Source organism: Triticum urartu, chromosome 7A (genome assembly GCF_056163025.1).
Source record: "Triticum urartu cultivar PI428250 chromosome 7A, HENAU_Tu73, whole genome shotgun sequence".
Taxonomy (NCBI): Eukaryota; Viridiplantae; Streptophyta; class Magnoliopsida; order Poales; family Poaceae; genus Triticum; species Triticum urartu.
This window is the reverse complement of record NC_141879.1, coordinates 140,541,288-140,613,376: the sequence shown is the minus strand read 5'-3', so window position 1 is coordinate 140,613,376 and position 72,089 is coordinate 140,541,288. Positions and strand designations below refer to the sequence as shown.

The 72,089-nt window shown below is 47.3% G+C and overlaps 1 long non-coding RNA gene across 1 annotated transcript; it reads right to left on the bottom strand.

Moving 5' to 3' along the window:
• Positions 1–51,495: 51,495 nt before the first annotated feature.
• On the bottom strand, positions 51,496–51,959 carry LOC147958608 (uncharacterized). The gene is made up of 3 exons (XR_015610586.1): positions 51,830–51,959; positions 51,700–51,756; positions 51,496–51,625 (listed from the first exon to the last, which is right to left on the bottom strand). It is a non-coding gene; the product is annotated as an uncharacterized LOC147958608 (long non-coding RNA).
• Between the last annotated feature and the right edge of the window lie 20,130 nt (positions 51,960–72,089).

The window sequence follows — 72,089 nt, the reverse complement described above, 5'->3', positions numbered from 1 at the left end:
TGTCCTACGGACTAAAACCCTCCGGTTTATATAGACACCGGTGGGGGCTAGGGTTACACAAGGTCGGTTACAAAGGAGGAGATATACATATCCGTATTGCCTAGCTTGCCTTCCACGCCAAGTAGAGTCCCATCCGGACATGGGACAAAGTCTTTAATCTTGTATCTTCATAGTCCAACAGTCCAGCCAAAGGATATAGTCCGGCTGTCCGGAGACCCCCTAATCCAGGACTCCCTCAGTAGCCCCTGAACCAGTCTTCAATGACGATGAGTCCGACGCGCAGTGTTGTCTTCGACATTGCAAGGCGGGTTCCTCCCCGGAATTCACCACGGAAGAATTTGAATACAAGGATAGTGTCCGACCCTGCAAAATAAGTTCCACATACCACCATAGAGAGAATAATATTTCCACAAATCCAATCTGCTGACACGTTTTGGTAGCACGACATCATGCCCTGGCCCAGTAATTATTCGAACCGTTTTTCCTTAACCAGCCCCACACATAACGCGAGGCGGTTTCTTGACACGTACTGTCAGAGCAGAGATCGTGTTCCCCTTATTACGGGATTCTCATCAATACAGACGTGGGTAACCCAACCGCGCCATCAATTACGATGCTTGGGGGATAAGCGAGTTTTACCAGGCAAGCGGGGCGCATAGTTTAGCCCGCCCTTATAAAGGGATAAGATCTCACCTTTTTCTACCCATGCCTTCTTCCTCCTTGCTCATCCATTCTCGCGCACTCGAGCTCCAGCGCCCAAGTCCGCATCTTCCTCCTCAACTCTCTCCAAAACATGTCCGGAGCGGGAGGCAAGTGGATGGCCTCCTCCGTCACGGAGGGGCACATCAAAAAGTTACGCGGAGCCGGATACTTAGCCGCGGATATCATGCACCGGCTGCCAGCCGCGGGGCAGGTCATCCCTACCCCAGAACCTCACGAGAGGGTGGTCTACCTCCCCCACTTCGTCCATAGACTGGGGTTTCCCCTCCATCCGTTTTCCACGACCTCATGTTCTATTATGGGCTGGAATTTCATGATCTGGTCCCAAACTTCATCCTCAACATCTTGGCGTTCATCGTCGTGTGCGAGGCCTTCCTCCGCATCCGGCCCCACTTCGGCCTGTGGCTAAAGACCTTTAATATCAAGCCGAAGGTGGTGGGCGGCCAACAAGCAGAATGCGGCGGAGCCATGGTGGGCAAATTGCCCAACGTTACATGGCTCGAGGGATCCTTCGTGGAGACCGTAGAGGGGTGGCAATCGGGGTGGTTCTACATCACCAAGCCGCGCGACACCAACTAGGTGGCAGCCCCCGAGTTTCGATCCGGAATCCCCACGCGGCTCACTTCCTGGAAGGAGAAGGGCCTGTCCTGGGGTTCATCAGTGACTCCAGAAGTGTATCCGGAACATGACAAGCAAGAAACTTAAGATTGTCAACATAGTCCAAGTCATGCTCTTCCGTCGGATCCTCCCATGTCAACAACAGGATTTCAACTTGTGGGAGTTCGACCCGGCCCGACACCAGACTCTAAGCGAGCTCTTCGACACGACACACAAAGACGTCTAGAGGGTGCTATTCAAGGGTGCCGAGGTCCCTCCTTCTCTTACCGAGGACCGTGGGCTAAGCGCAAAGCGCCCTGCGCATTCGGTAAGTTCTATACATAGGGTATGTACTTCCCATAGCTTAAACATGTGCGGGATCTGAGCCCCCATGCCTTTGACAGGACTGGGTGGAGACATCGGAGCAGATTAACTGCCCGGTCCCTCTGCCCGAAGACACTGCAGACTCTCTCCTGACAGAGATGCTGACTCCACCTCCTTATGAGGTGCCAGATAAGACCAAGAAGAAGGCCAAGGGAACCCGAAAGAGTTCCCAGCGCCAGGTGATATCGGACTCATCGTCCGATAACTCCGCGACGCACTCCTCCCATGAAGGCGAGGAGGAAGATGAAGATTCTCCCCCTCCACCCGGGGGAGACAAGAAAAGGAAGGCCGCCCCAACCGGGGAGGCCGAAGGGTCCAAGAAGGGAAGGACTCTTCTTTCGGACTGCTCCACCGCCGCCGAAGGCGAAGACGAGTGGCTGCTCAGGGCCAAGCCCCTGGCGAAGTCGTAAGTATTCAGATACCAGAGTAACACATAGTATACCTTTGCTGCACTGCTTCTCCTAACGCCGAATATGATTATGCAGACCGCCCAAGCCCGTATCCTCGTCGGGCGGCTCCTTGGATTCGTTGGATATGGATAGCGATCCACTTCCGACAGCCACCTCCCCTTGCCCTACGGACAATGCCGAGGTATTGTCTCAAGGGGCACCTAGCCAGGGGGAGACAGTCCTACAGGCGCCTCAAGGCGACCTTCCAGACTCAAGGAGCAAGGGGAGCAAGGCTCTCGAGGGCTCCAAGTTCGGCTCTCAGCCGAACACCGCGCCGGAACCTCCAGTGGTTCCGGACTCGGGCAGGCGGCTCCCTTCCAAAAGGGGAAAGATGCCCGTGCCTGTGACCTCTGTCCATCCAGAGTCACCAGACTACCTGCTGGGAGTGCTTCGCGGCGCTTCCATCGACAAAGAATACCGCACTATTATGAGTGCGGTGATCAAGAAGGTTCAGTCCGCCAAGAGCAGACTGACTGAAGCCTGCGCCAGCCTTCTAACATGCTTTGAGGTAAGTATTGAAAATGTAGGAAAAATATTACCGCATAGACAGTAGCCCCTGATTCTCTGTTTGGTGTTCACAAAGAAAAGATGAATAGAGGATCAAAGAAAATATGCAGGGTCTAATATAAGTAAGTCTGTATGCGTATGGAGGCTTCGCTGCTGGCCTCTGCTGCACTGACTGCGGAGGTCGCCGCACTGAAGCAGGACCTCGAGGGGTCCGAAAAGGAGCTCGGCCTTGCCAAGAGGCAACTCGAGGAGAACAAAGGTAAGTAATACCTTGTCTATATATATAAAAATAAAATGTGGTTGCGAAATGACAGGATCATCATGAATGTGCCAGGGGCCACGACCGAGGTGGCGACCCTAAAGCAAGCGATGTACGAGGCCGAAGACAAAGCGTCCAAGGAGCGCACCGAGCGGGAGAAGCAAGAGGCACGGGTGGGCGAGGTGCAGCAAGAGCTCCAAGCTCTCGTGACGAAGCACGAGGCGTTGGAGCTTGACTCGAAGACGCTAAAGTATGTGCTTGCCGCGGCCCTTGAGAGCACAAAAAATGCCAAGGCTGAAGCCCACAAGGCCCTCCAGGAGATTGAGGCGATGAGGAAGATAGCGGCAGGTAAGGCATTCAATATGCAAAGCAAGCATGTGAAAGTAAATTACTTGTTACTTACCCGAATCCAAAGCTCTCCAGGAGCATTCGCAGATTTGCCCCGCAGCGTGTCGGATGCCGCAAAGTTTTACCAGGCCAAGGAGGGAAGCTTGACGGAGAAGCTGTTCTAGTCTTAGTATACTGGGACCGAACACCCGATGCCTGTGAGCGACCAGCTGAAGCAACTGGTCGAGCTGCACAAGGTGGCCGAACAGGCCATGAAGGGCTTTATAGTCCGGATGTGGCCTGGCGAAGCCCTTCCCAACAGCTACTTCGGCCTGGTGAGGCGGCTTGTGGATGCCTGCCCTCAGCTGGAAGTCATCAAGCGGTCCGTCTGCATCGAAGGTGCACGCCGGGCTTTTTCCCGTGCAAAGTGCACTGGGCCAAGATGGACGCCGAGAAGCTGGTGAAGGAGGGGCCGCCGCAGGGCAAGGAGCATTGCCACCCCAAGATGTACTATGAGGGTGTCTTGAAGGGTGCCCGTCTTGTAGCGGACGAGCGTGCGAAAGATGTAGTATTTGAATGAACTTGCCCGTGTGATCCTGTGGTATGAAAACTTGTTCATATGCGCTATGCAATGCTTGTTTGAATTTAAAATATTACCTTCTGTTCGGCTGTTCATCTTATCTGAGAGATGGCTAGTCGTCGGCTTCTGCCCCCATGCCACGAGTGCTTGGGTGTTCGGGATAAACCTGAGCACTCTTGTTCCCATATTTGGGTCCTTCGAGGGAGGTGCTCAGCACAACGAACAAGGCAATCAGACTATGATGCTTTATCACTCTCACTTAGCCATAGAATTCTATAATTTTAAATTGATGCAAAGCCCCTAGTATTCGGAAGGCCGAATTCGGGGCGCTATACACGCCTTAAGCCGGACAAAGCCGACTCCTCGCTCTAAGAGGCATAAGTCTTTAGGGACTCGAAACCTCTCGAACAGCGACCAGTCTCTCGCCTAATCATGACAGTCAGTTTTAGCTTTCTCTACTAAGGTGCTTAGCCCAGCAGAACCGGGGCACAATCACAGTAGTTCTCCCAGTGCTACCTTAGCCGATATAGCGGAACGTAAGGTACCAAAACATGGGAGCCGGGCAAACCCAACTATTTACCCAAGACATGATTCGGAGCACAATGATACAAGTAGTGCAATAAGAAAAAAGTAGGACTATTTGACATGTCCCCTCCAAGGGCAACCTGAGGAATGGTATTAAAGCAAGTATTTCACTCGTTATCGTAATCTACCTGGGAGTTCCATGGTGCGACGTAGCTTTCTGCCCCCTTGGTTGCTGCATCATGTGTTCGGCCATCATACTGCCGTACAGGGTTTCGAGAGATTGAAGTCCTGAAAGAGAGAAAAACAACAAAGCGGGAAGCCCCTAGTGCGGTTAAGCCGCGTCTTGGGGCATGCCGTAGTCGTGCCCCCTCCCCACCTATGCCCATGGTATTTTTAATGCGTAGTTATGTACGCGCACTACAAAAAAAGGACACATCCGTGACATTTTGGGCCGAACGAATTTTTTTTCTGTCATACATATGACACTTCTCTGACGATAATTGTGACAAAACCCGGTATCATCATAGATGTGGTGGGCTCCTACTTCTATGACAAAAAATTATGACAGAAAATGGGCTTTTCGTCCTGGGCGGGCCGGAGACGCAACTTCATGACATTCTTTGGGCCGTCCATGATGGAAAAAACCGTGGTAGAAGCGAGGGCGAGGAAAATTTCGGGGAGTTCCCGGTTACGGTGGGAGGTTGGGGGCCGAGCGATGCACACTTCTCTCGTACACGTATGCGTGTGTGTGTGAGGCGTTGGCTCTAACTGAACCCGAGCGATTGCACTGCAGGCTACGCGTTACCGAACCCGAGCGATCGATCGATGGCTGTTAACTAAACCCGATCGAGCGATTCCTTCGCTACTGCTGCTAACTGAAGCCAATCGATGCTGCCTCTGTATGAACAGTGAGCGTTGCGGGGGGGGGGGGGGTTGGATGAACAATTCCTGGTGGGGTGGATGCTGCCTCTGTATGAACATGACCCCGTGGTGTTGCCTCTGGATGAACAGGACCCCAATCGATCGAGCCGGATGGGGCTGGATGAACAGGACCCCATGGAGGGCTGGATGAACAGGACCACCCCGTGGAGGGCTGGATGAACAGTAGATGGTGGAGGGCAGGATGAACAGTAGCCTGTGGAGGGGTGGTTGAACAGGAGCCCGTGGAGAGGGCGGGTTGAACAGTAGCCGGTGGAGTAGCGCGCGGTGGAGGCTGGATGAACAGGAGCCCGTGGATGAACGGTCGCAGGTGGAGGCTGGAGGAGGTCGACGATGGATGAACAGTAGCTTCTGGAGGCTGGAGGGGGTCGATGGTGGAGATGAACAGTATCCTGTGGAGTCCCGTTTTGCGGTACGCCATACCCCTCCCAATGAACAGGACCCCTGTTTCGACCGTAGCGCTCCAACACAAGCCCGTTTCCTTCGTTTTGCGGTACGCCACACCTCTGCCGATGAACATGACCCCCGTTTCGACCATAGGAGGTCCGTTTCCTCCGTTTTGCGGTACGCCAGACCCCTCTCGATCGTCAGGACCCTGTTCCGAACGTAGGAGGTCTGTTTCCTCTGTTGTGCGGTACGCCAGGCCTCGTTTCCATCGCATGTTCCGTCCAAGCCCTCCCGATGAATACGACCACGCATTCCGTTCCGACCCAGCTGGTTGGCTCCCACGCGTTCCGTTGCCTCCTGATGAATACGACGGATTCCGTTGCCTCCCGATGAACACGACGCATTCCGTTGCCTCCCCATGAACACGACGCATTCCGTTGCCTCCCCATGAACACGACGCATTCCGTTGCCTCCCCATGAACACGACAACGGCGTTGTTTCTCCGTTCCGACACAGCCATGTACACGAGCCCTGGCCGTACGTATGCGCGAGTAGGCGTTCGAGACCCCGCCCATGTGTACACATACGTGGCCGTATTTTCTTTCTTGCACCCTGGCCGCTGTACGTACGTGTACATGCTACATGCGCGTCTCTACTATGACATGTGTGCGCCTTTACATCGACCAGTATGTACGTACACGTTCGGACCAGAATGACAACGCTACGTACGCTTCAACCAGGTGGGTCCCGACTGTCAGGCACTTCCTTGCGTGCGAAGATGTAGCTGGTGGGTCCCAGCAGTCAGGGGGCGAATCATATTTTTACCCGGACGCACTTCCTTGCGTGCGAAGATGTAGCTGGTGGGTCCAGCAGTCAGGGGGAAACATTTTTTTCACGAAATACAGTGGACCGTCCGGTGGGTCCCAGCTGTCAGGTGGAGGAATCATTATTTTCTGCGTAATAAGGAGGCACTTCCTTTCTGCGGCCGTGGACCCAGCTGTTAGCCTCTCCACGTACAGTCCACGTCCGATGGAAGTTGTTCCTTGACCACGTTGACCACGCCGCGCCGAGAGCACCAGGGCGGTGGACGACGGCGAGGCCTAGGAAGGGGACGACACGGAGGCATGGAAGACTCGGCAGTTGTTTCCCACGCGGAGGGGAGTCTGACTGTATGAGGGTTTGCTGGTTCGTCTGCCGTCGCCGGAGAATAACAACAGGTGTGGGTGAGTAGAGGGATGGCTAGGCCAGCGATGGGAGAATGGTCGGGCGGTGAGGCCTGCGCGGTAGCAAAGCCGTCCACAAGGAGGAGGGAGCAGGCAGTCCCACCGGCGCTTGTTTGAGCGGCTGGAGCAGGAAGAGCAGAGATTGAAGAAGCACGACGGCCGTTGGATGGACATCCAACAGTCAGTGCTTATGCATCAACCTCTTTTAGGAAAGCCTCAAATCTGTGGAAAACAGCATACAGCCCATCTGCCATTATTTCTAATAATTTACAGCCCATTTGCTAATTCTTAAGGTTTTTCTTGGAGCCCATATTCTTTTTGTTAGCATTACAGCCCATATTGTGGCAACAGTTAAAAAATTATACGAAATTTTGCATATTTCGGTGCGGTCCGAACTGTTTTTAATCCCGAAATTTCGACTCACATTCAAACTGATTTTAAAAATAAATGTATATCAATATAAAATCCAACAAATTCTCCACGCATAAAAATCTATGTAATTTAAAATCTTTAAATGAAAAAAAAAGATATTTCAAACTAATTGTCGGTTTGATGTGTTTTAAAAATGTACAACCCATTTCTCATTACTGATGGGCCATTTTCTCGGCCAGCCGAATGAAAGCTCTCCTCGTCCTGAAAGATTTGCAGACCAACAAGCCTGACAAAGTGACTTACTTGGCAAATCACAAAAAAACTGGGCTGTGGCCGTGGACCCAGCTGTCAGCCTCTCCACGTACAGTACTCTTCCGATGGAAGTCGTTCCTTGACCATGTTGACCACGCCGCGCGGAGAGCACCAAAGCGGTGGACGACGGGGAGGCCTAGGAAGGGACGATGCGGCAGCGGAAACCCGCGCGGAGAGGACTACGAGGGTTCACTGGTTCGGCTGCGGTGTGAGGCTGCCGTCGCCGCAGGGCCTGGCCAGCGGTGGGAATAGTAGGGGGCGGTGAGGCCTTTGCGGCAGCACAGCCGGCCACGGGAGGCAAGAGCATGCGGCACGACCAGCGCTGCTTTGGGCGGCTGGAGCAAGAAGACCAGAGGTTGAAGAAGCACTATGACCGTTGGATGGACATCGTATGGTCACTGGAGCTAGAATCCTTCATATTGACTAAGTTGACAAAGCCCTTCGTCCCCGTCAACTTAGTAGGCCCACAAGTCAGCCTCCCAGCAAGGTGGGTCCCAGCTAGCCGGGGGAGTATTCATTTTTTTGTGCATAATAAGGATGCACTTCCGATGGGTCCGAGCTGATAGCGGGGGGGCATTTTTTTCGCGAAATACGGTGGCCCATTTGGTGGGTCCCAGCAGTCAGGAGGAAACGATTTTTTTTGCAAAATACTGGTGGCTGGTCCGGTGGGTCCCCGCTGTCAGGTGGAGGAATAATTATTTTACACGTAATAAGGAGGCACTTCCTTGCTACGGCCGTGGACCCAGCTGTCAGCCTCTCCACGTACAGTCCACGTCCGATGGAAGCCGTTCCTTGACCACGTAGACCACGCCGCACCGAGAGCACCAGGGCGGTGGACGACGGCGAGGCCTAGGAAGGGGACGACGCAGAGCCAGGGGAGACGCGGTAGTGGATGCCCACGCGTAAAGGAGTACGAGCGTTCATTGGTTCGCTGCGGTGTGAGGCTACCGTCGCCGCAAAATAACAGGGGGTGTGGGTGAGTAGAGGGATGGCCTGGCCAGCGGTGGGAGTAGTAGGGGGCGGTGAGGCCTCCGCCGCATCGCAGCCGGCCACGGGAGGCAGGAGCACGAGGCACGACCGGTGCTGGTTTGGGCGGCTGGAGCAAGACGACCAGAGGTTGAGGAAACACTACGGCCGTTGGATGGACATCGTACGGTCACTGGAGCTAGAATCATGCATATTGACTATGTTGACAAAGCCCTCCGTCCCCGTCAACTTAGTAGGCCCACAAGTCAGCCTGCCACTAAGGTGGGTCCCAGCTAGAAGGGGGTATTCATTTTTTTGTGCGTAATAAGGAGGCACTTCCGGTGGGTCCGAGCTGACAGCAGGGGGAACGTTTTTTTCGTGAAATATGGTGGCCCGTCGGGTGGGTCCCAGCAGTCAGGGGCAAACGTTTTTTTCGCGATATACTGGTGGGCGTCCGGTGGGTCCCTGCTGTGAGGTGGAGGAATAATTATTTTCCGCGTAATAAGGAGGCACTTCCTTGCGGCTGCCGTGAACCCAGCTGTCAGCCTCTCCACGTACAGTATTCTTCCGATGGAATTTGGTCGTTGACCACATTGACCATGCCGCGCCGACAGCACCACGGCGGTGGATGACGGCGAGGCCTAGGAAGGGGACGACGCGGAGCCGGGGAAGACGCGGTAATGGATGCCCACGCGGAGAGGAGTACGAGGGTTCACTAGTTCGGTTGCGCTGTCGTCGTCGCAGAATAACAGGGTGTGTGGGTGAGTGGAGTGGAGGGATGGCCTGGCCAGCGGTGGGAGTAGTATGGGGGCGGTGAGGCCTCCATGGCAGCACAGCCGGTGACGGGAGGCGGGAGCAGGCGGCACGGCCGGCGCTGCTTTGGGTGGCTGGAGCAAGAAGACCAGAGGTTGAAGAAGCACCACGGTCAGTCAAGCTAGAATTGTGCATATTGACCAAGTTGACAAATCCCTTCGTCCCCGTCAACTTAGTAGGCCCACTATACTGGGTCCCAGCTAGCAGGGGGAGTATTCATTTTTTGTGCGTAATAAGGAGGCACTTCCTTGCGTGCGAAGATATAGCTGGTGGGTCCGAGCTATACGTGGCGGTAACGTTTTTTTCGCAAAATACGGAGGCTGTTTCGGTGGGTCCCAGATGTCAGGTGGAGGAAATCATTATTTTGCGCGTAATAAGGAGGCATTTCCTTGCGTGCGGCCATGGACCCAGCTGTCAGCCTCTCCACGTACAATCCACTTCAGATGCATGTCAGTCGTTGACCATGCTGACCACGCCATGCCGAGAGCACCAGGGCGGTGGACGACGGCGAGGCCTAGGAAGAGAACGACACGGAGGCAGGGAAGACTCGGCCGTTGTTTTTGTTTCCCACGCGGAGGGGAGTACGACTGTACGAGGGTTTACTGGTTCATTTGCCGTCGCCAGAGAATAACAGCAGGTGTGGGTGAGTAGAGGGATGGCTAGGCCAGCGATGGGAGTACGGTGGGGCGGTGAGGCCTGCGCGGCAGCACAGCCTGCCGCGGGAAGGAGGGAGCAAGCAGTCCCGCCGGCGCTTGTTTGAGCGGCTGGAGTAGGAAGAGCAGAGATTGAAGATGCACGACGGCCGTTGGATGGACATCCAACAGTATACATGCCATCTGTGGAAAGCCTCAAATCTGTGGAAAACAGCATACAACCCATCTGCCATTATTTCAAATAATTTACAGCCCATTCGCTAATTCTTACGGGTTTTTTGGCGCCCATATTCTTTATGTTAGCATTACAGCCCATATTGTGGCCACGGTTAAAAAATTATATGAAATTTTGCATTATGTCGGTGCAGTCTGAACTGTTTTTAATCCCGAAATTCGGAGTCACATTCAGACTGATTTTAAAAATAAATGTATATCAATATAAAATCCAATAAATTGTCCATGCATAAAAATCAATGCAATTTAAAATCTCGAAATGAAAAAAAGATATTTGAAAATAATTGTCGGTTTTATGTGTTATAAAAATGTACAGCCCATTTCTCATTACCGATAGGCCATTTTCTCGGCCTGCCGAATGAAGCTCTCCTTGTCTTGAAAGATTTGCAGCCCAGTAGGCCTGATAAAGAGACTTACTTGACAAATCACAAAAGAACTGGGCTAGCCATTTTCAAAAACAAAAAAAACTACTGGGCTGGTCTGGGGTAAACATAAAAGAAAAGGTTGTATAGACAGGCCAGAGTGTCCCGCACAGCCCAGTTGACACCCTGCTTCCGTCTCAAAAACAAATTAGATAAATGCCACTCCAATTATGGCGATTCATAAAAATGCCACTGCAGTTTCCGAACTTTGAAAAATGCCACTGCAATTTTTGCAAGCATTGAAAAATGCCACTGCAGTTTGCAAACTTTGAAAAACGCCACTCCAGACTTCGGAAAATGCCACTAGAAATGGCATGAAATGGCATTTTTCAAAGTTTGGAAATTGCAGTGGCATTTCTTGGATACATCAAATTAACCCAAAACAAAAATAACTGGGCGAGCTGCTGGGTCCTTGGTGTCAGCCGCTCATTGTGCAATTCTCTCGTTTATTGACTACGTTGATAATGGCATGGGGCCTAGATGTCAGAAATCCACTAGGAGGAGCCATTTTTTATTGGCTTGAAATAAGGAGGCACTTGCTTGCGTACTGCCATGACCTTGGTGGGTCCCTGCTGTCATCCTCTCCACGTACAGTACCAGTTAGTCGTGCTTCAAAACTGATCGGCATGCCATTAAAAAATAAAGGTCGATAACTAATGCGGCACCTCGGGCCAACGCGGCCAGGTCGCATTTTGCACGAGAAATTACACACCATGTTTCGTTGACATGTGGTCCTGTTCCAACATATCAGTGAGACGACGGCGAGTAGTAGGAGTATTTCCGAACGGACGTGTAGGCCGGGGCGCCTCTTCGTGAACCGTAGCAAACTCGCAACCGTCCACTGACTCTTCGCCTTTCCCTCTCGATTTGGAACTGTTGTCGCACGCTCTTCCTCTCCCTCCTCCATTTTCCTTCAGCCCTTCACCCTTTCTTCTGTCATTGTTCGATGGTCTTCTCCATGGAGGGAACGGGCCAGAAACGACCCCGTTATTCTTGCCCCAATCTGAAAGATGACGTGGTGGAGGAACTCATTGATCGGTGCGATGTCATCACAACGGCTAGCATGGCAGGTTCGTTCAAGCCCATTCTCGACTCAACTAATAACATCATTACAAAGAAACCAAGAGTCAAGAAGCGGTTTGATCTCCCCTATCTTCTTCGCTGTGACCCTGATGACTGGCGCCGGCACGATGGAGGTCTCGCCCTATGCAAGTTGATGCCGCTTGATAATGATACGTATGATGTTAAGATGCCATCGCTTGAGGGCAAGGCTTGGGCGGGCGCAAATGGAGATTGGGTTGTTTACATTGGGTCCAACTGCGAGTGGGAACTTGTGAATGTGTACACTCGTCACCGGGTTCCACTTCCAAAAATCTCAGCACGCTGCCCAGAGGTTGAGCACACCGGTAATGTACGCGCGTTCAAATACGATCATGGTGTCTGTCTTCTACCGAAGATAGAAATTTGTCGAGTTCCCAACCGCTCTTGGAATTACAACAACTATGAAGTTGTTGCTATCTTCGACAAGCTTGTTGCCATCCTTAGTGGTTTGACTCGATGGACATTGCTCAAAAATCAGTTTCTGTGCACGAAAGAGTACTGTGATGCAATTCAATACGAGGGCCTTGTGTTTGCTGCCACCACTCGTGGCACTCTTTTTTCATGGTACCCTCGTAGTTTCGGTACGTTTGTCTTCCACCGTAATTATAATTGTTACATCCACATGCATCGGGTTAGCAAGTTTCCCTTTACTAATTAACCTTCTTCTTGTGTTTCCATGGTCCTGTGAACATCCCACCACCTATACTTGAAAATTTTTATAACCAAGGGGGAGATGCCGATGGTGATGATCACGAGCAGCGCCCATATACTCTGTGGTGCCTAGCAACTAATTCCGATGGATCACCTCTTCTTGTGTGTATATAGCCCACTGATGATGTTACTGCTAAGGAAGCAGGTGTCTCCCATGGTCGCACTCTCCGGACATATTCCAACACCCGTTGCATGGTATTCGGGATGGATACTAGTGTGCTAGCGCCAACTCCTTCTCCCTGGCACAGAATTGATAGTCTTGGAGAAAAATCGCTCTTCCTTGGACAAAACTATCTAATGATGGTGAAAGGCGATCCAACTGCTGTTGACACATTTATGAGAAGCAACTGTGTCTATACCTCGGACATTTGGGTTGTTCCCTACCCTGGTACTGATATAGTAGGCCGCTTCAGCCTGGATGATCAGTCCTGCGTTGGTCTCCAGATCGACAACGGATGGCCCGTCCCAGAGAATCACTTGTGGTTCAAAGCAAGCGTTTCCAATGCCGCGGAATGGTTGAGTTGAAGTTCATTGCATGGCTTGTTATTTGTTGTGTGGTGAAAACTTTAGTATTTATAATGTATCCTTGTTGTCGATGTGGGTTGATGACCTATTGTATGTAATAAAATGATATGCCTGTGATAAACTTACTAAATTTATGAATGGCTTTCGAGTCGCTTCTCTGAGTGAGTGGTGCGACGAGGCAAAAAAATATATTCTGAATACATAATTGTACATGCATTGCAACAGGTTATTGGATGAGGCCAATCAACAATAGTAGTAAACTATTTGTACTAGCTTCACATGCTTCACGCGTCGGGAGGGTGTTTTTACTGTAGCCATATGTTAATGTGTTCGCTGTACGTAACCAGCACCTCGAATCCTCGATACTAGTACTATATAGTCGGAGTAAGTAGTAGGAGTAGTAGGGTGGCATGGGCTAGAACAAGCATTCACGTCCAGGAGTACGGCACACGCCACCACCACGACATCCATCTGACACCATATTATTTCTTGGAGTCCGTGCTAGAGCAATCTCTTCAACCTCGTTGTTTCTCTAACTTTAGCCATCGCGCGGCAGGCGAGGTGGGGGTTTGCCGATAGTCGGTTTCCTTAACTGTGGTCCCACTTGTAAGGCCAACTCCAACGCATGACCCCAAACGGACCTCCATTTTGCACGAACTCCAACGATAATTTTGACTACAAAAGCAAGACCAAAGAAAACAAGAACCACAAGAATACATTTTACTACTCTTGTAAGTTGGATTAGTGCCTTCTCGATGCATTCATTTTTGATCTGCGGAGGCTCGATCTTGCGTGCTTCTTTCTTCTTCGAGTGTAAAGAAGTAGACGTTGCTTCCTCGCATCTAGTCTCATGTCTAGCCTCTATTCCAGTAGGAGTATCAACAAGTGCACTAATATCATCCGAGAGCAGAACCGAAGGTTTGGTCAGGTTCTTCCTCCTTTTGCCGACACGTGGGACATCCAGCATCCAGGTCGTGTCATGAAAGAAAATAGAGTGGTAGTTGAAGCCACGAGATGTGCATCTTGGGTTAAACTGTAAATAGAATCTTACTACTCTTGAGTAACTCCAATAGCGGCCACCGAAGATCTTTATTGGATTTGTTTTTCATCACCAGCACGTCGAGGTGAAAGATGTGCAGGTTCAGTGGGTCCTCTTGCATTTTCTCTGACATGCGGGGCCGCATGTGAGAAAACAGACGATGGGCTCTGCGCTTCCGCTGGCTGGCTGAGAAGAGAGCTAGAGGAGGGCTGAGCAAGGACTGCAGGAAATTTGTTCTACGTACCTCGATATAGGCTCGATATAGTGGGGTGGCATGGGCCATAACTAGCATTCACGTCTAGCAATACGGCACACGCCACCCACACGAATCCCATCCGACACCAATTTTCTTGGAGTCCGTGCTACAGCCATCTCTTCTCCCTCCTGTTTTCTCAGCCATCGCGCGGTGGGCGGGGTCGGGGTTTGCCGATAGTCGGTTTGCTCAACTGCGGTCCCACTTGTAAGTGAAAATGCAACACCGCACGCATTCCCGCTTGAGCGGCGTGCCGGACCAACCGTGTGGGGGTGCGACGCGAACACGGCAGGATTTTCCTTTTGAACTCGTAACTCGTAAAATTTGGTTCTGCTCCATGCGCGACCGATAGATAGAAAATAACGATTTTGCCTAGAGTAATGAGAAGTTTGGTTCTGGGGCCGTTCATGCGTGGAGTACGTATGAAAATTATGAAGTTGATGCGAAAGGTAAGATAATTACTGTAGTATCATATACTACTACATGGATTTGACGGAAAGATAAAAATACATACGGATCCATCAACGTTCAACGACATCCTCACGCTCTAGTGCGTCGGGTCACCAACCGACGTGTGAGGAGCAGCGGCGTTGGCGACGAGCTCAACGTGCTTCTGAACAGTGTCGTCCAAGGTTGCCCTGCGCTCCAAGAAGGCCAGCGTCCTATCGTCCTCCTCTTGCATGTAGTAGTCCTTGTGGACGATATGCGCGTAGACGTGGGTGATTATGTCGATGGTGTCTTGCTGCGCCAGGCGCTGCGTGGCGAGCGCGACCTCGAGGTGGACATTCTCCGGCGCGACGGCGGGCAGTCGCAGGGCCACCAGTACATCGAAGAGGTTGTTACCATAGTGGCCGTTGAGGATGGCGAGCATCGCAGAGCCTAGGCATGTCGGCTGGAGGCTTACGTCAAAGTCATCCGCAAGCTTCTTGACGACGGTGAACTTGTCGAGGAAATCGACAAGGACCTCGTTGAACAAGGAGACGAAGCTGTCATCCAAGCGGCCCCTCGCCCTGGCGGCCTCAAGCAATACTACCTGGAGACGTTCCTCGGTGCCGGGCTGCAGGCCGGCGTCATGGACCATCTGGCATAGCCGGCTGATGCTCGCGCTCATCGCCTCCATGGGTCTAGCGTAGCTTCTAGTCAACTGATCTTGCGATTTGAGTGATCACTCAGCCCTAGGTTAGCGTGCGTAGGTGCGTAGGATTTCGTACTACTCCTTGGCCCTCTACTGCACCTGCCTTTGGCTGTATGATAGGTGGGCCAGCCACCCCCTGGGGCCGCGTGTCATTCACCCAAAGGCAGTTCCTCACAGTGCATATCCGTTGGTCAAATTATTATGTGTTGCTCCTCACAGTGAAGTGACAAGACCCTGCGCCGGAGATGACACCTGAGTATAGGCGCCGTGTTTGGCATACCATAGTCAGCCTCACATTCTGCAGTCACTATCATCATGGTTGTAGAGCTAGCCTGCTTACAACTAGCCCTGTTCGACATAATTTCCCGTGCGTAGATGCCCGTGCATTGCACGAAACACCAAGATTGGGGGTGGACGGCTCCAATAGCGGCCATCGTGCCAGATTTTTCCACGGCCTTCTACTCCTAGATGTGGTGGGGAGGAGATGAGGCTGATTGTGAGAGATAAGGAGTTGTTTGTAAATAGGGAACAAGTGTGGGCATCTTTTTTGCAAAAATGGAGAATCTTGGTTTGTATGCGTCAGATCTAGATCCGACGGCTATTGGTGAAAGATGGGAGGCACAACATTATCACCAACTCATGACCTATTTGATTCGCAGGATTTTGAAAATGAAGGAATAGGACACGGCAATATTACAAGTTTCAAACTGATATTACAAATGTTAGGAGTAATGTTGCACCTACGAAGAGGGAATTACTAGGAAGTTTACATAAGAACTGTCGTTACTTTAGGTGGATGCAGCATTATCATACAAACTAAAATCCACCGCCCTGACAAGTCACTAATGGGCAAATAAGTTTTCAAGTCTCTGGCCACTTGATGTTTCAAAAACAAATTCAGCTTCTACAGAGAAATGAGCTCCACCGTGTACTCGCGTGGGTGTGGCTGGGCACGAAGCGTGAGTACGTGCATGGTGCACCTATTCTCTTCTTGTATACGTACACCACCTACATGGGGTTGTGTGAGAGAGATACAAACCTAGAGAGATATAGTGTGTGGGTTCTTGAGAGTTTTTTTTGTGGGGGGGGGGTCAATAAAAAAATTTAACATATGCAATGTGTGTGAAATAGAGTCCTGGATATAACATATATATAGAGGGGGCGATCCACGAGAAGAGAGTGGAGGTATCATCGGCTTGAGGTGTCCATAGAATCGAAGAGAGGGATGATGTGTGTGTGTGCGCGCGCGATCAATAAAGAGTGCCATCGAATTTGTGTGTGCCCATGTCAAAGATATAGAGTGGCTGGCCTACTGGAACGTGAGATGGGACATGTGCAGTTTGTCTCTCTGGCATGGATACCTACCTGCAGCGCTCGACTATCGGTGTGTGGTGGGGGAAGAGGGAGGCCCAATTAACTATAGAGGTGCAATGGCTGGTATATGTGTGGAGGAGGAGAGAGGCCTACCTCATGTATTAAGGAGATCGATCTGCCTCATGTATTAAGGGAGATCAATCGGCATCCATGCATATGTGCAGGAGATGAATAAGGTTGGGAGAGAGACAGAGCTAGAGTGTTGGAGGGGGTGGTAGTGGAGTTGCTTCTAACAAATGGTGGGATAGTCTTGCTAGACAAACAGAGGGCGCGCCCGCAATATCAATAAGAGAGGAGATGGCTGCTTGTTGTCTGTGCACGTGCGTGTGAGAGACGGGTCAGGAGGCATGCACGAATGATGAGGGGGGACGATGTGGCTATGGTAAGCAGACGTAACTACATAGGCAGATCAATCACCCTTTGTAAGAGAAAGGAGAGACATAACTTGTGAGTTACGTCGATCGATGGGGGGTAGTTAAAGTCGATCTAGGTATATGTTTGGAGATCGATCGGTATACATGCATGTGTGTGTTAGAAGCAAATGAGGCACGAGGAGAAGGATAGAGAGAGAGAGAGGGATGCATGTAGGAGGTGGTACGAGAGGCATACTATATCGAGGGGGAGGAGTGTGCGAGTACGAGAACAATGAAAAGAGTGGTGGGAGTGAGGCATGGACGGTGACAAGAGAAGAGGGGAAGCTTGTGTTTGTGCTAGGCACACCTAGCTAGAGAGGCATATCGATTGATTTGTGCCGTAAAGAAGGACCTGGGGGGCCTACACACACCGTGGGTGAACAACCTAAAGTGAAAAGACAAATTTGCGCAATGGAGCTAGAGAATGCTGAGGGAGGGTGAGAGGGATGCGGGCATGTGCATGCACAAGAGAAATTTAGTGCTAGCTACAAAGATAAGAGGGTTGTGTGGGTGTAAAAGACGAATAGAGATCATATATACTTCATTATAAAAATCGAATTCGGATATTTGAAGAATTTATCATAGTGTTTCAAACCGACGGATGTGTGAATATATATAACGGTGATACACATGGTGTGGTTATGAACATGGTATACTACATTTAATATATTTTATCTCTACTCTTATAAAAAACAGAGTTGTTGATGATGGTGTGCCTACCATCCTGCATTATACGCCGTCTGATTTATATCTGGCGGATAGAAAGGAAACTATGATGGTTGAAGTTGGCAACAATCATGATTGTAGATTCTTATTGAAATAGAGAAACGAATTCAAATTTAGTTCGAATTGCAGCGGTAGTATAAACATTTGGAATGCACTAAAATGTTGGTATGAGTAGGTTACATGCATTATACAGCAAGCAAAAAAATTTAATCGGACATAACATGGATTCATACTCCCTCCTTCCATCTATATAGGGCGTAATGAGATTTTTAAGACCGCCTTTGACTATTGACAAGATTAATAGTACATGACATGCACAATGTGAAAATTATATCATTGAAAGAACCTTTCACAGATGAATTTAACGGTGTGCTTTGTGTAAGTTGCATGTCATATATCATTGCTCTAATATTTGGTCAAAGTTAGCATCGAAAAACGCATTAGGCCCTATATAGATGGAAGGAGGGAGTAGCTTTGAATAGCATTTGTATAGTAAAACGGGGCAAGACTCTCTCTTTGTGTGGTGTGAATAGTTTTATTTTTTTTGTTTTCTTTTTGGTTGAGGGAAGTGTGAATTGATTTGGTACGTACAAGTACAATATTACTACATGTTAGGCTTGTCCCTAAAATTCAACCCGCATCTTGTTATATCCCGAAAATTCAGATATTGTGCTCCCAAAACTGGCGCCTTCACAACCCTCGCCTTGCTATCCTGAAATTACAACGTGCGCGAAAACTCCCTCCAGCTGTCAAATCCCGACACGCGAAATCCCCCTTCTAACCCTGAGCTGAAAGGGCCGCTAGTTCAAATCGGTGGGGGGTACTTTTGTAACACACCCTACATTTTGGACAAGCGCGTTCCTAAGTCATGCTTCACCCCCTCCCATCGCCCCCTTTTCGCCATTCGAAATCCCAGGCCGCCATAACCTCTCCGCTCCAGCCACGAAACCCCACCCTCCTCCATCCGCCACGTCACCGCTGCCCAGCTGGAGCCTCTTCCCTGACGATGTCGTCCACCGCAACAGCTCGACATCCCTCGTCCACCTCCCCGGATGAGGATCCGTCGTCCATCTCGCCGTCCCGCCGGTTCAGCCGCCCCGTCCTCCACCTCCAAGGAGCTGCTCCGACGATCGCCTCGTCTATTGCGGCTGCTCCATCCCCATAGCGCCGCCTTAACCTGCTCCACCAGAACCACAGCATCCTCACCGACTCCTCGGACGAAGCCGAGGCCTACTCGGTGCCACCAAAGAGGTTGTACACTCATCGCATCGCACCTTCTCCTTAACTCGACCTCCCGGCGCCGACGGTGCTCCACCCTGCACCCCCATGGAGCGGCTACCTTGAAGCCGGCGCCGCGGGCGACATCTCCATGGCGGCTCTTCCCCAGTGCGAGGCCCCTTCGGCGGCGGTATCCATACCAGCCGGATCTGCTGCTGCTGCTCCGGCTCTCTCTCGATCGCTCGCTCGCCCAGCTGCTGCTGCTGCTCTCCCCCTCGCTCGTGCTGCTGCTCTGCTCCGATTAAGCCACACTTCAGTCGACTGAATCGACTTTTGGGTCAGTCAATTTTCAGGGGTTGGGGGCTCGATGGAGTTAAGGAAGAACCACCCGCAGCGGGGACGGGGGCTCGCCGGAGAGGTACCCCACTGTCAGGACCCCGATTCCAAGTCACATCGATCTAGCCGGTAACACCTCATATCACATTGCGGCCTCACGCACGGTATCCCGCGGGTGTCACCTTACCATGGCCCGGGACCATTTGCGCCTTTTGGCTCACGTATATGATTGTGTCGCTAGCATCCATATGACAGAGAACCTGGGCCGACATGGCTAGTCGTGAACCCAAAGCGGCACAGACCTATGGAGACAGGCATACGTGAATCACATCGAGCATGTCGGTCATCAGCAAGTGAATCCAGGCTGTAGCACTGGGCTAACAGGACTCCGGGGAACCCGGGCTGTAGCAGGGCTAGGCAGGACTCCGGATGTCACCGCGTGACATTTCCCCGAAGGGACAGACATAGGAACGAAGTGAAACACATGCCGGCCAGTCAAGTGCCCTGAGCAGTAGTGCTGGGCTAGCAGGACTCCGGTGAACCGGGCTGTAGCGGACTACTATGGCTCGAGGAACACTAGACTACATTTCCCCATAAGAAAGGCTGCCAAGGATAAACAACTAGATTGTCGGATCCCACTCATACCAAGCATTTCAATCATACACACAATATGCCCGATATGAGTACATACAACATGGCATCACAACGAAACTCTACAACTCAAGTACTTTATTTAAAGGCTCCAGAGAGCCATACACAACATGTTCATACAGATAGGGGTCACATGACCCGACACTCAAGTCATACAATCATACAAGCACAAGCGGAAGTAAATAGTCTGAGTACAGACACTAGAAAGCAAGAAGGCTTCTCGAAGCCTGTCTATCTACATAGGGCCCTCCATGGCCAGGATCACCACCCGGGTGGCTAGTCACTCGTCGACGTCAAGGTCTACGTAGAACCCATCGGAGGGGGCGGTGTTGTTGTCTGAAAACAGTAATTAGGCAAACATGAGTACAAAGGTACTCAGCAAGTCTTACAACAGAACCTACTATACATGCTCATTCTCAAGAAGGTGGTGGGGTTATTGCAGCACGCCAGCTTTGACTCTTGGTTAATCTATCCTACGGAACTCCACTAGTAAAATAGTTCTCGCACATGAGTCCACTACTCACCAACACAATACTCCACCGGGGATCCTCTCTCGTCATCCTACGAAAGGGCCATCCTCGGTACTCACACTTATCTTGAGTCTTTTAGTAGTAACCATTAACTTGTCTATGAACTGTATAGGCAACCAAGTAGTCCTTTACCGCGGACGCGGCTATTCGAATAGTTTTATACCCTGAAGGGGTGTACTTCTTCATACACGCTTTCACCACTTACCGTCGTTTACATGACATGTACTCGGCAACCTTCAATCGGAGGCCCAACGAGGGTGTCGGCCATGGCCTACCTAAACACTCAAGTCTCTAGTCCAGGTTCATCGCCTATCCAGGTTCCATCCGCAGGGAGTCCGGCTGAGGTTTCCACATACGGCCCCGAACGATGTGAACAGGGTTCCCGAGACACCAAACGGGTGACTCGGTACACCGTGCCACGGTGTATCTACCGCAACATAGCCCACCCCTAGGGTCAGCGCTATGCACGGCCGCCAACACATAACTTACAAACACCAGAAACTATTTGCAACTCCTGGGCAGAGTACTAGGGTGATTAAGAAGCCGAGAGGGTCCATTGGTTTCGGGCCCAACGTATGGTAGTAACTGCATCTTAAATCACACATACAGATCTCAGTTCTTATGGATGGCCTCAATGAAACAACCCACCATGTACTCCTACATGGCCTCTCATCGATACGTTTACCAAAACATGTTCATCACATCCCTCTCATTACCGATATAACCATTTCACTCTATCCCATAACCCAGATGGACCAGACCTGACACAACTCTAAGCATAGCAGGCACAGCAAGGTAGGAAACACATACATGGCTCAATCAACTCCTACACATGCTAGTGGGTTTTATCTAGTTACTGTGGCAATGACAGGTCATGCAGAGGAAAAGGATTCAACTACCGTAGCACACAGCAGTTTGAATCGCGTTGTCTTAATGCAGTAAACAAGAGCAGAAGCGAGAACATGGGTTCTATTGGAATGATCAATGGTTGCTTGCCTGTTGTAGTGGTAGTAGGGTACTGCCCTCCAGACGGATACTCAGGGTTATCCTCGGAGGCAGAACCTACCACGAAAATCACACCGAACATAATCAACACATGGCAATATGCAACAATATGATCCATGCTATGACATGGCAAGATGGAAGTGTCTTGGCCTAATGCAAGCTAAAACAGAGGGGGGTGAACTCATTTGAATCAAAGATTCAAATATTAGCTCATTGAACATGGCCTTATTAGTGCATTACCTTATTTTGCTTAAACAGCAAGGTTAACTTGTTTTGTCATGCATGAAACCATTACAGATGGATAGATTGAATTTTTCTGATCATTTTTCATATATAAATCTTTGCATTTGGAGCTATGGTTGATTTTCTATGATTTTTAGAAGTTTTGGCTATTTTCTGGAATTTCCTATATAAGAATAATTCCAGTAATTGAATTAATGCGTCAACATGACATAAGTGTGACGTCAGCAGTCAACTGGGTCAGCCAGGTCAAACCTGACTGGTGGGCCCTCTTTGTCAGTGTCACAACTAATTAACAGAATTATGTTAGTGCTAATTGACTGTCAGTGGGGCCTGGGCCCACATGTCACTGACTAAACTAAATTAAATTAGTTAAAACTAATCTTAAACTGATTAGCAGACCGGCCCCACCTGTCATAGGCGCAGGGGGGGTCTACCTGGGCCCACACGGGGGGTCAAATAGGGTCAACTCGCCGGCGGCTTGACGCCGGCGACGACAGACGTGGCGGAGGGGCTCGGGTTTGCGTCTCCGGCGACCAAATTAATGGCGGAGAGCAGCTACGTGATGCGGGGAGTGAGCCGCGTCATTTGGTGCAGAAAGTGGAGCTCGGGGAGGCCGGAAACGACGCCGGCGACGACCTTGGCAGTCGCCGGAGTTCGGGCGAGGACGAGCTAGTCTCTAGGGGGCACGGCGAGGGGTGTGCAAGGGTGCTACGGGCTCCTGCGAGTGCGTGGAAGACGAAGGCATGCTCGGTGGCGTCCCAACGTGGCTGTGGCCATGACGGCGACGTGCGGTGGCGGCGGCAAGCTTCGGCTTCGATGGCTGAGGTGGTTAGAGGACGCGGACGAGCGCGGGGAGAGGGGGAAACGGTGGCGGAGCTCACAGCGGTTGCAGGAGAGCGAACGGTGAGCTCGGGGAAGCTTGGGAGGCGGCAAAACGTCGAAGACGGTCTCCGGTGACCGACGAGGGGAACGGCAGCGGTGGCGGTGTTGCAGCGCGTCCGAGGCCTCGTGGCTCGTCGAGGAGGTCGAGGGAGATGTTGTAGAGCTTGTGGGCACAGTGGGGTGGCACGAGGACGACGGTGGCTGCGGCTACGGCGGCAAGACGATGGCGGCTGCGTCGGCAGGAAGATGGGGAGAGAGCCCGAGAGGGGGAGAAGCCACGGGGAGAGTGGGAAGAAAGAGGGAGAGACGTGGGGGTCGGCGTGGCACTCGTAGGCGCCTCCAGGGCGTCGGCGGAAGCAGGAGGTGGCCGGCGTGTGGCCGCGGGCGCCGACCACGTGCTCCTCGTCCTCCTGGCGAGAGGAGGACGATTGGCAAGGCCAGTCGGCTGGGCCGAGCTAGGTGGGCTGGTGGGCTACGTCTGGTAAGTTTCTCTCTCTCTCTCCTTTTTTCTGTTTTTCTTATTTATTTATTATTTCTCTAACTTCAGGGCTTTATTAAAAATACCAGGGCGTTACCATAAATCATAAAATTAATCATGGCCACTGCTTAGAATATATCGAACAGCAAACATTTTAGTTTATGATTATTTGAGCATTTAAAATATTTTATAGCATTTAAATCCCAAATGCAAATACCATCAGGATTAATCCAATGACCTTTGATGTCCTAGAAAAATGTGCACCATTTTTGTCAAAGGTTATAACCCAAAACAAAAAGGGTGGGCTTTTTAGAAGGGCATTTCAGGTTCATTGGAAAAGTTTTTAATAAACCCTAGTTGTTCCAGGGGGTGCTGGGGGTTCTGTCATCCCCATTTCAAAATTTAAAAGGAATTTAAACATGATGCACACTCTAATGCTTGAACTAACTAGGGTGTGACAACTCACCCCCACTCAAAAGAATCTCGTCCCGAGATTTAGGATCCTCCGGAAAGAAGGTGGGGTACTCGAGTCGAAGACGATCCTCCCTTTCCCAAGTGGCTTCTTTCTCGGAATGGTGTGACCATTGAACCTTGAAAAACTTGATATTATGACGTCGAGTGGTACGCTCGGCTTGATCAAGGATACGAATGGGATATTCCCGATATGAGAGGTTATCTTGTAGATCAAGCGTTTCGTGGTCCACTCCATGGATAGGATCCGCGAAGCAATGCCTGAGTTGAGAAACGTGGAAGACATCATGAACTCTGGAAAGATGCGAAGGTAGTTCCAATTGGTAGGCAACTTCTCCTCGTTTGGCAAGAATGCGAAAAGGTCCAATGTAACGAGGAGCCAATTTGCCTTTGATACCGAAACGATGGGTACCCTTTAACGGAGTAACCCGAAGGTAGGCCTTCTCGCTGACTTCATAAGTCATAGGCTTATGTTTACAATCATATTGACTCTTTTGACGAGATTGGGCTGTTTTCAATTTCTCACGAATAACGCGAACCTGTTCTTCTGCTTCCTGAATCATATCCGGGCCAAAGAGTTGTCTTTCCCCGGTTTCTGACCAGTTAAGAGGCGTTCGACATTTTCATCCATAGAGAACTTCGAAAGGAGCCTTGCCCAAGCTAGCTTGATAACTATTGTTGTAAGCAAACTCCGTGAATGGAAGGCATTTCTCCCAACCCATTCCGAACGAGATGACAGAGGCTCGGAGCATATCTTCCAGGATTTGATTGACTCGTTCTACTTGACCACTTGATTGAGGGTGGAAGGCGGTGCTAAAAGTGAGACGAGTTCCCATAGCATTTTGGAAACTTTCCCAAAATCAAGAGGTGAAGAGACTCCCACGGTCTGAGTTAATTTCCAATGGAACGCCATGAAGAGACACTATTCGGGAGATGTATAAATCAGCTAGCTGGCTAGCGGTGATACTCTCACGAACAGGTAGAAAGTGGGCTACTTTGGAAAGACGGTCGATCATGACGAAGATGGCATTATTCCCTCTCTTGGTCCTGGGAAACCCAGTGATGAAATCCATACTGATTTTATCCCATTTCCACACGAGAGTAGCCAAAGGTTGAAGGGTGCCAGCAGGCCGTTGATGCTCTGCTTTAACACGACGACAAGCGTCGCAATTAGCAATGTATTGAGCGATTTCTCTCTTCATCCTAGTCCACCAAAACCTCTGGCGTAGGTCTTGATACATTTTAGTACTGCCGGGATGAATGGTGAGAGGGGATTCATGAGCTTCCTTAAGGATCAGCCGCCTCAGGTTTCGTGCCTTGGGAACCACTAAACAGTTTCCAAAGTATATGACACCTTGATCATCAACGGAGAAACAATTCGCGACTCCTTTCTTAATGTTACTCTTAATACGGGAGATTCCCGGATCTACCTTCTGTGCCTTGATGATCTGATCCGTAAGGGTAGGTTTCGCCACCAGGGTGGATAGGAATCCTCGAGGAACAATGTGAAGATTAAGCTTACGAAATTCCTCATGGAGAAGTGGTTGACTTTGTTGTAACATCAGGTTGTTACAATAGGACTAACGACTTAGTGCATCAGCCATGACATTGGCTTTGCCCGGGGTGTAAGTTATTCCTAAGTCGTAATCCGAGATCAACTCGACCCAACGTCTTTGCCTGAGATTCAAATCTGGTTGGGTGAAGATATATTTCAAACTTTGGTGATCGGTGAAGATCTCGCAACGATTACCAAGGAGGTAATGTCGCCAAGTTTTGAGTGCATGGACTACAGCTGCAAGCTCTAGATCATGTGTGGGATAATTTTCCTCATGAGGGTGTAATTGCCGTGAAGCATAGGCAATTACCTGACGATCTTGCATGAGTATGCAACCTAGTCCTTATCGCGAGGCGTTGCAATAGATAATAAAGTCCTTGGAGAAATATGGTGGTACCAGTACGGGAGCAGATGTCAGGCGTCTTTTCAGTTCCTGAAAGCTGAACTCGCATTGTGGAGTCCACTCGAACTTTTTATCTTTCTTGAGGAGTTCAGTTAGAGGTTTAGCAACCTTGGAGAAATTCTCGACGAAGCGGCGGCAATAGCTTGCTAAGCCAAGGAAGCTCCGAACTTGCTTGACCGTCTCAGGTGGAGTCCAATCAAGGACGGCTTGAACTCGCTCGGGATTGACAGCAATACCCTTACCAGAGATTACATGGCCTAGATAGGTCACTTCTGGGAACCAAAATTCAGACTTGGAGAATTTGTCATAAAGGCGATGCTCTCGAAGTTTCATCAATACCAGCCTTAGATGTTCGGCATGTTCCTCTTCATTCTTGGAGTAGATGAGTATGTCATCGAGGTATACTACGACGAATTTATCCAAGTACTCCATGAAGACCGAGTTCATTAACCGGGAGAAGGTGGCTGGGGCATTGGTTAAACCGAAAGACATAACGGTGTACTCATATTGGCCATAACGAGTAACAAAGGCCGTTTTAGGAATGTCCCCGTTTCTGATTTTGATTTGGTGGTAGCCCAACCTCAAATCCATCTTGGAAAAGACTAAGGACCCAGCGAGCTGATCATACAGATCGTTGATCCTGGGAAGCGGATACTTGTTCTTGATGGTGACCAAGTTGACAGGTCGGTAATCTACAACCATTCGATCCGTTCCATCCTTCTTCTTGACGAAGAGGACGGGGCAAGCCCAAGGAGAGGAACTAGGACGGATGAAACCCTTTTTCAAGGACTCATTGAGTTGGTTCTTAAGCTCGGCTAGTTCTAAGGGTGCCATCTTGTAGGGTCTTCTAGAAATTGGAACGGTTCCTAGAACAAGGTCTATCACAAACTCGACATCCCTGTCAGGTGGAACACCTGGCAGTTCTTCTGGAAAGACATCCGGAAAGTCTCGGACTACCGGAACATCTTCAAGGTTTGGAAGGGGGTTGGCATTTAGAGAGTAAAGTTGGCGCTTGGCCACTCGAGTTAAGACATAGACTGTCTTGCCCGATGGGTGAGTAAGTTGAACGGTTCTAGTGGCACAATCAATCTTAGCATAATGAGCTGACATCCAGTCCATACCCAAAATGATGTTTATGTCCGAGGACTTGAGAGCTATTAAGGATGCAAGGAAGACAAGTCTATCGACAGAATTTCGTTCCCATGGCTTACTCTAGAAGTTTGCCATTTGGAACCTGGAGTTTGAATTACCATGGAAGTGGGCATGTCACAGAATGTCGTGTTATGCAATCAAGCATAGTTCTCGGATATGAATGAATGAGATGCTCCAGTATCAAAAAGAAAAGATGCCGGATGGCAGTTAACAAGGAGCATACCAAGGACGACGTTAGGATCCTCATGAGCCTCTTCGGCTGAAACATAGTTGACATGGCCACGTGTAGTAGTGACCGGCTTGGCGTAGAATGTCTTTCCCGCGGGCTTACCACGGCCAACGGACTTTCCAGTTTGATTGGTGTTGTTGTTCTGGGGACACTCTCGGCTATAGTGGCCCGGCTCTCCACACTTGAAGCATGTCACCACATTGGGGCGTGGAGAAGCATTAGCAGCAGGGGCACCATAGGGCTTGGGCGGTGCAAACTGCTGGTTGGGACGAGGCGCCTCAAAGGATGGCCTCGGGATGAACCTGGGTGGCAGTGCCGTGCTTGGGATCCACACTCGGCGCTTCTGAGCTCCAGAGCCGGATGAAGAGCCAAAATCACGTGAGTTCTTCCGTGAAGCGTCATAATCAGTCTGACCTGTCTCAGCACTGATGGCTTTATTGACCAACTTCTGAAAGGAGGTGCACTCGTGCAGACGAAGATCGCGGTGAAGCTCAGGGCTGAGTCCCTTGCGGAACCTTGCCTGCTTCTTAGCATCGGTAGATACGTCTTCGGGAGCATAACGTGCCAGATTCCCAAATTCACGACTACATGCATCCACAGTCAGTCTTCCTTGGGTGAAATTGCAGAACTCCTCCCTCTTGCGATCCATGAGACCTTCCGGAATGTGATGCTCACGGAAAGCTTCACTGAATTCAGCCCAAGTAGTAATTTGGCCGACCGGGCACATAGCTTCGAAGTTTTCCCACCAGAGGCTAGCAGGGCCTTCGAGGTGATAGGCAGCATAAGTAACCTTGTCGGCTTCGGCTACGTTGGTAGAACGTAGCTTGTGGGTGATGCTGCGAAGCCAGTCATCCATGTCGAGGGGCTCGACAGAATGGTTAAACTTTGGTGGGTACAGCTTGATAAATCATTGATTGACACCAAGTCATTTCGCTGATGGCGTGCAATGTTCTGCTCAATCCGCTCTAGCAGGCGATTAGTCTCACGCTTGTTTCTTTCCGCCTCCAGCATTACTTCGGCCAGAGAAGGCGGGTGAGGCAGATTTTCACCCCTAGCTGCACTGGCTTCCCCCTGCTCCGGGGCAGTAGGGTTAATGCGGGTGTTGACCATCCTAGGGGAAAACAAGACAACAGTTTAGATAAGGATGGCTCAAACTTAGCAAGGAAGTGCAGAATGTAATGGATAACACGGAATGCAGAGATGTTCATTCATATGTCATGGTAATATAAAACTACCATATATATACCAATGGTCATACACATCATACATAGTTTAGTACAAGCCTAGGCTACAGTACAACTATGATGAAAAACGTTACATCTCATCGGAGGCATTCCAAGCTCCTATACATTATTTGTCTACACCTCCGGAATTGATTACACACAAAGTCATATTCCACAAGTCACGCAGGACAGTGGAGATACAACTATTACAATACTAGTGATATTACTACTAACTCAGACAGCTCCGTAGTAGTACTCATAGAAGTCACCTCCATAGCCTGGAAGTTCAATGTGATCATCCGGGAACAGACGGTCCTGAGGAGCTTGTGGACCAAAGGGGCTAGGATGAGGTCTTGGACCAACAAACGGTGGCCTGCAGGGACCATGGGGTGGGGTGATGCCTCCCACATCACGCCAATCCACCATGTCTGGCAGAGCAGATCTCACAGGATACAAATCCCTTGTATCCATACATCTAGCTTGCACCGCAGTTGCAAACCGAGTCAATGTGGCCCAATGATCAGCACGGGTATTGAAAAGCTCCAGCCTCAAGGCCCGATTCTCTCGGTCCTTATCTTCGAGCATCTCGGCAGTGGTATGAGTTAATGAGTCCTCCTGAGTGGAGTCAGCATAGATAGCGTGAAGATACCCTTGCGCTCCCGGAAGTGAAGCTGGCATGTAACGGAAGTCGGTGTTCCGAAGCAGGCCAGTCCGGACTCGCATGATGGTCATCATGGAATAGGCAGCATCCTGCACAGCCATCTCAACAGTAACCCCGAGTCCATAGGAACAGTGAAGGGGCTCGGTAGATCCAGGATAAGAAGGAAATATCCTGACGGTGCAGAAATATTGGCTTTGATTAAAATCTCAGAATTGCTCCTCGACGGTGTATTCGGGATACCAACGGTAACCCGTCTCGATCATTACCCGGACTAACATAGCAGTATGACCAGGCACGTCGAGGCACTGGGTCAGGCGAACCACTTGGTTTTGAACACGGTTGGCCATCTGAAAGCACAACCACAATGCAAAGACATTAGAATTTCTAGGAAAAATTAGACAGCATAACAGCTGTAAATGCTCAGAAAAAGATTTGAGACATCCACAACAGTTTGCAATACCACTCAACAACATCATATCAAGGTTCTGATTCAATTAGCAACATACTAAAATAGTAGAAACTGAACTGGTGCTTGTAACAACAATCCTATAAGCTACTACGGATTAGTAACACGTGAACCTGATAGAAGAAGAGAGCCTAGTCCTTAACCCACGTTGAATGAGAAGAGAATGACTCAGATCAGAAGACATAAGGTAAAGGAGTAAAAGAGCCTTACATTCCCTTCCACAATCAATTCCCCTACATATAACTAAAGCATTTCTAGACTCGACATCGACCAGTTTGGGTCAACGAACCTACAGGCAGTCCGGCTCTGATACCAACGCTGTCAGGACCCCGATTCCAAGTCACATCGATCTAGTCGGTAACACCTCATATCACATTGCGGCCTCACGCACGGTATCCCACGGGTGTCACCTTACCATGGCTCGGGACCATTTGCGCCTTTTGGCTCACGTATATGATTGTGTCGCTAGCATCCATATGACAGAGAACCCGGGAAGACATGGCTAGTCGTGAACCCAAAGCGGCACAGACCTATGGAGACAGGCATACGTGAATCACATCGAGCATGTCGGTCATCAGCGAGTGAATTCGGGCTGTAGCACTGGGCTAACAGGACTCCGGGGAACCTGGGCTATAGCAGGGCTAGGCAGGACTCCAGATGTCACCGCGTGACATTTCCCCGAAGGGACAGACATAGGAACGAAGTGAAACACATGCCGGCCAGTCAAGTGCCTGAGCAGTAGTGCTGGGCTAGCAGGACTCCGGTGAACCGGGCTGTAGCGGACTACTATGGCTCGAGGAACACTAGACTACATTTCCCCATAAGAAAGGCTGCCAAGGATAAACAACTAGATTGTCGGATCCCACTCATACCAAGCATTTGAATCATACACACAATATGCGCGCTGTGAGTACATACAACATGGCATCACAACGAAACTCTACAACTCAAGTACTTTATTTAAAGGCTCCAGAGAGCCATACACAACATGTTCATACAGATAGGGGTCACATGACCCGACACTCAAGTCATACAATCATACAAGCACAAGCGGAAGTAAATAGTCTGAGTATAGACACTAGAAAGCAAGAAGGCTTCTCGAAGCCTGTCTATCTACATAGGGCCCTCCATGGCCAGGATCACCACCTGGGTGGCTAGTCACTCGTCGACGTCAAGGTCTACGTAGAACCCATCGGAGGGGGCGGTGTTGTCGTCTGAAAACAGTAATTAAGAAAACATGAGTACAAGGTACTCAGCAAGTCTTACAACAGAACCTACTATACATGCTCATTCTCAAGAAGGTGGTGGGGTTATTGCAGCACGCCAGCTTTGACTCTTGGCTAAGCTATCCTACGGAACTCCACTAGTAAAATAGTTTTCGCACACGAGTCCACTACTCACCAACACAATACTCCACCGGGGATCCTCTCTCGTCATCCTACGAGAGGGCCATCCTCGGTACTCACACTTATCTTGAGTCTTTTAGTAGTAACCATTAACTTGTCTATGAACTGTATAGGCAACCAAGTAGTCCTTTACCGCGGACGCGGCTATTCGAATAGTTTTATACCCTGCAGGGGTGTACTTCTTCATACACGCTTTCACCACTTACCGCCGTTTACATGACATGTACTCGGCAACCTTCAAGCGGAGGCCCAACAAGGGTGTCGGCCATGGCCTACCTAAACACTCAAGTCTCTAGTCCAGGTTCATCGCCTATCCAGGTTCCATCCGCAGGGAGTCCGGCCGAGGTTTCCACATACGGCCCCGAACGATGTGAACAGGGTTCCCGAGACACCAAACGGGTGACTCGGTACACCGTGCCACGGTGTATCTACCGCAACATAGCCCACCCCTAGGGTCAGCGCTATGCACGGCCGCCAACACATAACCTACAAACACCAGAAACTATTTGCAACTCCTGGGCAGAGTACTAGGGTGATTAAGAAGCCGAGAGGGTCCATTGGTTTCGGGCCCAACATATGGTAGTAACTGCATCTTAAATCACACATACAGATCTCAGTTCTTATGGATGGCCTCAATGAAACAACCCACCATGTACTCCTACATGGCCTCTCATCGATACGTTTACCAAAACATGTTCATCACATCCCTCTCATTACCGATATAACCATTTCACTCTATCCCATAACCCAGATGGACCAGACCTGACACAACTCTAAGCATAGCAGGCATAGCAAGGTAGGAAACACATACATGGCTCAATCAACTCCTACACATGCTAGTGGGTTTCATCTAGTTACTGTGGCAATGACAGGTCATGCAGAGGAAAAGGGTTCAACTACCGTAGCACACAGCAGTTTGAATCGCGTTGTCTTAATGCAGTAAAAAAGAGCAGAAGCGAGAACATGGGTTCTATTGGAATGATCAGTGCTTGCTTGCCTGTTGTAGTGGTAGTAGGGTACTGCCCTTCAGACGGATAATCAGGGTTATCCTCGGAGGCAGAACCTACCACGAAAATCACACCGAACATAATCAACACATGGCAATATGCAACAATATAATGCATGCTATGACATGGCAAGATGGAAGTCTCCTGGCCTAATGCAAGCTAAAACAGAAGGGGATGAACTCATTTGAATCAAAGATTCAAATATTAGCTCATTAAACATGGCCTTATTAGTGCATTACCTTATTCTGCCTAAACAGCAAGGTTAACTTGTTTTGTCATGCATGAAACCATTACATATGGATAGATTGAATTTTTCTGATCATTTTTCATATATAAATCTTTGCATTTGGAGCTATGGTTGATTTTCTATGATTTTTAGAAGTTTTGGCTATTTTCTGGAATTTCCTATATAAGAATAATTCCAGTAATTGAATTAATGCGTCAGCATGACATAAGTGTGATGCCAGCGGTCAACTGGGTCGGCCAGGTCAAACCTGACTGGTGGGCCCTCTTTGTCAGTGTCACAACTAATTAACAGAATTATGTTAGTGCTAATTGACTGTCAGTGGGGCCTGGGCCCACATGTCACTGACTAAACTAAATTAAATTAGTTAAAACTAATCTTAAACTGATTAGCAGACCGGCCCCACCTGTCATAGGCGCAGGGGGGGTCTACCTGGGCTCACACGGGGGGTTAAACAGGGTCAACTCGCCGGCGGCTTGACGCCGGCGACGACAGACGCGGCGGAGGGGCTCGGGTTGCGTCTCCGGCGACTGAATCGACGGCGGAGAGCAGCTACGTGACGTGGGGAGTGAGTTGCGTCGTTTGGTGGAGAAAGTGGAGCTCGGGGAGGCCGGAAATGACGCCGGCGACGACCTTGGCGGTCGCCGGAGTTCGGGCGAGGACGAGCTAGTCGCTAGGGGGCACGGCGAGGGGCGTGCGAGGGTGCTACAGGCTCCTGCGAGTGCGTGGAAGACAAAGGTGTGCTCGATGGCGTCCCAACGTGGTTGTGGCCACGACGGCGACGTGCGGTGGCGGCGGCGAGCTCCGGCTTCGATGGCAGAGGTGGTTAGAGGACGCGGACGAGCGCGGGGAGAGGAGGAAACGGTGGCGGAGCTCACAGCGGTTGCTGGGGAGCGAACGGCGAGCCTGGGGAAGCTTGGGAGGCGGCAAAATGTCGAAGACGATCTCCGGTGACCGACGAGGGGAACGACAGCGGTGGCAGCGTTGCAGCGCGTCCGAGGCCTCGTGGCTCGTCGAGGAGGTCGAGGGAGATGTTGCGGAGCTCGTGGGCATGGTGGGGTGACACGAGGACGACGGTGGCTGCGGCTACAGCGGCAAGACGACGGCGGCTGCGTCGGCAGGAAGATGGGGAGAGAACCAAAGAGGGGGAGAAGCCACGGGGAGAGTTGGAAGAAAGAGGGGGAGACATGGGGGTCGGCGTGACACTCGTAGGCGCCTCTAGGGCGTCGGCGGAAGCAGGAGGTGGCCGGCGTGTGGCCGCAGGCGCCACGCGCTCCTCGTCCTCCTGGCGAGAGGAGGAGGACGACTGGCAAGGCCAAACGGCTGGGCCGAGCCAGGTGGGCTGGTGGGCTGCGCCTGGTAAGTTTCTCTCTCTCTCTCCTTTTTTCTGTTTTTCTTATTTATTTATTATTTCTGTAACTTCAGGGCTTTATTGAAAATACCAGGGCATTACCATAAATCATAAAATTAATCATGGCCACTGCTTAGAATATATCCAACAGCAAACATTTTAGTTTATGATTATTTGAGCATTTAAAATATTTTATAGCATTTAAATGCCCAAATGCAAATACCATAAGGATTAATCCAATGACCTTTGATGTCCTAGAAAAATGTGCACCATTTTTGTCAAAGGTTTTAACCCAAAACAAAAAGGGTGGGCTTTTTAGAAGGGCATTTCAGGATCATTGGAAAAGTTTTTAATAAACCCTAGTTGTTCCAGGGGGGTGCTGGGGGTTCTGTCATCCCCATTTCAAAATTTAAAAGGAATTTAAACATGATGCACACTCTAATGCTTGAACTAACTAGGGTGTGACACCCACTATCTATCTTAGGGTTCAGGGTGGGGGCGGGGGGCCTAGAGGGCTGGCCGGGGCGGCGGTGGCGAGTTGTTTCGGGGCGGCGAGGCGGCGTTGGGGCCGGCGGTTCGGCCGGTGGTGGCTGGCGGCTCAGGGGGGTGCAAGTTGAAGATGAACTGCAAGCCCTCCCTAAACTACATGTCAAGTGCCTCTCTGCTACCATTGCGTTCAGTTTCGACAGTAGCATTCAGATTCCACGGTAAATTTCAGTTTCGACAGTTAAGTTCAGAGTCAACAGTTTTTACCTCATCTGTTGTAGTCAGGTGGTTTTTGGTGATGTTAATTTTACATCCATTTTACATCATCTATTCGAGATGCTATTAGAATCCCACTTGAGATTGACGATGTCTGTCTTGTGCTGCTTCAGCCTTGACGTCTTATGGCTCACCGGAGCTGCTCCAACGATAGAACGATCCATCACAACAGAGCAGTGCCCTGGACGCCGTCTACAGATTCCTCAGATCTTCCTCCACACCTCCAACAGCCACCTCTGCCTCAACTGCTTCAGCGACCAACCCAATGATGCTGAGGTCGACACGGCTACGGCAAAGAGATTGTACACTTGTTGCATCACTTATTACAATACATTCATGTCAATCCATTAGGGCAATTTTGGTTCAACGAAAAAACATCGATCCACTGGTTGTTACCATCACTCTAAATTTCTGCATGCTCTCCTTACATAATCTCACCATATTTTTTTCGTATGCATGTCAGATATTGTACACAGTCATGTTGAACATGTAGAGAAAAACAGAAGAGTTTTGCGCGGCAATACAATGTCATGCAAACATCGCTCCATGGTGGGTTCAATGGAAAACCCTCCCCGCCCCTCTCCAGATTGTAATCCAGAGGAAGATATCTGTTCTGAGGCGGATTCGGACGCCGCTGACCACTCCTATTTACCCCCAAAGTGTTTGCTCTACCTTGGCATGATGATGTTAGTCATATCATGCATATGTTGCCTTGCAGTGCCTACTTTTGACTTCATATATGTCATCTGCTTAGTTTAGACATGTTCTGTAATGCCACCTATTTAGTTTCTATATCATATATGGGAATTATGCAGTCTCATGTCTTTTAGCCAGCAATAATATATGTGAAATGTGCAATGCCATCCTGTTTAACCAGGCATCATATATTTGAATGATATCTTGCACATCCTTTTCTTCATTACATTTCCATTTGTCGACAATGTTTGTACGTTAAAGTACTCTTCCTGTGAATCAGCCATTTGGGTGGGAGATGGAAAAATCTGGAGTGAAAATAAGGCCTTCAGAGCAGACAGTGCTACCTGTCGAAGCAGATCTCTTGTTGGGTCCCGATAGCTCCTCAGAGATGGATTCAAAGATAGATGACCAGTCCTATTCCCCCACTGAGGTGTATGCTCTAACTTGGCACGGTTATACTGCTCATATCATGCATACGGTGTCTTGCATTGCATAGTTTAGACATCATATACACTATTCAACACCATGTTCTTAGTTCAGACATCATATCGAATGCCCTCTTTTTAGCATATAAATCACATATGTGAATTAAATGATGCGATCCTGATTACTTAGATAACATGTAGGTGAATTATGTCATGCGATCCTGTTTAGTTATTCATCATATCTTTGAATTATGTTATGCTATGTTATCCAGTTTAGATAGACATCATATATGTGAAATTATGTCATGCTATCCGTTTTAGTTAAACAATATACATGTCAACTATTTCATGCCCTCTTTTTTGCACACTATCTATTGCATTTGTCTCTCATACAATGTTTGTACATTCAACTATGTTTCCTGTTTATCAGCCATTTGAATTGGAGCGGTTGATGCCAGTATCTAGCGGACTAAAAACACGGTCTTCAATAAAACAGTGCTACCTCTTGGTGGAGATAGCACCCCAGTTATACATGCACAAGAACCAGCCCTACCACACATAACCCAAACTCTCGCAGATTGTACCCCTATTACGATGGACAGAGAACCAGCTTCACCCAATCTAACCCCAACCCCAGCCGATAGTAACCCATTTCCTATTGACACAACACCATCTCCACCACAGAGCTCCCAAACAAGAGCAGTTAGTAAGGCAGCTCCAGTTCCCAAAGGGCCAGTACTATCACGGCGAACCCCAACTCCACCAGTTAGTACGCCTATTCCTGTGGTGGAAGCACAACCAGCTAGTCGTAGTTTAGCATCTATCGCATTTGATGTTGTTAAATCGTATGTGCGTATCTTCCCATCTTGGAAATATTATACTGAAGATGAAGGAAAATGCCAGTTGCAGGTGTTTGTCCAGGAGTTATGTGTAAGTAATGTTATTCATGGCAATTACTTTGCTTCGTCCCATACATCCTACCTCCATGATGGTTATAATACATCAAATTTTCCCATTTTTCTCTATAGAGAAGGACCTATTTGGAAACTCAGGATGAGGTAACCTGTGCTAATACCTCTACTATCTTCAAGAATGCTTGGTGGCAGTATCGGAATTACCTGAAGAAAACATGCTTCACCGGCAAAGAAACTCATCAAATTCCCTTACGTTCTCCTAAGACACATTTACTGGACAATGACTGGGAACGCCTTGTTCTGTACTGGTCCCGAACCAAGAACGTGGTAAGGTCTATGAGCTCATTTTCTATTTTAAGTATTATTTTCTTGCGTCTTACTGTACTCTGTTCATGTAGAACAAGTGCCTAAACCTGAAGAACAATTGTTCTAATATAAGATTCCATTGCTACCATAGGACATAGATATATGTTTGTTTGATGCTTTTATTATGTACTAGTACTTGGCAATAGAAGACTTGGTAGTTTAATCATGTCCACCTTACTAATGAACTGGTTCACCGAAATGAGTTCCATATACTAGTACATGTTAAACTTGTTATGTGTCTGCTTGTTTCTTCTTTTAGAATGCTGACAGAATATTGGGGAAGAGTGCCTTATTAAGCAACGGTAAATGAAGTAATGCAGATAAGGTTCAGGATAGTGACACATCCTGTCTTGGTTTAGTGTTGGAGTTACTGGCCACTACCGCTTGCACAAGCTATTCAAAACTCACTGTCTGAATCAGTTCGGTTTCTTGAGTCTCAACTACAAGCTGAAAGACATCGATCAGCTGTGCTGTGATAAGAAGCGGAAGGACTGCGGAAGTCCCTGGAGCACTCTGATGCATACTTTCTGGTGCAACAGCAAGCGTTGGAGGATTTTAGCGCCAAACAGGACAAAGCTAATCAGCTTGCTAAGCTTATTGCCAGCATGGTGGATACCCAGGATAACGTTTCTTGAACTCTTCTGAAGTTGTTTCAGTTATGCTCTTGTTTTGCTGCTGCGTTTATTTGCACTGGTGGCCAATTTTGACGGCCAGTGTATATCATATGCTGCTTTGTTCCCTATATTTGCACTGGTGGCGAACTTTGATGCCCAGTGGATGTAATATGTGTAATAGCCGTGATAGCCTAGCGTTAGTTGCTTGCTTATTTATTTCCTTGTTGTCTTGTTTATTTGTTTGCTTGTAGTCATTGCAGTTCTTTTTCCGCGGTTAACTAGTGGCTGCAATAACCTATTTTTTTAAAACTAGGCCACAATAACCATGGGCTAATATTTACTATAGTGACATTGGGCCTCCTACGGGCCGTAGAAACAGTGGGCCTTCTACGGGCCGTAGAAACAGTAGGCCTTCTACGGGATAGAGTTGGAATCGTCCGTTCATGGGCCGACCGTAATGGGCCATCGTTAATAGGCCGTATTTGATGACGCTATGAAAACGGCCCAACGTATTAACGGACCACAAACGGGCCAATTGTAACCACGGGCTGAATTTGGCCCACAAGCAGAAAATGACAGTAACGGGCCGTAAGTAAACGAATGCTGGAAATGAGCCCATGAATAAATGGGCTCTCAAAAGGTCGAAAGATAACATGGGCTGGAAACGGCCCAATGGAATAACGGGCCATTAATGGGTATAAAGTGATACACTGTTCATTACGGACCAGTTTCACCATGGGCCGTTAATGGGTGTAAAGTGATACACTGTTCATTACGGGCCAGTTTCACCACGGGCCGTTAATAGGCCAAGAGTTACATAGGGCCTCTCATATGGGACGAAAGACGTCATGGGCCATACATGGGCCAGAAGTGAAAACGGGCTGGAATCATATTGGATGGCCCAGATGACGCTACTGGGCCTAATTCGGATAGGGCGTAACGGGCCTTGGGTTAGCGGGCTGTAAATGGGCTATATGCGAACAGTCCGTTAACAGGCTTTACATGGGAAGGCCTGCCACCTTTTGACCAAGTCAAACAGGCCGGCCTTTTCATAGGAATGGGCCTCTGTTGGGCCGTGCCACGTGTCGACGTAACATAGGCGCCTATCTGACCCACTGACAAGCTGACACGTGTTTCATCCGGCCAATAAGAATTTTACACGTGGAAATTTCCCATTGGTTGGGGCTGTTAACGGGTTATCGGATCCAAAACCCGACCCTATAGCTTAACAGCGTTCCGTTACGGTGGATGCCACGTGTCAGTCACCCTTGATAAAAGCACTTCTGTGACGCGCGATTTATCGTCATGGAAGTGGACACTTCCGTGATGATAATTTTGGTAATGTCATGGAACACTTCTACGACAGCACATGTATGACTATCTTGATTCTGTCATAAATTTGTCATGGATGTACATGCATGACAAAAAACGCGACCTACTGTGTCAAACACGTATCATCACGGAAGTGTATTTTTTTTATAGTGGCGTGCACGGATTTCGCCGTTTGGCTGGTACTGGGGTGGGGGCCGCATTGCTATGAGAGCTCGGAACATGCCAGGCGGTCTTGTTGCCGATTACTCCGGGCGCGCTTGAAGGTGTCCTGGTCTTGAATCGCCGAACTGGTGGAGTGCCTTAAGAGGCTACTTTGTGCTTCTGCTGCGAGGGCCGCAGTGTGCTCCTCCGTACGGAGATAGCGCTCTGTGTTTCTATTAACTGTGATGACCCCCCGAGGTCCTGGCATCTTGAGCTTAAGGTATGCATAATGCAGTACCGCATTGAATCTCGCAAATGCGGTTCGCCCGAGCAGTGCATGATAGCCATTGCGAAACGGGACTATATCAAAGATTAACTCCTCGCTTCGGAAGTTGTCCGGGGATCCGAAGACCACTTCGAGTGTGACTGAGCCTATGCAATGGGCCTCTACACCTGGTATGACGCCTTTGAAGGTCATTTTTGTGGGTTTGATCCTTGAGGGGTCTATACCCATTTTGCGCACTGTGTCCTGATAAAGCAGGTTCAGGTTGCTGCCGCCATCCATAAGGACTCCAGTGAGGTGAAAGCCGTCAATGATTGGGTCTAGGACCAGTGCAGCGAATCCGCCATGACGGATACTACTGGGGTGGTCCCGGCGATCGAAGGTGATCGGGCAGGAGGACCATGGGTTGAACTTTGGGGCGACTGGCTCCAACGCATATACGTCCCTTAGCGCACGCTTCCGCTCCCTCTTGGGGATGTGGGTTGTGTATATCATGTTCACCGTCCGCACTTGTGGGGGAACATCTTCTGTCCTCTGGTGTTCGGCTGCCGGGGCTCCTCCTCGTCATCGCTATGTGACCCCTTATCTTTGTTTTCGGCATTTAAATTGCCGGCCTGCTTGAACACCCAACAATCCCTGTTGGTGTGATTGGCTGGCTTGTCGGGGGTGCCGTGTATTTGACACAAGCGGTCGAGTATACGGTCCAAACTGGACATGCCCGGAGTGCTTATTTTAAATGGCTTTTTCCGCTGACCGGGTTTAGAGCCTTTGAATCCGACATTAACTGTCGTGTCCTCGGTATTGTCGCTGTTAATGCGGCACTTGTGTTTGTTGCGACGTGACCTGCCATTGCCATCCTTGGTATCCGAAGTACCATGGTTCTTTGATATGTTATTGCTGCGAGCCAGCCAGTTGTCTTCTCCCGCGCAAAAGCGGGTCATGAGTGTCGTGAGGGCTGCCATAGATTTCGGTTTTTCCTGGCCAAGGTGCCGGGCGAGCCACTCGTCACGGATGTTGTGCTTAAAGGCTGTTAGGGCCTCTGCATTCGGACAGTCGATGATTTGATTCTTCTTTGTTAGGAACCGTGTCCATAATTGCCTGGCCGATTCCTCTGGCTGCTGAATTATGTGGCTCAAGTCATCGGCGTCTGGTGGTCGCACATAAGTGCCCTGGAAGTTGTCGAGGAATGCGGCTTCCAGATCTTCCCAATAGCCAATGGACTCTGCTGGCAAGCTGTTGAGCCAATGCCGAGCTGGTCCTTTGAGCTTGAGTGGGAGGTATTTGATGGCGTGTAGATCATCACCGCGGGCCATGTGGATGTGCAGGAGGAAATCCTCGATCCATACCGCAGGATCTGTTGTGCCGTCGTATGATTCTATATTTACAGGATTGAAACCCTCTGGGATTTGATGATCCATTACTTCGTCTATGAAGCATAGGGGGTGTGCGATGCCTCTGTACTGGGCTATATCGCGACGCAACTCAAATGAGTCTTGTCCGCTGTGTTCGGCCCGGCCGGATTTACTTTTATTGTATCCGGCATGACGGTTATCGTCTCGCATAGTGGCGCGCCCTCGTGATCCGTAGATCAATCTTGCATGTTTTGCTTTGTCCTCCAATACGTCTCGCAGGTCTAACATGTTTCCCCGTGCCTTGTCATTTTTATTTGAGTGGCGTCGGAGTGCGGGCTGAGCTTTTGGCTGAAATGCCTCTCTATAGCGGCCACGAGGTGGCCGGTCAGCCGCATCATATGCTGGAGATGTAGGTTTGAGTGCTTCCTCCTCTAGTCGGGGTAGCAGCCTATGCTTTGGGTAACTCTTGGAGGGGCATTCGAGTTTATATTCCTCGGCCGCGAGGACTTCGGTCCATCTGTCAGCTAGCAAATCTTGATCAGCTTGAAGCTGCTGTTGTTTTTTCTTAAGGCTATTTGCCATGGCTATAAGCCGGCGCTTGAAGCGCTCTTGTTCGACGGGATCCTCAGGCACGACGAACTCGTCATCGTCGAGGCTTGCCTCGTCTTCGGAGGGAGGCATGTAATTATCATCCTCCGCCTCTCCATCTGCCACTCTCTCGGGAGGGCTGGCTTCTCCATCCTCCTTCCCTAAATCTTGCTGGAGGGGATTGTTGTCGTCTTCGGCACTGTCCGGAGTGGTATTATCTCCTGTGCCAGTGTCACCTCTTTTGCTTTGGCCAGACTTAGAGCAGCGCCGCTGACGTCGGTGCTTGGGTTGCTTCTTGGAGGGGTCATCCTCTGCTGTCTCATCGCCATTGCCTTCTTTGGGTGTGTCCACCATGTATATATCATATGATGAGGTGGTTGTCTAGTGCCCCGTGGGCAGTGGTTCCTCTTCGTCTCACGCATCGTCGTCCATACCGTCGATGTCTTCGGAGTCAAAGTCGATCATGTCGGTTAAGTCGTCGACAGTGGCTACTAAGTGGGTGGTGGGTGGGCGGCGAATTTCTTCGTCATCCGCATCCCAATCCTGCCGGACATAGTTCGGCCAGGATTCTCCTGACAAGGAGAGAGAACTTAATGAGTTCAGTATGTTGCCGAAGGGCGAGTGCTGAAAAATATCCGCGGAGGTAAACTCCATGATCGGCGCCCAATCGGATTCGATAGGCGCGGGCGCAGGCGTTCGAAGTCCGTGGCCGGGGAGGAATCCGGTAATTCGGCGTCACGGCTCTTGTGAAGGGTAAGGTCGATACTTGGCTCGATCGCTGATGAGAGTGCGGCCTCCGTGGCGGGGTCTATCCACCCGCCTATGGAAGGCGCAGCTGGCTCTGAATTGAGGGTCAGAGCGGTTGCCGGCGCGATCTCCTGGACACTGTCCGATGGCAGAGCTAAATCATGCTCATCGTGGTCGTGTGGCGCACTAGGCAGGGGCTCGAATCCGTCAAAGATCAAGTCTCCGCGGATATTGGCCGTATAGTTTAAGCTACCAAACCTGACATGATGGCCAGGGGTGTAACTCTCGATCTGCTCCAGATGGCCAAGCGAGTTGGCCCGCAGTGCGAAGCCGCCGAATACAAAGATCTGTCCGGGGAGGAAAGTCTCACCCTGGACAGCATTGCTATCGACGATCGAAGGAGCCATCAAGCCCAACGGCGACGACACAGAGGAACTCTCAATGAAAGCACCAATGTCGGTGTCAAAACCGGCGGATCTCGGGTAGGGGGTCCCGAACTGTGCATCTAAGGCGGATGGTAACAGGAGGCAGGGGACATGATGTTTTACCCAGGTTCGGGCCTTCTTGATGGAGGTAAAACCCTACGTCCTGCTTGATTATTCTTGATAATATGAGTAGTACAAGAGTTGATCTACCACGAGATCGGAGAGGCTAAACCCTAGAAGCTAGCCTATGGTATGATTGTAGGTTGTCCTACGGACTAAAACCCTCCGGTTTATATAGACACCGGAGGGGGCTAGGGTTACACAAGGTCGGTTACAAAGGAGGAGATATACATATCCGTATTGCCTAGCTTGCTTTCCACACCAAGTAGAGTCCTTTCCGGACACGGGACGAAGTCTTCAATCTTGTATCTTCATAGTCCAACAGTCCGGCTGTCCGGAGACCCCCTAATCTAGGACTCCCTCAGCATGTGTGCACGATATCAAGCGGCCCCCAAAGAATGTCATCTTAAGGTTGTGAAAAGGATAGTGAGATACTTGATACATACACCAAATTTTGGCATTTCGTATCCTAAGTTTTCTTCTTTTGATCTCGTTGGCTATTCCGACTCGGACTATGCCGGAGACAAGGTTGATAAAAAGTCCACTTCGGGTACTTGTCAATTTCTTGGTAGATCTCTTGTATCTTGGTCCTCCAAGAAACAAAACTCGGTATCCTTATCCATCGCCAAAGCAGAATACATTGCCGCCGGTTCATGTTGTGCTCAATTATTGAACCAAACTCTTAAAGATTATGGGATCAATGTGAAACATGATCCTTTGCTTTGTAACAATGAAAGTGCTATTAAGATTGCTCACAATCCCGTGCAACATTCTCGAACTAAGCAGATTGAAGTTCTACATCATTTCATTCGAGATCATGTTGCTAAAGGGGACATTGATCTTAAACATGTTCGTACCGATAAGCAATTGGCGGATATATTCACCAAACCGCTTAATGAGAAAGTCTTTTGCCATTTGAGAGGCGAATTGAACATCATTGATGCTTCGAACTTGGAGTAGTAACTCCATTTGGATACATGCAAGACATGAATCTATGACTAATCCTTGATACTTCTTATGATGATATTCATATGTCTTGGATATACTTGCACCCTTGCATGCTATCTAACCCTTGTAGGTACTTGGATGAATCTAAATCAATGAGATTGCAACTCGCTCACATCTTGAACAATCTCTACATCACCAAGTATCTACACAATGGTGGTTGATGACGAGGAAGCATGAAATCCTTCAACATATCCTTTGACAAATTCTATGTATAAAATTTCATGATTGTCATTTTGGATACACAAGTGCTCTTCCTTGCAAAGCTAACTCATGTAGGTAGATGAACTCAACTCCAAGTGGTGCTCCCAACCATTCTTGCGCTACATCAACCTTGAGCACCCCACACAAGTTCAACTACATTATCAAGATCAACGCCACCACCCAAGGTATGTCATTCCATCTTAGAGAAGCTTCACCTCAAGTCATAGGTCAAAGCAACTCAACAAGATGAGAATACATCAAATGCTTAAATGAAAAAATGGTAACCCCATTTTGAGCTTAAACGATGAGTATGACTTATGATCAAGTGTTCTCACTTGACTCCTCAGTCAATATACTCTAACATAGGTGACTTTGTCACCACCCAATTCTAAATAAAGTTCTCTAGTGTTTCGTTGAGTTTTTGCATTTGCAAACTTCATCTAGATTTATTTTCTCTGTGTTGTTCTACATTCCCTGCATCCAATTCATTGCAAATCTTTCAGTTAATTCCTTGCAAATCTTTGTGAGATCTTACTTAACTAGTGAGCTAAGGTGACAAGTGTTCTCTCTATGTTGAACTCGGTCATACCGATCTGTTGCTTTCGGTCACACCGAACCAATTCGGTGCCACCGAAGACTACGACTCGGTATCACCGATTTCACTGCAGAAAAGACAATTTGCATATGTTCCTATAGTTTTGTTCCAGCTCCACTCGATGATTCTTGTCCTCTACCAGCATCATGATCTATATGTTGCTTTGCTCTATGGCTCAAGGACCAAACCTATTTTGACTCACACTCCAGAATATCCCTTCTTGGAAATTGATGTCAAAGGGGGAGAGAGATCACATCAAAGCTTATTCTCTTCAAAGGGAGAGAGAGAGAGAGAGAGAGAGAGAGGTAATCACATCAAAGGCCCCAGATGCTTGGTGTTCAAGAGGAGAGAAGTCACATGTCTTTAAGAGGGGAAAGACATGTCTATGTTATGTTTATGATCTGTTTTGCTCTGATTTTGTTTCCCTATGTTCTCCCATTATCCAATAGAAGATTCAGGGGAGAAACACTGCTAGGGAAGGAAATCTTTGAATTCATTGCATATCTTTACCTTTTGGGGACATGTCTATATCAAATAGAGTACTCAGTACTCACTCTCTACATGTCATCCCAGTCTTGGTACTCTTGTTGTTTCTTTTGGTTGCTCTGGCTTGTAGATGTATCTTTGTTATCTAACCTTTTTTACTCAGGTTCATTCCAAGACCACAAGGTAAGTATATGCATCACACTCATGTGCATGAGGATTTCTTGCTGATGTACATATTGTTTGCAAGAAGGACTCATGAGCATGTAGGTACATCTCTTATTTTCACATCTTTTGCTTTGATGCATATAGCCAAGATACATGTAACATATTGCTTACTCTGTCATGCCTATGCATTCACATGCTCTTATTTTCCATATTTACATGATTGCATACACATAGGGGGAGCCTATGCATGTTACATGTCTTTCCAAAGCTTTACTTGTTATTCTCTATATCTTTATCTAAAGCTTTGATTATGTTGTCATCAATTACCAAAAAGGGGGAGATTGAAAGCACAAGTGCTCCCTGGGTGATTTTGGTAATTAATATCAACATATCTCTTGTTGGACTAATGCTTTCATCTAGTATGTTTCAGATAAGTTCAACAATGGAATGGCATGGACTAGAGGATGTGGAACCCTTTCGAGATGATAAGGAAAAAGGATTGGCTCAAGGTCGAAGCTTAGGACTCTACTTTTTCTATTTCAGTGATCCAAGATCACATTGAGTCCATAGGAAAGCCAATACTATTAAGAGGGGATGAGGTGTTGCTTAATGGCTTGCTTGCTCAAAGTGCTTAGTGATATGCTCCACAGCCCTCAACTACTTTCTCAAATTCACATATGTCCCAAATCAAAAGTCAAACTCAGCCCTACAGAAATTTCCTATCCGGCGCCACCGAGTTCTCTGACATAGCCACTGCCAGAAACCCTAATAAATTCGGTCTCACCGATGAGATCTCGGTCTCACCGAGATGGGCTTGCAAACTCTCTATTGCCTATTGCATTAATTTTGGTTGCACCAAAATATGCAATCAGTCTCACCGAGTTTGCTTGGCCAACTCTCTATTTTGCTTATTACCAAAATTGGTCCCACTGAGTTTGTGTAATCGTTCCAACCGAGATGAGGCTTTACCCTAACCCTTGCACATCGGTCCCACCGAGTTGATCATGTCGGTCCCACCAAAAAGCCTAACGGTCACATTATGAATCAAATCGGTCCGACTGAGTTTTATGATTCGGTCCCATTGAGTTTGGTGATTTGTGTGTAACGGTTAGATTTTGTGTGGAGGCTATATATACCCCTCCACCCACTCTTCATTTGTAGAGAGAGCCATCAGAACATGCCTACACTTTCTACATACATTTTCTAAGAGAGAACGACCTACACTTGTGTTGAGGTCAAGATATTCCATTCCTACCACATAAATCTTGATCTCTAGCCTTTCCCAAGTTGCGTTCCACTCAAATCATCTTTCTACCAAATCCTATCCTATGAGAGATAGCTGAGTGTTGGGGAGACTATCATTTGAAGCACAAGAGCAAGGAGTTCATCATCAACACACCATCTATTACCTTTTGGAGAGTGGTGTCTCCTAGATTGGTTAGGTGTCACTTGGGAGCCTCTTTCAAGATTGTGGAGTTGAACCAAGGAGTTTGTACGGGCAAGGAGATCGCCTACTTCGTGAAGATCTACCCTAGTGAGGCAAGTCCTTCGTGGGCGATGGCCATGGTGGAATAGACAAGGTTGTTTCTTCGTGGACCCTTCGTGAGTGGAGCCCTCCATGGACTCGCGCAACCATTACCCTTTGTGGGTTGAAGTCTCCATCAACATGGATGTACGATAGCACCACCTATCGGAACCACGCCAAAAATCTACGTGTATCCAATTCCGTTTGCACACTCAAATCCCATCCCTTTACATTCTTGCAACTTGCATGATTTACTTTCCGTTGCTCATATACTCTTGTCATACTTGCTTGATATGTATTTTGAATGTTTGAACTTGTGCTAAAACTCCACTTCAACTTAAATAATTTAAAAACTGCAACTTTCCTTGCTAAGAGTCTATTCACCCCCCCCCTCTAGACACCTCTTCTAGATCCTACAGGAAGCGAGGTCAAGCAGGAGGAAGACACTAGGTGCGTGGATCCTGGAGGAGTGGAGGCGCCTATGCCGGACGATGTCGGTTGTAGCTTGAGGCAGGAGCGGCTGCTCGGAGAGGGCGGTGGCTGATCCTCGCCTCCTCCAACGAGGGTAACTAGGGGAGGGTAAGAAGGAAGGGAACGACCCTAACCTAAAATGCCCAGTTTTGGGTTAAAGGAGGGAACAAGACAAAATTTTGGAGCCAAAATTTCTCTCTATTTAGTTAATCGGCTTGACAACCGATTAATCAACTAGACTAGAAAATTGCAATGGACTTGGTTATCACATCCGCGACCTGTGGATTTAGGATTAACTGCCCGATTAACTTGAATATTTTCCAATATTTAGAGTAGTGATATGGACTACTAGATAAAAAACCCATCTGTGATGATGTTAATACATCATTGGCTAGAACGAGAAGCTCAAGCATAAAATTTCCAGGCTTTATCCACTGGGTAAACAAAAATATATTCTTCTTATCCAGCTGATTGGTTACACCATCTTGTATAATCTATTATTCCCTTTTCTTGTAGTCGGAGAAGTTTTTTAATTTTGATATATGTAGTTGGAGAAGTTTGGATGAAGATGCCGACTTGCATTTGTAAGGTGGCCTCGGAGAAGTTTGGAGTGTCCACTGAGGGAGAAGTGACTCTAAGGATACCTGGTGGTGGAATGATGATGTCGAGAAGGCGATTAAGGAGAAGAAAGATTGTTTCAAAAAACATAGAGAAGTTTAAGCTGGCGAAGAAGGCCGCAAGGCATGATGTTAGTGAAGCAAGGGGTCGGGCGTATGAGGACCTCTACCAGCAGTTAGACACGAAGTTAGGCGAAAGGGACATCTATAAGATAACTAAGATCCGGGAGAGGAGATGAGGGATGTTGGCCAAGTCAAATGCATCAAGGACGGAGCAGACCAACTCCTGGTGAAGGAAGAGGACATTAAGCATACATGGTGAGAGCACTTCAACAAGTTGCTCAATGGGGAGAATGAGAGTTCTACCATAGAACTAGACGACTCCTTTAATAATACCAGCAAGCATTTTGTGCGGCAAATCCAGGAGTTTGAGGTCAAGTTGGCTTTAAAAATGATGAAACGAGGCAAGGGATGGGCCCTGATTGTATCACCATTAAGGTGTGGAAAGGCCTCAGAGACATAGCGATAGTATGGCTAACCAAGCTTTCCAACCACATTTTTGGGCATACAAGATGCTAGAAGAATGGAGACGAAGTATATTAGTGCCAATCTTCAAGAACAAGGGGGATGTTCAGAGTTGTAGTAATTAGTGGAATTAAGCTAATGAGCCATACAATGAAGTTATGGTTTTGAGTCACTGAGCACTTCTTAAGAAGAATGACAAGCGTGACCAAAAACCAGTTTGGTTTCATGCATGGGAGGTCGATCATGGAAGCCACTTTCTTGGTACAACAACTTATGGAGAGAAACATGGACCAAAAGAAGGACTTGCATATGGTGTTCATTGACTTGGAGAAGGCCCATGATAAGATATTGTGGAATGTCATGTGGTGGGCCTTGAAGAAACACAAAGTGCAAGCAAAGTACATCACCCGCATCAAGGACATTTATGATAATGTTGTCACAAGTGTTTGGACAAGTGATGTCAACATTGATGACTTCCCGATTAAGATAGGACTACATCAAGAGTCGGCTTTGAACCCTTATCATTTTTGCTTTGGTGATGGATATAGAAGGCATATATCCCCCGTATATAAAGGAGGGGAGGAGGAGGCTGGCCGGCCCTAGGGGACGTGCCCAAGGGGGGAGTCCTACTCCAAGTAGGAATCGGCTCCCCCCTTTCCTAGTCCAAGTAGGAGAAGAAGGAAGGAAGGGGGGAGGGAGAGGGAAAGAGGGGCCACACCCCCTCCCCTAGTCCGATTCGGACTCCCCTTGGGGGGGCGCCACCTCCTCGCTGCTGCCCTCTCTCTCCCCTAAAGCCCACAAAGGCCCATTACTTCCCTGGGGGGGTCTGGTAACCCCTCCGGCACTTCGGTTTTATCCGAAACTATCCGCAACACTTCCGGTGTCCGAATAACATGGTCCGATATATCAATCTTTATGTATCGACCATTTCGAGACTCCTCGTCATGTCCATGATCTCATCCGGGACTCCAAACAACCTTTGGTACATCAAATCACATAACTCATAATACAAATCGTCATCGAACGTTAAGCATGCGGACCCTACAGGTTCGAGAACTATGTAGACTTGACCGAGACACATCTCTGGTCAATAACCAATAGAGGAACCTGGATGCTCATATTGGTTCCTACATACTCTACGAAGATCTTTATCGGTCAAACCACATTACAACATACATTGTTCCCTTTGTCATCAGTATGTTACTTGCCCGAGATTCAATCTTCGGTATCCTCATACCTAGTTCAATCTCGTCACTAGCAAGTCTCTTTACTCGTTCCATAATGCATCATCCCATAACTAACTCCTTAGTCACTTTGCTTGCAAGGCTTATAGTGATGAGCATTACTGAGAGGGCCCAGTGATACCTGTCCGAAACATGGAGTGACAAATCCTAATCTCGATCTATGCCAACTCAACAAACACCATTGGAGACACCTGTAGAGCATCTTGATAATCACTCAGTTACGTTGTGACATTTGATAGCACACTAAGTGTTCCTCCGGTATTCGGGAGTTGCATAATCACATAGTCATAGGAACATGTATAAGTCATGAAGAAAGCAATAGCAATAAACTAAACGATCAGTGCTAAGCTAACGTATGGATCTTGTCCATCACATCATTCTCTAATGATGTGATCCCGTTCATCAAATGACAACACATGTCCATGGCTAGGAAACTTAACCATCTTTGATTAACAAGCTAGTCAAGTAGAGGCATACTAGGGACACTCTGTTTGTCTATGTATTCACACATGTACTTAGTTTCCGATTAATACAATTCTATCATTAATAATAAACATTTATCATGATATAAGGAAATATAAATAACAACTTTATTATTGCCTCTAGAGCATATTTCCTTCAGTGGTGCTAGCTGACGACAGTCGTACGAGGGTTTATAGGACGTTAGAGTTATGGAGACAAACATTGGAATTGAAAGATTTTAGTCTTAGTAGAACTAAAACCGAGTACATGAGGTGCGGTTTAGGTACTACTAGGCACGAAGAGGAGGAGGTTACCCTTGATGGGCAGTTGGTGCCTTAGAAGGACACTTTCGATATTTGGGGTCAATGCTGCAAAAGGATGGTATTGAGGAAGATGTGAACCACTGAATCAAAGCCGTATGAATGAAGTGGTGCCAAGCTTCTGACATTCTCTATGACAAGAGAGTGCCACAAAAGCTAAAAGGCAAGTTCTATAGGATGGCGGTTCGACCTACAATGTTGTATGGTGTTGAGTGTTGGCCGACTAAAAAGCGACATGTTCAAAAGTTAGGTGTGGTGAAGATGCACATGTTGAGATGGATGGGTGGCCACACGAGGAAGGATCGAGTTTGGAATGATGATATACGAGATAGAGTTGGGGTAGCACCAATTGAAGAGAAGCTTGTCCAACATCATCTGAGATGGTTTGGGCATATTCAACGCAGGCTTACAGAAGCTCCAGTGCATATAGAACGGCTAAAGCGTATGGATAACGTCAAGAGAGGTCAGGGTAGACAAAAATTGACATGGGAGGAGTCCTTAAAGAGAGATCTAAAGGATTGGAGTATCACCAAAGAACTAGCCATGGATAGGGGTGCGTGAAATCTTGTTATCCATCTGCCACAAATATGAGTTGGTCGCAAGAGATAACATGCCTGTGGGAGTAACAGTAGACAGTTTGGGTGGTAACAGATCATGAAGAGTGAGAGAAGTACTTTGGATAACACACTATGGGGAGTGACAAACATATGTTGGATTGTAACAGTAACACATTATGGGGAGTGACAGTCATATGTTGGGTTGTAACCGGCCTTGTGGAGTAACATAAATTATATTGTGTGGTAACATACCATGAGGAATAACGGAATGTCTTTAGACAGTAACATACTTTGGGTAGTAACAGTCATACACTGTGTGGAAACAGATCATTAGGAGCAACATAATTACTTTGGACGGTAACATATCATGGGGAGTAACAAATTTACTATGAGAGGTAACAGACCTATAGGAGTAACAACACACGGTTTGGTTGGTAACAGAAGTACTTTGGACACGATGAGTAACATGGGGAGTGACAAACATATGTTGGGTTGTTACAGGACATGATGAGTAATATAAGCACAGATACTTTGCTACCCAAGGTTTGATTCTTTTAGGTGTTGCATGGTATTGGTGATGTTCCACTTCCATATCATTTCTCCACAAGAAAGGATGAGCTCTTTGTGTAGAGCCACGTCAAGATTTCATTAGTGCACCTTGTATATAATCTACAATTATAGTTTATATTTTTATTACATGTTTATTTTTGCTGCTATTAGAGAGGCATCATGCTAATGTACAGTTTACCGGCTTTAGCGCCCTACTGAGTGGCTATTTACCATAACCTGCTAGCCAATGTGTATGTGTGATCCTTGTTATTACCAAGTACGTATAAGATTACTATTTAGTATGGACTAACATATGGTTTCGTTCATGTAAATTTAACTAGGTTTCATGCGGCCATATATTTACAGAAATTCCTATAATTTTATTTTACAAATGGACGGGCGCGCCATCACACGCCATCAATGATCTAGTATATATATTACACAACAGAAAGGGCCACCAATTTAGATAGGCAAGCAAGCAAACAATTGCATTTGTATGAGAGTATGATCATGATACATGTTTGATAATGATTTCTTCTAACTTCTGAATATATTTGAATAATTATTTAACAGGAGAACTAATAAACGGAAAATTATGGAATGCTCTCACTAGACTTGAAAAGGGGCAGGGATACTTACCAACGATTTACTATAGCAACTGCCTTCCCAGCTAATCAGCTGAAAATGACAAAGAAATATAAAGTAGCAATAGCAACATAATTATAGAAAGATGATAGATGATTTTTACTTACTTTAATATTTTCTAGTTTCTTCTGTTTCCTCTAACCACCCTTGGTCGTACACTTCAGCTGAAAGGGGCATAAACAAAAAAGAAGTTGCATTAACAAAAGTACATAGTTTCTTACATGTTCGTTTTCATACCTTATTCTTTCTCTTGCGCTGAGGAGGTTCAAACAAAGGTTGCTAACCATGGCATCAATATACAAATTAATTCTATAAGATTTTCCCATGTCCAAATCATTATCCTCAATGCAGTCCATAAGAACAATCTGTAAACCAATGATTCTATAGTTAGTACTTACCAATGTCAAAGAAAAAAGCTATTAGTTGCATCAACTCCTACTGAGCCTCTAGTACATACCAATGGCACAACCACACAACCAGTCATATTAGCCTTCTCTTATCTTGTTTCTTATGAAACTCATAGCAAACTTTCTTAAAGCGATCAAAGACTACATATGCCCAGTCAATGTCTTACAATTGTTTGAACTCATTCACAGCTTCAATGTAGTTGGGGTTATATAAAAAGAGAGTCCTAACAATAGAAAAATTTCTAGTACCATCCCAAGGATAAGCTTGACGAGTATATCCTTGTTAGTAACTTTGGGGAGTTCCCTGTCTTGACATTTATCGACCAACAAACGAATGTTTTTCTTGGTGAACACGTTTCTTTTTTGTCGGTTTTCATCTGATTGGCCTCGAAGTTTGCCTCATTGTTGTCCTCGGCCGCCTCATCAGTATTGCCCTCGGTGTCCGCCTGATTGGCCTCGACATTTGCCTCATCGTTGTCCTTGGCGTCTGCCTCATCATTATTGCCCTTGGCGCCCGCCTCATCATTATTGTTTCCAGCCTTTCTTTTTGCACCTTCTTTGAACTTTCTAGCTACGTAATTCAGCGTTGTGTACATCTTGTCATATTCTTCCATTGCCGATGCTGACCTTGGGAGCTCCTTCCTAGACCCCACTGGCAGATGAAGAACATGTTGCACCACCTCTTTGGTTATCCACAATATGACAAGATGTACATAGTGCTGAACTACGTAAATCATTATGGATAACCAAAGAGGTAGTGCAACATATTCTTCAGCTATCAGTGGGCTCTAAGAAGGAGCTCCCAAGTTTAGCATCAGCAATGGAAGAATATGACAAGATGTACACAGCGCTGAACTACGTAGTTAGAAAGTTCAAAGAAGGTGCAAAATGAAAGGCTGGAAACAATAATGGTGAGGCGGGCGCCAAGGGCAATAATGATGAGGCGGGCGCCGCAAACAACGATGAGGCAAACGCCGAGGCCAATCAGGCGAACGTCGAGGGCAATACTGATGAGGCAGCATTCGAGGACAATAATGAGTGAAACGCCGAGGCCAATCATGTGAAAGTCGACAAAAAAATAAAAGTGTTCACCAAGAAAAACATTCGTTTGTTGGTCGATAAATGCCAAGACAGGGAAGTCTCCAAACTTACTGACAAGGATATGCTCATCAAGCTTATCCTTGGGGTGGTGCTAGACAAATTTCTACTGCCAGGACTCTCTTTTTATATAACCCCGTCTACACTTGAAGCAGTGAATGAGTTCGAACAATTGCAAGACATTGACTGGGCATACGTAGTCTTCGATCGCTTTAAGAAAGCTTGCTATAGTTTCAGAAGAAACAGTTGCAACTAGTAGCTTTTCTTTGACATTGGTAACTACTAACTGTAGAATCATTGGTTTATAGATTGTTCTTATGGACTGCATTGAGGATAATGATTTGGACATGGGAAAATTTTGTAGAATTAATTTGTATACTAATGCCATGGTCAGCAAGCTTTTGTTTGAACCTCCTGAGCGCAAGAGAAAGAGTAAGGTATGAAAAGGAACTTGTAAGGAACTATGTGCTTCTGTTGATGCAACTTCTTTTTTGTTTATGTCTCTTTCAGCGGAAGTGTACGACCAAGGGTGGTCAGAGGAAATAGACGCAACAATAAAATATTAAAGTAAGTACAAATCATCTACCATCTTTCTATAATTATGTTGCTATTGCCACTTTATATTTCTTTGTCCTTTTTACTTGATTGGCTGGGAGGACAATTGCTCTAGTAAATTGTTGGTAAGTATCCCTGCCCCTTTTCAAGTTGAGGGGAAGCATTCCATAATTTGCCCTTTATTAGTTCTTATGTCATATAATCATTTTCAAATATATTCAGAAGTTAGAAGAAATCATTATCAAACATGTATCATGAATTCATGATCATACTCTCATACAAATGCAATTGTCTGCTTGCTTGCCTATCTAAATTGGTGGCCCATCCTGTTGTGTAATATACTAGAGCATTGATGGCGTGTGATGCTGCACCTGCCCATTTGTAAAATAAAAGTATAGGAATTTCTGTAAATATATGGCTGCATGAAACTTAGTAAATTTACATGAACAAAACCATATATGTTAGTCCATATTAAATAGTAATCTCATACGTACTTGGTAATAACAAGGCGACATACACATTGGCTAGCAGGTTATGGTAAATAGCCACTCAATAGGGCACTAAAGATGGTAAATTTTACATTACTATGATGCCTCTCCAATAGAAACAAAAATAAACATGTAATAGAAAATATAAACTATAATTGTAGATTATATACAAGGTGCACTAATGAAATCTTCACGTGGCTCTACACAAAGAGCTCATCCTTTCCTATGGAGAAATGATATGGAAGTGGAACAACACTAATACCTTGCAACACCTAAAAGAATCAAACCTTTGGTAGCAAAATATGTGTGCTTATGTTACTCATTGTGTCTTGTAACAACCCAACATATGTCCGTCACTCCCCATTGTACATTACCATCCAAAGTACTTCTTTTACCAACCAAACCGTGTGTTGTTACTCCTACAGGTCTGTTACCTCTCATAGTAAATTTGTTACTCCCCATGATATGTTACCGTCCAAAGTAATTATGTTCCTCCTCATGATCTGTTTCCACACTGTGTATGACTGTTACTACCCAAAGTATGTTACTGTCTAAAGACATTCCGTTATTCCTCATGGTATGTTACCACACAATATAATTTCTGTTACTCCTCGAGGCCTGTTACAACCCGACATATGTCTTTCACTCCCCGTAGTACCTTACTGTTCAATCCAACATATGTCTATCACTCCCCATACTGCATTACTGTCCAAAGTACTTCTGTTACTTTTCATGATATGTTATCACCCAAACTGTCTACTGTTACTCCTAGGCATGTCATCGTCTAAGAGAGAGGCACGAATTAGGACACTAGGGGAAGGAACAATCGGCGTGTAGGGAGGAAGCGCGATGACCATCTATACGGTTGCTCGCCTAGGACACCGGTTCTACTAGCGGAGTTTCCAAGTCATGGTGGCCTCTACCGCTCGACTTCAAGCTTTTAGGAGGGGGGCGCACTCGGTTACATGGCGTTGATCCGGGTCACTAGGAGGGGGTGGTTCACCGTCATCGCCGTCCACCTCGGCTTCGCCGGTGCAACGATTTGCATCTACTATTGAGCACTCTTATGTAATTTGGTGTTGAGCACTCCTATGTACTTTGGATTTTGCAGTCCTATACTTCTGTTACTCCTCCTAGATGTTACCACCCAATATATGTATGTTACCACACAATATATTCTATTACTCCTCAAGGCCTGTTACAACCGAACATATGTCGCTTGGTTACATGGCGCTGATCCGGGTCGCTAGGAGGGGGTGGTTCGTCGTCATCGCCGTCCACCTTGGCTTCGCCATTGCGGCGATTACCCCTATCGCATGAGTGGAAGAAGAGGGGCAGGGGATGCGGAGTGGCCGCGTCGCGTTTTTCGGGACGATGATGAATCGGTCACATGGGAAAGAGGCAAGGCCCAATAGGCCCAAGTAACGACAGACCATGGATTTTGTCACGGGAGTAGTGGACAACCTGTGCATCATGATATTCACCCTAGGCGCTCTAAAAAGGGTAAAAGGGATTAAGCGAGGGGGTGGTTCGCCGTCCACCTTGGCTTTGCCGATGCGGCGATTACCCCTAGGGCATGAGTGAAAGAAGAGGGGCAGGGGATTCGGAATGATCGCGTCACATATGCCGAATTAACGACAAACCATGGATTTTGTCACGGGAGTAGCGGACAGCCCCTAGGCACTCTAAAAAAAGCACAAATGGATTAAGCGAGGACGGGGTGGTTTGCTATCATCGCCGTGCACCTCGGCTTCGTCGGTGCGGCGATTACCCCTAGGGCATGAGTGGAAGAAGACGGGGTATACAGAGTGGTCGCATCACGTTATTCGGGACGATGATGAATCGGTCACATAGGAAAGAGTCAAGGCCCAATAGGCCGAATTAACGACGGACCATGGATTTTCTCACAGGAGTAGCGGACAGCCTGTGCATCATGATATTCTCCCTAGGCGCTCTAGAAAAGTATAGACGGATTAAGCGAAGATCCAATGCTTAGAAACGACCACAAGTTCTGATCCCACGGCTAGAAATGCTAAAGGACTGAGAGGGCCGGAAAAGTGCTCAGTTATAATGTATCTAAATGCTACAACCCAAAGTGGGATGCGTAGTGGCCGCGTTGCATCTTTCGGGACGATGATGAATCGGTCACTCCTCAAGGCCTCTTACAACCCAACATATGTTGCTCGGTTACATGGCGTTGATCTGGGTTGCTAGCAGGGGGTGGTTCGCCATCATCACCGTCCACCTCGGCTTCGTCGGTGCGGCGATTACCTCTAGGGCACGAGTGGAAGAAGAGGGGCAGCGAATGCGGAGTGGTGGCGTCGCGTTTTTCAGGACAATGATGAATCTATCACATAGGAAACAAGCAAGGCCCAATAGGCCAAATTAACGATAGACCAAGACGGATTAAGTGAAGATCCAAAATCTAAAAATGACCACAAGTTCAGATCCGACGACTAGAAATGCTAATGGCCTGAGAGGGCAGGAAAAGTGCTCAGTTATAATGTATCTAATAAATGCTACCACCCAAAGTGGGATGCGGAGAGGTCGCATCACGTTTTTCGGGACGATGATGAATCAGCCACATAGGAAAGTGTAAGGCCCAATAGGCCGAATAAAAGACAGACAATGGATTTTGTCACGGGAGTAGCGGACAGCCCGTGCATCATGATATTCGCCCTAGGCGCTCTAAAAAAAGCACAGACGAATTAAGCGAATATCCAACGCTTAGAAACGACCACAAGTTTAGATCCGATGGCTAGAAATGCTAATGGCCTAAGAGGACAGGAAAAGTGCTCAGTTATAATGTATCTAAACAAATGCTAACACCCAAAGTGGGATGCGGAGTGGTTGTGTAGCATTTTTCGAGATGATGATGAATCTGTCACATAGGAAAGAGTCAAGGCCCAATAGACTGAATTAACGACATACCATGGATTTTGTCACAGGAGTAACAGACAGCCCGTGCATCATGATTTTTGCCCTAGGCACTCTAAAAAAGCACAGACGGATTAAGGGAAGATCCAATGCTTAAAAATGACCACAAGTTCAGATCCGATGGCTAGAAATGCTAATGGCCTGAGAGGGCAGGAAAAGTGCTCTGTTATAATGTATCTAAATGCTACTACCCAAAGTACTTCTGTTAGTCCTCCTAGATGTTACCACCCACCACACAATATAATTCTGTTACTCCTGGTTGCGTCGCGCTTTTCTTAAGCGAAGATCCAATGCTTAGAAACGACCACAAGTTCAGACCCAACGTCTAGATATGCTAATAGCCTGAGAGGGCAGGAAAAGTGCTCAGTTGTAATGTATCTAAATGTTAACACCCAAAGAGGGATGCAGAGTGGCCACGTTGTGTTTTTTGGGACAATGATGAATCAATCACATGGGATAGAGTCAAGTCCCAATAGGCCGAATTAATGACAGGCCATGCATTTTTTCATGGGAGTAGTGGACAACCCGTGCATCATGATATTTGCCCCAGGCGCTCTAAAAAAGCACAGGCGGATTAAGCGAAGATCCAGCACTTAGAAACGACCATAAGTTCAAATCCAACAGCTAGAAATGTGGCCCGAGAGGGCAGGAAACTGCTCAGTTATAATGTATCTAAATGCTACCACCAAAAGTACTTCTGTTACTCCTCCTAGATGTTACCACCCAACATATGTATGTTACCACACAATATAATTCTATTACTCATGGTCACGTCATGTTTTTCAAGATGATGATTAATCGGTCACATAGAAAAGAGTCAAGGCCCAATAGGCCGAATTAAAGACAGACCATGGATTTTGTCATGGGATTAGCGAAAAGCATGCATCATGATATTCGCCCTCAGGGCTCTAAAAAAGCACAGCTGGATTAAGCAAAGATCCAACTCTTAGAAACGACCACAAGTTCATATCCGATGGCTAGAAATGCTAATGGCCTGAGAGGACAGGAAAAGTGCTCAGTTATAATGTATCTAAATGCTACCACCCAAAGTACTTCTATTACTCCTAGATGTTACCACCCAATATATGTATGTTACCACACAATATAATTCTGTTGCGACTGCTTCCTCCCATAGGCCTGCATTGAGGCATTCGCCCATGCAGACCACCAAATCGAAGCCTTCCATAGATGTTGACCTTCCGAGGTTCCACCAAGCCCTATACATCGAGTTGAGCCGGGGTCGTCCCAGAGCTCCATTCGCCTCCGACTCGCATAGGGGAAGAGGGGAAAAACCAATATGTCATCTGTCCAGTTCCCTGACCTCGAAAGCCCGACCCTCTTGAGTTGCAGTGTCGACCTTGCTCCTATGCTGCCCATGCTCGCATGTGCTCCACCTCGACATCAGCCCATTCCTCGATAAGAGATTTTCCGTCATGGTCCACTCGGCATCTGCCGGGAAAATTATCCGCGGTTTAACCCTACTCATGATGGTAAGGCATCTTTGGACTTAAGAAACCCTATTAAGTCATCTCTAGACTCCGACAGACAGATCCTAACCTGGCACACAGTTGTAACCCGACAGACACATCCTAACCCGACAGGCGGTTGTAACCCGACAGATGGTAACCCGGCTGACAGATCCTAACTCGGCTGACAGTTGTAACCCAACAGATGATCACCCAGATCCTAACCCGACATCTACTTAGCCATAAATATGAGCCACCTGGAGTTAAGAAGCCCACGGAGAGAGTCCAAGGGTTAAGAAGCCAGATATAGGTTAAGTCTTAATCCTACTAGAACTCTACATGTAACCCGCCCCTCCGCAACGAGCCCATTGTTGACGTGCTTCTTCACCAATGATGCACTAGTAATCCCTCACTCCTCCTCTGCCTCCTTTCTCCAATACGGTGGCAGTGCCCAGGTGATGGCAAGGCTAACCAGCTATGGCATTTTCAGAGATGTCTCACTACAGCTGTGCAGTTTTGGCGCTCCATAATTGTCATGTGCAAGGGCATAGACAGGATGCGACTTATAGTGTCTCGTTGAGTCTTAGGACAAAACCTCGGACTATCTTATGAGGGCATTGTAAACTTCACATTCTCTCATTTTATGACACAGTTGTCAAGGATATTAATCGCATGTCGGAAGCCAACATCAAATATGTTATGTTGAATGCAGCGAGGGTGGGACGAAAAATTAAAATATTTATGAAGAACTTGAAATGACACTACTCTTTACCTGGACAGACGGTATTTACCCCACTCCTACTTATTCTTTGCCCCACTCCTACTCTATTCGTTTTGTTTCTTAACTTGATGAAACTTTGCATTCCAGAGTACATGCCCTCCCAGTAGGACTGAATTTGGTTCATTATTAGGCCGTTTTGAAGAAAGAAGTTCACGTTCTACTAGTGTGTCAAACAGAAGAAGGAAGAAATTCACAAAACACATTGACAAACACACTTCACTGATGTATTTGGATGAACATGGTTGCGGCAACATTCAGTTAGTGAAATATAGATAACTACTAGCGGAGAAAGGATATCTTGAGGTGTTTCTAATTAAGGACTTTAGTCAACAGTGACCATAGATAGGCGAACATTTGAAAGTTCATAAGAGCACAACAAAAAAGGAAGGCAGAATCTGTTGTGGCAGGATTTGCCTTCCTGTCATTAACTCAAGAAGCAAAACCATCAGAGGAAATGCTGCTGGCTAGTTCCACCTTTTTTTAATTCTTACGGGACAGTTTTAATTTGCATGGCCACCTATATACCAGCACCCATTGGCATTTATCGGCAGTTGTAGGTCTTCTATCTTCATAGCGAATGAGCTCCTTGGGCCTACCCCATTGGGCATTCCCCGTCAGTAGTCCCCAATTTTGTCAGGGATCCGACGAAGGCTTTGATCTGGTGGCTGCATGTGCGAATGCCTCAATGCATCTCACTCAACGCGTGATCCCGGTTTACCTGGTGGATTCCAGTCGGTTCCAGAGACCGGTTGGGCATATACACACTTCTCGGCCTCCACCCGCCATGCGCCTTGTGGCCCACCCACCGTAGGTCTTCTATCTTCATAGAGAATGAGATCCTTGGGCCTACCCTATTGGGCATTACCCCATTAGTAGTCTTCAAGTTTGTCAGCGGTCCGACGAAGGCTTCGATCTGGTGGTCGGCATGGGTGATTCTAGAAGGAGGGCAAGGTGGACCACTTGGCAAACTCTGATGCAAACCAGCAGACCTGAAATGAAGTAGAGCCACTCGACATTTATAGCCATTCGGTGTATCCCAATCGAACTGCGCCACTCGTTGCTTAGAACCAGGGTGGTGCATCATGACCTCCATGGAATAACTCATCACCACGTAACGCGTGAACATTCTTCCCGATGACACATCGTGCACACCCTGGCAATAGCCGCAATGCTCTCTTAGATCACTCCCGGCTAAAGGTCTTAGCTCATCGTGGCTGCAACAGGGCTGCAGAGGGCACCATCTTTCTCACCGGTCGGTGGGACAGGCTCTGGACCAAGCTTCCTGACAAACTCCGGAGAGAACATTATGAGTTTGTTAGGAGGCTTAGTCCAGAGCCCGTCCCACCGGTCGATGAGAACGCTGGTGCCTGCAGCGGGCCTGTTGCTGCCACGGCAAGCTAAGACCTTGAGTCGGGTGTGATATGAGAGAGTGTTGCATCTATTGCCAGGCTATGCACGATCTGCAATTGGGAAGAATGTTCACGCATTACACAACGATGAATTCATCGGGAACGTAAACACACTGAGTTCTTCCACGGAGGTCATGACGTGTCACCCTGGTTCTAAGCGTCGAGTGGCACATTTTGATTGGGATACGCCAACTTGCTATAAACGTCGAGTGGCTCTACTTCATTTTAGGTCTGCTGGTTTGCATCAGTGTTTGCCAAGCGGTCCGCCTCACCCTCCTTCTAGATTCGCCCATGCCGACCACCAGATCAAAGCCTTCGTCGGATCCCTGACAAACTCAGGGACTAGTGATGGGGGAATGCCCAATGAGGTAGGCCCACGGAGCTCTTTCGCTATGAAGATAGAGAACCTACGGCGGGTGGGCCACAAGGCGCATGGCGACCGGAGGCCCAGAACGTATATAGCCCCAACCGGTCTTCGAAACCGACTGGAGTCCACTTTGTAAACCCTAAGGGATCGCTTGGTGAATGAGATGCATTGACGCATTCGCCCATGCACACCACCAGATCAAAGCCTTCGTCGGATCCCTGACAAACTTGGGGACTACTGACGGGGGAATGCCCATCGGGGTAGGCTCACGGAGCTCGTTCGCTATGAATATAGAAGACCTACGGCTGCCGATAAATGCCAATCGATGTTAGTGTTGGTATATAGGTGAGGTCGTGCAAATTTAAACCGTCCCATAAGAATTAAAAAAAAGGTAGAACTAACTAGCAGCATTTGCTTAGATGGTTTTGCTTCTTAAGTTAATGATAGAAAGGTAACTCTTGCCACAACAGATTCTGCCTCCCTTTTCCTGCTATGCTCTTGTGGACTTTCAAATGTTTGCCCATCTGTGGTCACTGTTGACTAAAGTCCTTAATTAGAAAAAACCTCCAGATATCCTTCCTTCACCAGTAGTTGTCTATATTTCACTAACTGAATGTTGCCGCAACCATGTTCATCCAAATACATTAGTGAAGTGCGTTTGTCAATGTGTTTTGTGAATTTCTTCCTTCTTCTGTTCGACACCCTAGTAGAACGTGAAATTCTTCATTCAGAACGGCCTAATAATGAACTAAATTCAGTCCTACTGGGAGGGCATGTACTCTGGAATGCAAAGTTTCATCAAGTCCACAAACAAAATGAAAAGAGCAGGAGTGGGGCAAAGAATGAGCGGGAGTGGGATAAATACCGTCTGTCCAGGTAAAGAGTAGTGTCCTTTCAAGTTCTTCATAAATCTTTTAATTTTTTTGCCCCACCCTTGCTGCATCCAACATAACATATTTGATGTTGGCTTCCAACATGCGATTTATTCCTTGGCAACTATGTCATAAGATGAGAGAATGTGAAGCTTACAATGCCCCCATGAGATATATATAGTCTGAAGTTTTGGTCTAAGGCTCAAACGAGGCACTATAAGTCGCATCATGGCCACACTGTTGCACATGACAACTATGGAGCACCAAAACTACACGGCTGTAGCGAGACGTCTCTGGAAACGCCATAGATGGTTAGCCTTGCCATCACCTGGGCACCGCCACCAGATTGGGGAAGAGGAGGAGGAGTGAGGGACCAGTCCATCGTTGGTGAATAAGCACGTGGACAATGGGCTCGTTGTGGAGGGGCAGGTTACATGTAGAGTTCTAGTAGAATTAGGACTTAACCTATGTATGGCTTCTTAATCCTGGGACTCTCCTCGTGGGCTTCTTAATTTCTTAACTCCATGCGGTTCATCTCCATGGCTACGTAGATGTCGAGTTAGGATCTGGGGTACCATCTGCTGGGTTACAACCGTCTGTCGGGTTAGGATCTGTCCGCCGGGTTACAACTTTCTATCGGGTTAGGATCTGTTTATCGGGTTAAGTCCAGAGATGATTAAATACAGTTGCTTAAGTCCAGAGATGACTTAACGTCATGAGCCGGGTTAAACCGCAGGTAATTCCCCCAACAAATGCCGAGTGGACCATGATGGAAAATCTCTTGTCGAGGAATGGGCTGACGTCAAGGTGGAGCACATGCGAGCATGGCAGCACGGGAGCAAGGTCGACGCTGCAACCCAAGAGGGTCGGGCTTTCGAGGTCAGGGAACTGGACAAACGACATATTGGTTTTTCCCTTCTTTCCCTATGCGAGTCGAAGGCGGATGGAGCTCTGGGACGACCTCGACTCGATGTACAGGGCTTGGTGGAACCTTGGGAGGTCAACGTGTGTGGAAGGCTTCGATCTAGTGGTCTGCATGGGCGAATGCCTCAATGCAGGCCTGTGGGAGGAAGCATCCGCAAAAGAATTATATTGTGTGGTAACATACATATATTGGGTGGTAACATCTAGGACTAACATAAGTACTTTGGGTGGTAGCATTTAGATACATTATATTTTTATGCCCTCTCAAACCATTAGCATTTCTAGCTGTCGAATCTGAACTTGTGGTCATTTTCTAACCATTGGATCTTCACTTAATCTGTCTGTGCTTTTTTAGAGCGCCTAGGGAAAATATCCTTATGTATGGGCTCTTCGCTACCTCCGTGGAAGAACTCAATGTGTTGATGTTCCCGATGAACTCATCGCCGCGTAACGCGTGAACATTCTTCCCGATGGCACAGCGTGCACACCCTGGCAACAGCCGCAACGCTCTCTCAGATCACACCCGGCTCAAGGTCTTAGCTCGTCGTGGCTACAACAGGGCCGCCGCGGGCACCAACGTTCTCACCGTCCGGTGGGACATGCTCTGGACTAAGCTTCCAGAAGTCACACTCCCCATCTCTCCACACACAAATGTACTTATGTCGGGCCGAGTTCGAGACTGAATTTGGAGCCCGAACAACGATCCAGGATCGGGCTTAGGAAAACAAGAATTAGGCTGTGAATAAGAGGAGAGAGATGCTCATCCTGGAAAAAGTAAGACTTACATCGCTACCATAGTTGTCGAGCCCAGAGCCGCGCTTTCAATTCTGTGGCAAATAAAAACTTCTCCGAAAGAACGAGTCAGCAAAAGTACAAGCTTCGGTGTTAGGAGGAGTATCTGGAGCCAAATGAGAGCTGAAGGCATCACCACCGACTTCGGTGTCATCTTCTCGAGGACCGGAGAAGAGTTCGTCGGCCTCCACTTCCCTTTTCTTGATGATGTTGCCTTTGGCACTAAAATACATGTCACTATGGGAATAAAAAAATTGGGCTAATTTGGAGGAGATCAAAAAATTCACTTGCTTAGGAACGAACCGTTTGGTCTCACTTTAGCCAGTTTTTGTAAGCAAATGATTTTTTCGATCACCTCCAAATCCTGAACACGTTAGTCCCGAACAACAACACTTTAGTGCCAAACAAGTTGGGGTAGGCTAGAGGTGAAAGCCATAAGATCTCTCGACCAAATCATATTTTTGGCAGATGGACAGCAAGATTCCACGCACCCCTATCCATGGCTAGTTCTTTGGTGATACTCCAATACACAACCTACGGCAAGTGACTATCCACCTTGTCCATGTCGTACAAGTCACTGACTTATATGTGCCGCCTTCAACCGATGGCATACTGATAGTGAAGTGTTCGTATGGCCATACGTACACAAGAAGAGAGCACCCATGAATCATCGAGTATTTACGTATCCTACTGCTAGCCCTACTCCATTCATGGTATGTCAAGGAAAGCACAATATAGTCAAAGCTAAGTTGAAGGCACCTCCAGGTCGGCACGCACGATCATCCTGGCTGTGTGGATTTTGCACTGGTCCATGGTGTCGCCATGGGACTGATGAACATCATACATGTGAATAAAAGCAGAATGAACGCCTCAAGCCGATGACTAATAAGCTCATTACTTGCTTCATCCACATTACAGTTCATGATGCCAACCTACCACAAAAATAACATAACATACATTCCAGACAAAATAAAATCGACATCGGTAAAATTGGACAGGGAAAATTTGACAGGATTGGAAAAATATCGTTATACTCAGTTAAACATGGGTCCATGGTTATTTTTCTTGGGATGTTTGTGGTTTCAATATGTTGTAGGTATGACCCCTCCTCCTGAAATGGTCAACAAGGTATGTGTGCCAATTATCAGGTGCATCTTGCATGTTATGGCTTCCCTTGCTATGGGTAAATCGGTGAGCATCGCATCGGGACACTAATAGTTAGCAAGAGTGGCGGGGATCGATTAGACGTAGTTGAAATGCTTTGGCCAAGCAACTACTACCTCTATCATCTGCACCAATGGAAGACGGTCAGTTCTTCACAACCTGATTGATCAAACGTTTTCTTGTAAAAACGGTGGTTGCCAAAAAGGAGTAGAGGGCAAAGAGTGCCTTCAGGTCTACAGGTCCATCCATAGACGATCCTTCCTCCATTTTTCCTTGCTAGTATGCATCCTATATGTCTCTAAAAAATTTACGCCTGCAAAAGAACCACCCTTCAATAGCACGGTGGAGTTGCTCGTACTGTTCCATGACAAATATCTCTTCGGGTATTGTCGTTAGGCATTATCATTTTTGAGCAACCACTATCATTTTTAAGAACAAGAATATAAACGATAGACTAACAAGATTATCAACCAGAATAAACAAACTATTCTTAATTGGAGCAACTTATAATTTTATTACTCAATATCTTGCCTTTTTCTTGTTCTTAAGAATGATTGTGGTTGCTCAATAAAAGAATGATAGGGCATAACTGCAATACCCACAGAGCTACTTCCCATGGGACAGTACGAGCTACCGAACAGTGAGATTGACATGCACCGCCAGTGCAAGCGCAAGAATTTAAAACATTTATGATCTGCACCAGCAAAGAAACACATAGGTTGGAACGTCGATGGATGGACACTCTTTAAGGCCCTCTTTGCCCTTCATGACTTTTTGGCAACCGCCCCTTTTATAACAAACTTTTCATCACCCGGATTGTCAAAAAGCTAGCCTTCTTCCACTAGCATGGATAATTGAGCCCACAACTGCTCAACTGAAGCACTTCAATTACGTCTCATCAATGGTTGCGGCTCTTGCCGACCAATGGTGCCCCCAAACCAACATGTTTCACCTACCATGCAGGGTAAGATTATGATCACCTTACAAGATGTCTCACTACTCACCAGCATACACATACCATGTGAAGTTATCATGCTACAAGATGCATCTATTGACAGGCGCATAGACCTTGTTGACCCGTACAGGAGGGATGTACCGCCAAAATAGCAAAGCTACGAGAATCCAAAAAAACAACCATGGCACACGTTGAAGTGACTCCATCAGTTTAAGATATAATAATATTCTTCCAAATCTCGTTAGGTTTTTGCTATCCAATTTTATCTGTGTCGATTTTGTTTTGTCTAAAATGTATGTTATGTTCTTTTTGTGATAGGTGGGCAATATGAAACGTAATGTGGACGAACCAAGTGATGAACTTGTTAGTCGTCAGCTCGTGGCGTTCATCCTGTTTTTATTCGGTTGAGTGATGTTTGTTAGTCCCCATGGCCATAACATGGACAAGCGCGTGATTCACATAGCCAAGATCATCATTAATGCTGACACAGAGATGCCTTAGCTTATCTTTAGTTGTGTGGTGCTTTGCTCGATGTACCATTCACTGAGAAAGGACTGCAACAGGAAAAGTAAATCCTCGACGATTTGTGGGTGCCCACTTCTCGTGCAAGTATGGTCGCATGAACACTTCACTATCGATAGGTCGTCGATCGAAAGTGGCTCGTGTGGTGGTGAGTTGTACAATGCAGGTGAGGTGGATGGTCCCCTTGTTGGCTCTATCTAATTTTCTCGTCGGGTATTTTTGCGACCATCATTGCATCCACCTGGTTTGCTACTTTTATCTTTCTTTTCCGCCTTTCCTTATGTTTTCTTACCCATCAGCCACACTGGAAGGGGTGCGCGTAACTACTACTTGGTGTTAGGAATGTCGCCTTTTCAAATGGCATATTCAAGACTAAACATCTCCACCGAGCCATGACATATCTTAGTCGCCATCCCAGTTGGCTATGTGTAAATGTTGTCTATTTCTTTACTTATTTCAGTGGAGCTTTGATTTCTCGACATATCACGATCTATGTCAGTGTGAGAGGCCCCCGTATGTTCTGGTCCCGAGAAAGCATATGTGATCAGTAATGAGGGATGTTATGAGCAACTAGACCCTGGCGTCCATCTGTTTAATACCAATGGTGTGAAAGAGTTGGCCACACAACATTTTAACTGCTTGTTTCTTCGAGCCATACTTTATTTGCTTGCTTATCTGATGCATACTATATTTGCTTTTTTGTCAGCAACTGAACGAGTTGACTATTGGTCTAAATAGTTTTTCTTGTTGTAAAGGATTTATATGAACTCAACTATGGCATAAAGAAATTCTTGTGTAGTTCATTAGGCTCCCTAAAATTCCTTTGAAGCACACCACACAATGTTCCAGTAAGTTTATATGAGGTACCCAATGTTTAACTACTTCCTTAATTATACACAAGATATGTCTAGTGTTTAATATAGCCGTGTGTGGTCTCAATCTGTAACCCATTGGTAATTTGGAGTTGCCCGAACATGTTGTCTATTTCTTTATCATGCTCCTTATTGTGAAAAATGGGAGATTTTTGTACGCGTGCTACATAGGCTACCATCTTTATAATTTTACAATATAACCCCTGCTAATGCTAGCTGTCGTGTACTCTAGTATTAGTCATGTTTGCCATATAAAGGTTAGTCTGCCTTGCTTGGTTCACTATTGTGTGATTCGTGTCCATGAACTACGAGGTGTATGTGTGAAATGCGGAGATGTAACACAAGCGATATATTTTCAATGTCATGTAATAACTTGCATTTTACGAGATCATACTACATTAGGTTTTCTTAACCAAAAAATCATACATGGGTCGTTAACATGCCAAACTATACATGAGCCATCAATGGGCCAGATCACACGTGGGTCGTCATCGGGGCAAACCAAAGGTGGATCGTCAACACATCAGACCGTACGTCGGTCGTCAATAGACCACACCATACATGGCTCGTCAATGGGCTAGACCATACGTGGACCATCAATTGGCTAGTCCATATGTGGGCAAATACGGGGCAAGCCATATGTGGGCCCTAACTGGGCAAACTACAAATGGGCCTTGACAGGCCATGATAACCTTGGGACGTCGACGGGCCTAAGGATAACATGGGCCCCAAACAAGTCGAAATCACCATGAGACATAAATGGGTCCAAATACGTAATAGGCCACTAGCAGGATGAAAGACACTTCTAGCAAGGAATTTTCTAAATCCACCATAGGCCGCTAATAGGCCAAAAGACACATTGAGCCATAAATGGATCCAAGGACACAATGAGACGTTAACATGTCATAAGTCACATAAGGTCGTAAATGGATTCAAAGACACCACAAGTCATTAATGGACAAAAACTATCAATGTGTCGTCATAACGATGAATGACCAATGAGTTTGTAATGGGCTAAATCCACATAGTTCCTAATGGGCCGTATGAACCCGACTCGTAAATGGGCCACTGTAAGCAGGCCGTTAGGAAGCTTATCAATGGGCAGTCTGCAAAATTTTGAGTATGTCTTGTGGGCCATAAGCAGGCATTTGACTGAGCCAACAATTTTAATTAAACGAACCACTGTTGGTTTATACCACGCGTCAATTAAACATGGGTGCTTGTCGTCCATTGGATGGGCGATACATGTTCAAATGAAGAGTTGGTGCATGGACCCGTCGAGGAATAAGAAGCATAAACATGGAGGATCATCAGTTGGCCACGTCGTTAGCGAGTATGAGATCCAAAACCCACTCCCGATAGATTGACGGTGACCGTTATGGTGGTTACCACGTGTCGGTTACCCTTGACAAAACTCTTTCATGACGTGTCATTTTCTATCATGGAAGAACACACTTCCATTATGAAAAAGTCACTACTGTCATGGGACACATCTATGACCGCACATGTATGGCTATCTTGATTCTATCATACAACCGTCATGGACATATATGAAGGAAATATGCCCTAGAGGCAATAATAAAGTTATTATTTATTTCCTTATAATCATGATAAATGTTTGTTATTCATGCTAGAATTGCATTAACCGGAAACATAATACATGTGTGAATACATAGACAAACAAAGTGTCACTAGTATGCCTCTACTTGACTAGCTCATTAATCAAAGATGGTTATGTTTCCTAACCATGAACAATGAATTGTTATTTGATTAACGAGGTCACATCATTAGTTGAATGATCTGATTGACATGACCCATTCCATTAGCTTAGCACCCGATCGTTTAGTATGTTGTTATTGCTGTCTTCATGACTTATACATGTTCCTATAACTATGAGATTATGCAACTCCCGTTTACCGGAGGAACACTTTGGGTACTACCAAACGTCACAACGTAACTGGGTGATTATAAAGGAGTACTACAGGTGTCTCCAATGGTACATGTTGGGTTGGCGTATTTCGAGATTAGGTTTTGTCACTCCGATTGTCGGAGAGGTATCTCTGGGCCCTCTCGGTAATGCACATCACATAAGCCTTGCAAGCATTACAACTAATATGTTAGTTGTGAGATGATGTATTACGGAACGAGTAAAGAGACTTGCCGGTAACGAGATTGAACTAGGTATTGGATACCGACGATCGAATCTCGGGCAAGTAACATACCGATGACAAAGGAAACAACGTATGTTGTTATGCGGTCTGACCGATAAAGATCTTCGTAGAATATGTAGGAGCCAATATGGGCATCCAGGTCCCGCTATTGGTTATTGACCAGAGACGTGTCTCGGTCATGTCTACATTGTTCTCGAACCCGTAGGGTCCGCACGCTTAAGGTTACGATGACAGTTATATTATGAGTTTATACATTTTGATGTACCGAAGGTTGTTCGGAGTCCCGGATGTGATCATGGACATGACGAGGAGTCTCGAAATGGTCGAGACGTAAAGATTGATATATTGGAAGCCTATGTTTGGATATCGGAAGTGTTCCGGGTGAAATCGGGATTTTACCGGAATACCGGGAGGGTTACCGGAACCCCCCGGGAGCTATATGGGCCATAGTGGGCCTTAGTGGAAAAGAGAAGGGGCTGCCCTAGATGGGCTGCGCGCCTCCCCCTTCCCCTAGTCCTATTAGGACTAGGAGAGGCGGCCGGCCCCCTCCTCTTTTCCCCCTCCGAGGAATCCTAGTTGGACTAGGATTGGGGGGGGGGGGAATCCTACTCCCAGAGGAGTAGGACTCTCCTGCGCCCTCCTCCTTGGCCGGCCAGCCCTCCCCCTTGGCTCCTTTATATACGGAGGCAGGGGACACCTCTAGACACACAAGTTGATCCACGTGATCTATTCCTTAGCCGTGTGCGGTGCCCCCTGCCACCATATTCCTCGATAATACTGTAGCGGAGTTTAGGCGAAGCCCTGCTGCTGTAGTTCATCAAGATCGTCACCACGCCGTCGTGCTGACGGAACTCTTCCCCGACACTTTGCTGGATCGGAGTCCGGGGATTGTCATCGAGCTGAACGTGTGCTCGAACTCGGAGGTGCCGTAGTTTCGGTGCTTGATCGGTTGGATCGTGAAGACGTACGACTACTTCCTCTACATCGTGTCAGCGCTTCCGCAGTCGGTCTGCATTGGGTACGTAGACAACACTCTCCCGTCTCGTTGCTATGCATCACATGATCTTGCGTGTGCGTAGGAAATTTTTTTAAATTACTACGTTCCCCAACAGTGGCATCCGAGCCTAGGTTATTTATGTTGATGTTATATGCATGAGTAGAACACAAGTGAGTTGTGGACGATACAAGTCATACTGCCTACCAGCATGTCATACTTTGGTTCGGCGGTATTGTTGGACGAGACGACCCGGACCAACCTTACGCGTACGCTTACGCGAGACCGGTTCCCTCGACGTGCTTTGCACATAGATGGCTTGCGGGCGACTGTCTCTCCAACTTTAGTTGAACCAAGTATGGCTACGCCCGGTCCTTGCGAAGGTTAAAACGGAGTCTATTTGACAAACTATCGTTGTGGTTTTGATGCGTAGGTGAGATTGGTTCTTGCTTAAAGCCCGTAGCAGCCACGTAAAACTTGCAAGAACAAAGTAGAGGACGTCTAACTTGTTTTTGCAGGGCATGTTGTGATGTGATATGGTCAAAGCATGATGCTGAATTTTATTGTATGAGATGATCATGTTTTGTAACCAAGTTATCGGCAACTGGCAGGAGCCATATGGTTGTCGCTTTATTGTATGCAATGCAATCGCGATGTAATGCTTTACTTTATTACTAAACGGTAGTAATAGTCGTGGAAGCATAAGCTTGGCGAGACGACAACGATGCTACGATGGAGATCAAGGTGTCGCGCCGGTGACGATGGTGGTCATGACGTGCTTCGGAGATGGAGATCACAAGCACAAGATGATGATGGCCATATCATATCACTTATATTGATTGCATGTGATGTTTATCTTTTTATGCATCTTATCTTGCTTTGATTGACGGTAGCATTATAAGATGATCTCTCACTAAATTATCAAGAAGTGTTCTCCCTGAGTATGCACCGTTGCGAAAGTTCTTCGTGCTGAGACACCACGTGATGATCAGGTGTGATAGGCTCTACGTTCAAATACAACGGGTGCAAAACAGTTGCACACGCGGAATACTCAGGTTATACTTGACGAGCCAAGCATATACAGATATGGCCTCGGAACACAGAGACCGAAAGGTCGAGCGTGAATCATATAGTAGATATGATCAACATAATGATGTTCACCGATGAAACTACTCCATCTCACGTGATGATCGGACATGGTTTAGTTGATTTGGATCACGTGATCACTTAGAGGATTAGAGGGATGTCTATCTAAGTGGGAGTTCTTAAGTAATATGATTAATTGAACTTAAATTTATCATGAACTTAGTACCTGATAGTATCTTGCTTGGTTATGTTGATTGTAGATAGATGGGTCGTGCTGTTGTTCCGTTGAATTTTAATGCGTTCCTTGAGAAAGCAAAGTTGAAAGATGATGGTAGCAATTACACGGACTGGGTCCGTAACTTGAGGATTATCCTCATTGCTGCACAGAAGAATTACGTCCTGGAAGCACCGCTGGGTGCCAGGCCTGCTGCTGGAGCAACACCAGATGTTATGAACGTCTGGCAGAGCAAAGCTGATGACTACTCGATAGTTCAGTGTGCCATGCTTTACGGCTTAGAATCGGGACTTCAACGACGTTTTGAACGTCATGGAGCATATGAGATGTTTCAGGAGTTGAAGTTAATATTTCAAGCAAATGCCCGGATTGAGAGATATGAAGTCTCCAATAAGTTCTATA